The 66,951-nt window shown below is 30.8% G+C and overlaps 6 protein-coding genes across 6 annotated transcripts; 4 read left to right on the top strand and 2 right to left on the bottom strand.

Annotated features, from left to right (window-relative positions):
- Positions 1–9,179: 9,179 nt before the first annotated feature.
- Positions 9,180–13,205, bottom strand: LOC137838079 (proline-rich receptor-like protein kinase PERK1). Its single transcript, XM_068647301.1, has 8 exons — positions 12,359–13,205; positions 11,286–11,822; positions 11,055–11,141; positions 10,893–10,963; positions 10,646–10,722; positions 10,184–10,331; positions 9,844–10,005; positions 9,180–9,701 (listed from the first exon to the last, which is right to left on the bottom strand). The coding sequence occupies exons 1-8, from the start codon at positions 12,948–12,950 to the stop codon at positions 9,384–9,386; spliced, it is 1,992 nt and encodes a 663-aa protein (XP_068503402.1). The 5' UTR covers positions 12,951–13,205; the 3' UTR covers positions 9,180–9,383.
- A 17,061-nt stretch (positions 13,206–30,266) lies between these two features.
- Positions 30,267–34,441, bottom strand: LOC137838078 (probable chlorophyll(ide) b reductase NYC1, chloroplastic). The gene is made up of 10 exons (XM_068647300.1): positions 33,876–34,441; positions 33,699–33,777; positions 33,476–33,611; positions 33,277–33,351; positions 32,963–33,158; positions 32,371–32,439; positions 32,109–32,248; positions 31,814–31,936; positions 31,324–31,516; positions 30,267–30,858 (listed from the first exon to the last, which is right to left on the bottom strand). Exons 1-10 carry the CDS (start codon positions 34,221–34,223, stop codon positions 30,679–30,681), a joined length of 1,539 nt encoding a protein of 512 aa, XP_068503401.1. The 5' UTR covers positions 34,224–34,441; the 3' UTR covers positions 30,267–30,678.
- A 3,290-nt stretch (positions 34,442–37,731) lies between these two features.
- On the top strand, positions 37,732–41,529 carry LOC137838077 (ribulose bisphosphate carboxylase/oxygenase activase, chloroplastic). The gene is made up of 7 exons (XM_068647299.1): positions 37,732–38,119; positions 38,912–39,022; positions 39,145–39,243; positions 39,351–39,461; positions 39,540–39,843; positions 40,393–40,532; positions 40,620–41,529. Exons 1-7 carry the CDS (start codon positions 37,970–37,972, stop codon positions 41,154–41,156), a joined length of 1,452 nt encoding a protein of 483 aa, XP_068503400.1. The 5' UTR covers positions 37,732–37,969; the 3' UTR covers positions 41,157–41,529.
- Positions 41,530–43,570: 2,041 nt separating this feature from the next.
- LOC137838076 (uncharacterized) lies at positions 43,571–47,579 on the top strand. Its single transcript, XM_068647298.1, has 5 exons — positions 43,571–44,082; positions 44,191–44,228; positions 45,715–45,985; positions 46,258–46,544; positions 46,945–47,579. Exons 1-5 carry the CDS (start codon positions 43,720–43,722, stop codon positions 47,384–47,386), a joined length of 1,401 nt encoding a protein of 466 aa, XP_068503399.1. The 5' UTR covers positions 43,571–43,719; the 3' UTR covers positions 47,387–47,579.
- A 2,695-nt stretch (positions 47,580–50,274) lies between these two features.
- Positions 50,275–52,770, top strand: LOC137838075 (probable polyol transporter 6). Its single transcript, XM_068647297.1, has 2 exons — positions 50,275–50,690; positions 51,014–52,770. Exons 1-2 carry the CDS (start codon positions 50,468–50,470, stop codon positions 52,390–52,392), a joined length of 1,602 nt encoding a protein of 533 aa, XP_068503398.1. The 5' UTR covers positions 50,275–50,467; the 3' UTR covers positions 52,393–52,770.
- A 3,020-nt stretch (positions 52,771–55,790) lies between these two features.
- On the top strand, positions 55,791–56,948 carry LOC137836546 (uncharacterized). The gene has a single exon (XM_068645214.1). It carries the CDS (start codon positions 56,060–56,062, stop codon positions 56,762–56,764), a length of 705 nt encoding a protein of 234 aa, XP_068501315.1. The 5' UTR covers positions 55,791–56,059; the 3' UTR covers positions 56,765–56,948.
- The last annotated feature ends 10,003 nt before the right edge of the window (positions 56,949–66,951 follow it).

Genomic DNA, 66,951 nt, shown 5'->3' with positions numbered 1-66,951 from the left:
GTATGATCTTTGTAAAAAGTTTTATAAGTTCCTATATTTGCTAGTAATTTATGTTTGATGGTTTATTTATGATTTCGATTCTAGGTGTTTATGGTGTTGGTACACTTTGGTTGTTGCCATGGGTGAATTCATATGGTTGTGTTTTGATTGGGATAAGGGTTAGTTGGTAGCTTCTCTTGAGGGCTTGGTTTAGGTTAGGATGTAAGGTTTTTTTTTTTTCTTTTGTATAAAGGTTAATCATTCTTTAAGTGATCCATATTTATTTATTGATTCTTGATGATAAAAAAAAAATCAATATATATAAAGGAACATATTAATATTTCTATTATTTGATATATTTAAAATTTAAGTAATTTTAATTTTAAAAACTAATTAAGAAGTAACAATATTAATATCAAATCGACCTCAAAATTGAGACTAATAACTAACATTAGAAAATAAAATTATTAAATAAACATAAATTTTAGAAGAAAAAAATAATTAATTATCATATTAAATAAATTATATAATACTCTATGTAGTAAAAAATTTAGTGGTATGTAAATTAATTTATATTATTAATAAAATTTCTAAAAGTTTATATTAATGTTTTAGTTACACATTATAATTTAAATTAATTAGTAGTTAATTATATATATGTAAAAAAATTATTTTATAAATTTTATTAATAATAGAATCTAGTGTAGATATCAATAATTATTTTAATCTTGTATCTAATTTAATTAATATAATAACTAATTATTTTTTCTTTTTAAAATTGGTTTTTATTTAATATTTTTTTATAGTGTAAACTCAATTTTTACTAGATAAATTCCAAACAAAAACTTTTATTAACGAGTTCATTCACACTTGCTATGGTTGAAACACAGGTCAATAATGCCTTTAATTTTTCGTTTTCGGATTGAGATTTGAATCTTGTTATCTGCATTAAAAGCTGCAGGTAGTTGGAAAGGGCAGGTTCATTGTGAGAATGGTTTCAGTTGGATGAACAGGGCTCATGTTCCTCTCAAGGGTGTGCCATGATGCTGTTAATTCTGGTTTTATTTGCGTTATGGTATATGCTTTTAGGTGCTGCTGGCAGGTTCTTTTGTTGTGATGCAGATTAAAATCCTCAATGTGCTATTCTGGTGCAAAATTATTGATCTGTCGGATGCTGCAGATATGCTTTTGGTCAAGGATATGAAGGAGTGAATGTTTGTTTTTACATATTTTATGTTCTGCACTAAACCAAAGCATTGAAGTATAAAATGTAACTTTCAAATAAGAATATATTTTGGTTACAGAACATATTTTATTCTTTAAAAAATATTATAAATTTAATTTTTAATTATAGAAGAATAATCTTACTATTATTAATACATAACGATATATTCTTGTACAACTAGTTGCTCACATGGTTGAATGGTCGACAGCTTTTGGCATACTTAAACTCAAATGATGAGATTTTAAAACATTATTTAGTCATTAATATATACAAAGTATGATAAAAATGTGATTGGGTCTCTTTTCAACTTGGGTTAACTCTCGTGTAAATTCTACTAAGACTAACTCAACACTGCACAATAGAATCGAAAGTAGACGAATCAAGAATGATGGAAGTGGAAGAATAAAAGAAAAAGCATAAACACCAGAAAGAGAAAAGTGGCTAGGGAATCAATAATTAAGCTGAAGAACAACGCTTCCAATACAGTGAGAGTGAAAAGATGATTCCAAAATGAGTGTATTTATAGTTTTGGCATGTGAACATGAGAGAAGACAAGAACTAGTTTTGAATAACTCCACACCTTCTTCAACTCATCCATTCCAATATTTTGTGTTCTGCTGCATCTATTCTACACACTACAACATGGGAAACAACAACGTTGTTTGTTACCGTCATAGTGGGAGTCTTCCTTTTCCATGCCATCTTCAACTGGGAACATATGCTTCAATCAACTTGACCACATCTGTGGTTTACAAGAGAAATGATGGATCATATCACGATAAGGCAGATGTTACATACACCGTTGAAGGGTCAACGTGCAACCTCGCGTTAAGAAGAGCGATTAACAAAAACAGCTATGTCAGGTGTGTATCGTTCGAACTCCGTGACAGCATAGTAGATATGCTATTCCTGAATATAAACAAAGCCGAAACCGATCTTCTTAAGGTCCAAACTATTTCGGACGCCATTTTTAAGACGAAGAAAAAGAAGAACCTTCATGCATGGGGTGGTGTTACGGAGACCAAAGTTTACTTGTATGGCACTGCAAACAGGTGCGGTCTTCTTGTTTGGGAGTGCAACAAAAATGATGGTCATCAACACGCTAAGGCACTGACTATTGCACACTATTTTGTTCATAGTAGCGGAACAGTAGCTGTTAACAGATCAACTGAAACAACAGATATTGGGTTTTCTGTTGTGGTGAAGATTGGTTTATCTGATGGAAATTTTGATATAACCGTGGAGGGTCCTGAACAACACCCTGCTTCTGCATTGTTATACATGTTCGATGAAGTGAACAGAAGTGGGATTTGGAAGCCAAGCATGTGCCCTCATTGTGGTAACGTTCGGAGGAACATGTCTTCTTCGCAGACTGATAGTGAAGAGAGCGATGGCAGGCAGGGAAATGCAGTAAGAATATACAATTCTGATGGAAAGTTCAACGGGCATGCTTGTGGTGCCTCCATTAGATGCAGAGATTTCTATGCTTTTAGTTAAGGGAAAACCCTAACTTTGTGTATGTATATATATTTTAATGATAATGTTAATGCAAGATGAATGTGTTTATGAATGTGTTTTGTGAGTTGATGGAGGCTAGCTATTCTTAAAAGGTTACACTGATATGGAATCAAATAATCTATGCTAAGGATGATGTTTAATGTTGGAGAGATGATCTTTTTTTTTTCCTCTCTTGAGTAGTCTTTTCTGTTGTGTTTGTGGGAGGAATCTAATAATCTTGTGTGAATCTATTTTTACCTTATATAATCTGGTAAAATGTGAGAAGAAAGTTTGTAGATTTATAATTATTTTGATGTAATTTTTTTTAATCTCATTTATGTACGATTAGCTATTTATAAATGAGTTGAAGTGACAAGAACTATTTTATTTTATTAATATATTTTTTTTATTGATAAAAATATTAATATTCTTTCTATATATATAATATAATATATATATATATATAATGTCATAATCTATTTGATGAAGTTTGTTCTCTGGTCTATCTCGTTGTTTTATCTATTTATGTTTAAGGTACCTTCTGTAGTGTTGAAAAAGATTGTGAATCTTTTTATGGGGTTGGGGATCTGAAGAAGTTAGAGGACTGGGGTAGGAGGTTTGAAGACCGTTTTGGTTTAAAAGTTGGAAATGGGTAGTCTATTAAGTTCTAGAAGGATAGATTGGTGGGTAATGAAGCCCTAAAGAGTAAATTTCCAAGGCTTTTTTCTCTTACTTAGTATTTCTAAAGAAGTTTCATTGGACTATTGTGGGACTTGGGTTAACAATGGGTGGGAATGGAATTTGGTTTGGAGAACGAGCCTTTTTGTCGGGGAGAAGAACCAGGTCGACCAACTTCTGAAGGTGGTGCAAGACCTTGATTTGGAAAGAGTTGATAAGTGGGCCAGGGAAAGATGTCGCAAGTTTAGAGTTTTCGGTTAAGTCCGCTTATGTTTTTCTAAAAGGAGATTCTGAAGGAGCATCTGCAATCATTTAAGGCCTTTTGGAGGATTGAAGCTTTGCCTTTTGCTCATTTTTTTGCTTGAAGGGTAATGGAAAACAAGATCGCAACCAAAGCTAATTTGGTCAGACATGGGATTGCGGTTGAAAATATTTTGTGTAGCTTGTGCAGGGAAAAAGAGGAGAATTCTCTTCATATGTTTTTTGGTTGTCGTTTCACTTGGTTAGTGTGGAGTCTCTATTACGTGTGGTTAGGGTTGAAGTCAGTTGATTCTTTTAATCCTCATACTCATTTCTTGCAGTTTAACCTGACAATGCACCTAATTCTGTCAATTTTGTCTTGGGGAATGTCTGGATTGCGGGGATTAGTGAAATCTGGTGTGTTAGGAACAAGGTCATCTTTAAAGGTGTAGTGGCGGATCTTTCAGAGCCTTTCTCTTTGGCTCAATTGAAGGTTTGGTATTGGATTTCCTCTAAAATTTCATCTGTTTGTTTTTCTTATTCAGATTGGTGTCTTGAACCTATGGTTTGTCTAAACTCGATTTAGATTTGGTTTTAGCTTTGCTGGTATATGGTTTTGGGACTTCTTGTTTTAGAGTAGTTTGGTTGGCTTTAGAGTAGTTTTGTTGGTAGTTAGTTGGTTGTTTTTTTAAGTTGTATAATGATTGGTTCACCCCTAAAGTGTTCCATATTTATTTATTCATTATTGCTAATAAAAAAATAGATTAAGATAATCAACATCTCTTTCCACTTGTTTGATTCATCCACTTGTTTAATTCTTTCATTTGTTCCATTATTTTATATATATATATTGGAGATTATGTTCTTTGGATTTGTTTCAATCTACTCGATATGTAACAGAAGAAAAATGAGAAATATAAAAATGAAACACAATATAAGGATTCATACCATAACAATAAGAAGAATTAAACATAAATATAATTTATAGATAGAATCTTAGTCTTTAGCTATATAAATTGGCACTATAAACTTAGTCTGCTATAGCTAACATGTGATTAATTAAAATTTTATGGTAAAGTGTTTCCCAAAATCAATATATAAAAAGACATATTAATATATCTATTCTACATATTCAAAATTTAAGTAATTTTAATTTTAAAAACTAATTAAGAAGTAACAATATTAATCTTAAATCAGCCTCTAAATCGAGACTAAATCAACACTAATAATTAACATTAAAAAAATAATTAAATAAAAAAAATTTAAAAGAAAAAAAAATAGTTACTAATATATTGAATAAATTATATAATAATTATTGGTATATGTAAAGTAGTTTCTATTATTAAAAAAAACTTTAAAAGTTTCTAGATTAGTATATAATTAACTATCAATGTTTTAGCTAAACACTTCATAATCTAAATTAATTGGTAGTTAATTAAATATTAATATAGAAACTATTTGATAAATTTTATTAATAATAAAAACTAGTTTAGATATCAATAAATTTTTTAGTCTATACAATAATATCTAATTGAATCAATATAGTAATTAATTATTTTTCTTTTAAAATTAGTTTTTATTTAATGATTTTCTTATTGGACAGATATGTAGTTGGTCCTCCGAAATAATGTAATTAATTTTTTTAATCAATATATGTACAAATTAGTCTTACAAAAATATTGTTGTTCTATACATGGAAAATCTTATTATAAAATATAAACTTTTCATTTTTAAAAGTTTTTAGTGTCTTTTAATGAAGATATTTAGAGGTAATTAGTTTTATAAAAATTTTGAAATATTTTATGATGAAATATTTTGTTTAGATAAAAAAAGTTGAAGTTATAAAAATTTATAAGAATAATTTAATTATTTAAAAATTAGATAATGTTAAAATGTACCTCAAATTAAAGAATTAGAAGTTTTTACACTCTCATCTTTCAAATTTAGTTATTTTCTTTTCATATTATCAATTTCGATCTAAATAAAATATTTAATTTTGAGAAAATAAAACGAATTGTTTTATTTTTTTCTTACATTGAAAAACATGATAATAGATAATTTAAAATAATTATAAAATTATAAAAAAATTGATGAAATAAAAATTAAACTAACATGATAGTTCAAAATCAAAACTTTTAATAACGAGTTTATTCAAAGTTATGTATAAGATGATCATTAATTTTTTAGTGTACCAACACGAAATTACTACAAGAAAAAAAAATCTAAAATATACTTATTTTAAATAAATAATAATAACATAAAAATTTAAATTAAATTCTAGAATGTATATTATGGATCATAAGACAAATCTACTGGTGATGATGTCCTTAAAGTTATATACTGATTCATATCTAATACAAATGTATACATGAATGTGTGACCAACTTTATTAATAATCACTATTTCTAATGCAACAAACAGAAAATAATCCAATAGAAATCAATTTTTATAAATCAAAATAATTAATTGCAATAGTAATTAAATTAAAAATTATTTTAGAAACTAAAACAAAAATTGATTTTTAAATTAGTTTCTATTATTTTATATTATTGTTAAATAGTTTCTAAATTGGTCTCTAATTAGCAACCAAGTTTTATCTACCAATTATTTAGTTTCTAAATTTAGTCTCTAAATTTAGTCTCTAAAACCTTGGGAACAATTTAGAAACTATTTAACAATAATAGAAACTAATTTAGAAACCAATTTTTGTTTTAGTTTTCAAAATGATATCTAATTTAGTTACTATTGCAACTAATTATTTTGGTCTCTAAAAATTGGTTTCTATTTCATGATTTTCTTGTAGTAAACCTGTCTCAAATTAAAATTTCAATATAAATTACAAAAATATTAAACTTTGGAGACCTGGTCCACGTTTTAGGAATTACATATTTTATGTTCTGCACTAAACTAAAGCATTGAAGTATAAATGTAATCTTTAAATAAGAATATATTTGGTCAAAGAATATATTTTATTCTTTAAAAAAAATATTATAAATTTAATTTTTAATTCTAAAAGAATAATCTTACTATCATTAATACATATCGTTATACTTGTGATCCACGACCTTTCGACATAAATAAACCCAAACGACGAGACTTTAAAATATTATATAGCTATTAGATATTCGATTATTTGAAAAGTATGATTATGGTGTGATTGAATCTCTTTAAGAAGAATCCGTTATAAGAACAAACTCTTATTTCAAACACTATTTAAAATTATCGCAATGCATAAACATAACTAACCTGATTTTAAGAAAATGAGTTTATTTTTAGCTGAAAATTTAGAAGAAGAAGAAGAAAATGATTTTAAAACTAAAAGAAAGGTATGCTAAAAACCACCCATAAACTGTTTTTGAAATGAATGAAGAATGATGGAAGTGGAAGAATAAAAGAAAAAGCATAAACACAAGAAAGAGAAAAGTGGTTTGGAAAAATATGGCAGAGAATTAGATGCTAGGAAATCAATAATTTAGCTGAAGAACAACGCTTCCAATACAGTGAGAGAGTGAAAAAATCATTCTAAAATGAGTGTATTTATAGTTTTGGCATGTGAACTTCCCAACCATGCTCACCGGAGAAGACAATAACTGGTTTAGTTTCCCATTATTCTTTTGAATAACACTGCACATTCACCACACAAAAAGATGGGAAACAACAACGTTGCTTGTTTTTACCGTCATAGAGGGAGTCTTCCTTTTCCATGCCATCTTCAACTGGGAAGATATGCTTCCATCAACTTGACCACATCTGTGTTTTACAAATGGGATGATGGATCATATTCCGACAAGGCAGAAGTTTCATACACCGTTGAAGGGTCAACGTGCAACCTCATGTTAAACAGATGTGTTGAGCAAAACGGCCATGTCAGCTTCGTATCGTTGCTTCTCCATGACAGCATAGCATGTTTACAAGGAGAAAAGCTATGCCTGCATATAACCAAATTCGAAACCGGTTTTATTACGATGGAATATAAGTCTAACAGCAGTTTCATCGCGTGGACGAGGACGGAGAAGAACGTTGATGCATGGGGTGGTGTTACGGACACCAAACTTTACTTCTATGGCACTGCAAACAGGTGCGGTCTTCTTGTTTGCCAGAGCAAGAAAAATGATTATCATGGAGAGGTTAAGGCAGTGACTACGGCACACTATTTTGTTCATAGTAACGGAACAGGAGCTGTTAACAGATCAAGTGAAACAACAGATGTTGGGTTTTCTGTTGTGGTGAAGGTTGGAACATCTGATGGAAAATTTGATATAACAGTGGAGGGTCCTGAACGACACCCTGTTTCTGCATTATTATACATGTTCGATGAAGTGAACAGAAGTGGGATTTGGAAGCCAAGCATGTGCCCTCATTGTAGTAACATTCGGAGGAAGCAGAGCAGAATGTTTTGGCCATCTGACAGTGAAGACAGTGATGGTGTTCCCCTACGACCACATCATGGCAGCCAGAAAAATGAAGCAAGCATTGCCAATGGTGGAAGGTTCAATGGGCATGCCAATGGTAGCTCCATCAGATGCAAATATTTCTATGGTTTTAATTGAAGGAAGAACCTAACTTGGTGTGTGTGTATTAATGTTGCCTATTTCTATGATATCAATGTTGCCTATTTTACACATATATATTATATAAGAAACTGTGATTGTAATATTATATAGTGATCCATGTCGAAATAAGGTTTCTTTTTCTTCAATGTGGAGCTGAGTGAGTTCATAATCCTTCTTTTAAAGTTGATGATGATGATGATGATGATGATGAGAATGGGCATGCTGACTTTGCAGAAACCGTGTGGGGTTCTTGGAGTCACCAAATAATCTCTCCTTTCTCCAAATGCAATCATGAGCTATTTGTTGTTGCACTCTCAATCATTTAGTTTAATGATTCACCCATGTTACACTTCAAATGGTCTGGATATATACCCTTTTTCATCATCCAACATGCATGAATCTTGCAATCCACATGGCAGAACGACCAAAATAACACAGGCGGCTTTAAAAAACATGGTACTACTTATGACTCGGTCTAAGATATTTTCTAACCAAGACTAATTCTTCAATAAACCAAGCTTTATCAGATAAATTAATCATTCCGCAAATGGTCTTCCATACTGAAAAAGATCAATTTCTTAAACATGTCGCAGTCCAACTTATCATTTTCTTTTACCAAATCAATTCAATTTTTGAAAGATCCTAAATAGATAGACCATGATTTGAAACCTCTTAACTTGTTTTGCCCACGTTTGCAGGCTGACTCGGAGAGTTCCCACACGACACATGCGCCGTTGAACAGACCTTAAACAACGTGGGTGCAACTCATTGTTGTCTTCTAGGAGAAATCAATTTAGGTAAAAGGTACAAATACATATTTTCATTTTGAGACACACAAGTAAATACCTTACAAAAAGTTTGATACCAACGTTTGACAAAACCATCCCACTTTCAACTACCAGAAAAAAATAGACACATGAGCAACAATGGAAATTGTAAAACAAGGTTTGATGCAGCAACCCATTTCCAACACTATAGCTGAATAGCCGAAAAAAAGAAAAAGAAAATAAAGAATGGACCTGTGTTATTTTTTTTTTTTGTATACATACCCTGATAAATACAATTCAAAAGATGATCAATTTGGTAAAGAAAAAAAATTATAGTAATTGGTAAGTCTCTCCAAAGATGTCAGTAAAGCAATCAACTGTGACATTGGCAAGAAATGAATATAGATTTATACAAAAGATAAAGGCATAAACAGTTACTAAGGATCAAGAGCTTCCACTGAAACCTTGACTGTTCTTCATCATCTTTCTCATTTCCATTTCCCTTGTGGTTTGGCGGCTCTGAGCTTCACTGCTTGAGCCAGATGGGTTTAAACCATACTCACTTGTAGCTGCACTGTATTCGCTGCTTGCACCATATTCCTGAGTTCCCAATGCCATTTTTCTGAACTTTTTCATGTCTTCCCTGTACTGTACAGTATCATAATCTGAGCTTTCATGAGAACTGTACATAGTGCTGTGTCCAGGTTTGACTCCTTCGTTAAGATCTGATAGAGACACATCTCCTTCCAGAGCACGCACAACCTGTAGTTTGTGTATCATCATCATTAGTTTCCATGGGGATCATGTTCTCATATCTTAGGCCAATTCAAGATTCTTCAATCTACGTATTCGAGAGTTAACTATGAGCTTAGCATGGTGATACTTGAAAAATTACAACATTTACCTGGCTCATTCTTGGTCTGCGCTTTGCCGAATGACGTGTGGAAGCTGCAGCACATGCCACCATTCGTGCCATCTCATTAGGGTCATAATCATTCTGAAGCCTTGGGTCAATAATAGAGTCAAAATCATCCTCTTCCAAAGCTCGTGTGAGCAAAGGTCTAGCCTGTGACATGATAAAGATGGATTTAGTCAAGAGTTGCTCTGCAGCACCATGTTCTGCTCCAAACACACAGAGAAACCTCTCTATTTCTTGACTACTTGTAACTAAGAAATTCACATATGAATTCATAAATGTATACACAGTGAATTTCTTAGCTAAAATGGAATGCCATAATACTTACCCATTCTACCAAACTATCCTCCATGAATGTTTGATTTTTATCAACTGGTCTCCGTCCAGTTATTAACTCAAGGAGCATGACTCCATAGGAGAAAACATCTGATTTGTCTGTGAGTTTTCCACTAGAAGCATATTCTGGAGCCAGATACCTGTAATAATTGAAGCACGAGTTGTGAGATTGAAACGTGGCACCAAACAACAAAATATTTGATCGAGTTCATTGTTGTTGGTTTTCCTTATAAACTGTTGGTGGCACTTGACAGCAATAAGTTAATAAGTTGAAAGTTGAAAGTTTGAGATTTTTTAGCTATGATGTACTCTCTTTATCTATCTCTCGTGTCATTAAAGAATAGCATAATAAGTTAATTCGTCCATTGAAAACAGATTATTCCACAAGCTACTTTCCATAATGATACACATCCAAGGTTCGTAAAAAGATAGAAAGAAGAAAGTGTGTCCCTACCCAAAAGTCCCCATCACTCGTGTAGAAACATGAGTATTAAGATCAGAAGAAAACTTAGCAAGACCGAAATCTGCAACCTGACAACAAAATAAAGGTGTCAATTCAATCACAACTTCAAAATAACACTTTGAAAGTAAATAATGAAAGTGATTTTATGACTTTTATCAACTAGACTAAATCAGGTAAGCAATGAACAGCTGTTTTATCAAGTTGTGAGAAAGACATGTAGTGTAGCACAAGAACACACCTTGGCTTCAAACTTAAAATCCAGAAGAATGTTGGCAGACTTGATATCACGATGGATGATCTTAGGATGACCTGGAAGTACAGAAAATCAAAATAAACATTTTGGTTGGAAAATATAAATTAATAACAGAAGAAGAAACCAATTCAGAGGTGCAAAACATACAATCTTCATGAAGATATGCCAGTCCCTTAGCAGATCCTAAGGCAATTCTTAGTCTTGTGGGCCAATCCATGGTAGGTCGTCCTCTTCCTGCATTGCAAATAGCCATCAAAACCGCTTCAATCAAAAGCATTATGCAAATGGTAGAAGTTGGTGCTTGGCCAACTTTCAGCAGAAAAGATGGACCAACCAAACAGAATTTTTAAATGGAAAGGAAAAATGGGAAGCACCAACCATGCAAATGGAACTCCAATGTGTTGTTTGGAACAAATTCATAAACAAGCAACCTCTGGGACCCAGTGATGCAGTATCCAACCAAAGATACAAGATGCTTGTGATGAACACGGCTAATTATCTCAACTTCAGCCTGGAACTCACGCTCCCCTTGCCCACTTCCAGCCTTCAATTGCTTCACTGCCACCTCCTTGCCATTGGGAAGAATTCCTCTGTGAACATATCCAAATCCACCTTGTCCAAGGAGGTTCGCATCAGAGAATCCATCTGTGGCGCGTGCCAACTCCTCGTAGGTAAAAGTGCTCTTAGAGAACCCCAATGAAAGCCCTGGAGAAGGAGGAGGAAGTGGTTCACCACCTGAATAGTTTGATCCAGACCCACCACTGCTGGTGAACAAAGGAGGCGGGGGAGGAGCAGTTTGAGCAGCATAAGCCGGAGCCGGTGGAAGCGACGACTTTGGAGGCATCATTGAAACCACATGATCCTGCGGAGGGGGAACATTGTGTTGCCATTGACGTGGGGGACCACCATAATCATCTGAAAAATATGAAGAAAACACCATGAAATAAGTAATTATCATTTGACTTCAACTCTGAACATCACCAAAAGACACGGTAAAAACTCTCATTTCTTCAAGAATTAGAACAATGTCTAACAACTGTGAAGAAATCAGCACGAAACGAGTTCCTATTTAGATAAACTTCTTGGTAAAAAATTCAAAATGAAACATGTCAGATATATTAAAATCTGCTATTGGAGAAGCTGAATGAAAAAAAAAAGTCTTTATTGATGAGTTTGAACAAACTGAGTAATTAGAACAAAACTTAAGAACTAAGAAAAAAACCAAAAGCAAATTGTAAGATATGAAAATACATGATATTAGTTTTACTTAGTTAATAATGTGAATCCATAAGTAAAAAGATTCGAGTGAGGAATTAAACATTGAGAACATCTTGAAACCAAACACAATTTGCTGAAAACTTAAAATCAATAAAATTAGCAAAAACATGAAAGGCTTCTTCGACAACATTATTAGATCAAATGTGAAAAAGCAAAATCAAAAGCTCACTCACCTTTGGGTCGCTGCGGCGGCGGAGCATAGTACTCCTCGTCGCGTCTTCTCTTCTTCTTCCGACAGCATATGCAGAGAATGCTTAACACAACAAGAACCGCGACGGCCCCCACGGCGATTCCGACCACCACGCCAGTCGAAACACCCGACGAAGACGACGGCGGAGGAGAAGGAGTGGTGGGAGTCGATCCGGACGGAGGAGAAGGCGAGCTCCGAGACGGTGGGGAAGGAGTGTTGCCGCCTCCGCCGCTACTCGGAGGTGAAGGTGGAGTACCCGACGGCGGCGACGGAGGAGAGCTCGAAGGAGGCGAGGGTGGAGAGCTCGATGGTGGATTGCTCGACGGCGGGGTTGGAGGCGCAGGAGTAGACGGAGGAGGAGAGGAGGGAGTCGACGGAGGTGGAGAAGAAGGTGTCGCCGGCGGAGGCGCGGAGGGAGTTGCTGGAGGCGGCGACGATGGAGGTGTTGGTGGAGGTGACGAGGGAGTGGCTGGAGGCGGCGCGGAAGGTGTGGTCGGCGGCGGAGCCGCCGGAGTGGACGGCGGAGGCGCTGTGCTGTTAGAGGGCGGCGAAGACGGCGCTGGAGCTGTTGACATTGCTGAGAACAGCTGCAGAAACAAAAATCTGAGATCGAAAAACAAAAAAGCAACCTTATAAAGGATTAAGGTCGAAGAGAATAAGGTTTATATGATTATGTGTATTTGCATCTCTCTAAAACGGTTTAGAGAGAGAGAGCAAAAAAAAAAGACAACGAAGAATGGTTTGCGTGGAAGTCGGAAAGCGTTTTATCTGAAAAAACCGTGGATTCTCTTTCTCACCTATCACCTTTGAAGCTGTTCCTCAGTCTCACTGTCACTCTGTTTTTCCTCTTTTTTATTTTTTATTTTTTATTTTTTTATTTTTTATTTTTACTATTTATTTTAACTTATTGGTTGAGCCAACCAGCGAAGACAAACGGGTAGCATGGACCCACACGAATACGCCGCGGACACCTTCTTCTTACAATTTATTTATTCATTTATTTAATTCTCTCATATTTTATTTTATTTTGAAACCAAAAAAAATTAATTATATAAAATCAGTATTAAAACAATCTTAATAAACTAAAATAAGTAATTCAAAACAGAAGGCGTTGGTCCGTTACGACGGTTGCTTTTTTTTTTTCTTTTCCGGAATTTGTTTTTTTGTTTGCATTTTCGCTTGCAATTAGTTTTTTTAAATTGGCGAAAAACAAAATCCAGTTATTAGATTTTCTACGCGTTGATTAATTTTGTTATAATTAAACATTTAGTTTTAATATTAAAACATTAGCATACGGTGTAACCGTGTTCCAGTGCTACGTAAAGTCGTGAAGAAGAAGACAAATTCCAGCACATGAGAATTGCAGACTCAAATATCATAATCACGAAAACATAACATTTTTATTAATTAATTAAATAAATAAATAAAGTTACGTTTGAATTCGGTATTCAACCGTTGAGCACACTCTCCGCTGCAAAAAGCGAAACTCATAAATAAAATAATATAAAAATAAAAAATATCGTGTTCCACACCATGTGCACTCTCTGTTTTATCTGTCAAAATTAACGTTTTATTAGTTAACGCCGTAATTGCAGGCCTTGAGCCGTGAAATCGAAGAAGATTGAGAAATTTGTCACATTAATCTCTTACCAGAATCGAGTTTAGCATTAATTAATTTTCCTTTCAACTTTAATTACTAATTAAAACAAATTTGCAATATTGTTCCAGTTTTATTTAAAGAATTGAATACTAAACTAAACACTTGTTTATAAAACTTAATTATTAATTACGAAAATTTGAATGTGAAAACTAGCTGTTTAAACTCCATTTTATTATAGTCTTGTCCTCTCATGATTGGTTAATTGGAACTGAGTCAAACATTAGGTAACCCGTTTTCTTGTATAAATATAAATATAAATATATATTTATATATGTGTGTATAGAACGAGTAAAGTTTTTATAATTAATATTTATAGTAGCTGTTACTCTAAGTAAGAGTTAAATAAGCAGCTGGATCACACTATCAAACAACGCAACCAGACATGGACATCATAATATAAAAAAATCAAAAATTATACTTGTACAAAATCTTTGTGTAACATATAAAATGTACAATATAAAGAGATAAAAATAAAATAGTGAATAATTTTATTTGTTGAGAGACTATGCAGTAAAGTTCTTCATTATTATTTTGTTTAGATATAGAGAGATAAAAATAAAATAGTGAATAATTTTATTTGTTGAGAGACTAATTTATTATTATTTTATATCTGTAATATCACGACCGGATGGATTTGGATGATTAGATAGTACTAATCGATCGACATGTTTAAATGTATTACGATTAAATGATGATTAACAAAGTTAAGTCATATGAAGAACTATGTAATAAATCCTTAATCACAATTCATATATTAATTTTGGTCCAACACAGCGTATAAATAGGCACAACAAACAAGGAAAGTGCCAGAACATCTTTTGTGAGAGCCCTTCCGACCGAAAGTCGAAGGTAGCGAGTAAGGATCAAAAGAAAAAAATGTCTGACCAAAACGAAAGAATTAACCGAAAAAAGACGGAAAAAAATTAATATCGACCGGAAATTGTTCAGTTCGTTGAAAGATTCTCTTAATTTTTTTATGTGAGAATAATATCAATTTTTTAATTATTCATAACATTTATTTTATGTAATATTCAAATTAATATATTAATTATTTGAAATGTGTATGTAAATTAAAGACTTTAATTTGTGATAATAAAACACTTTGCTACGTATGACCAAATATAGTTTCTCTTAAATATTTTTGTCCGTGAATTAATTTAATACTATTTATTGCGAATGTTAATGTAATGTAATAAGAATAATAATGTTGATTATACAGTGATTGAACTTGCTTGAATTTAAGAAAAGATGATAAAATCAGTCATTTCATCATAAATTAAGATCACCTTAATTAAGATTTCGTGAAAGAGTTATTATGAAGTAATGGAAAATGTTATCATACTTAATATGAATAAATAACAATGTTTTATTATTTATACCTTGTTAATTAATTTCTTTCAAATATTTTCTTCTTAAAAATAATGATCATTTTCTCATTTTTATAATACATTTTCTAAAACATTAAATTTTCAAAAAATATATTTATATTATTTTTCAATATGATTTTACTTAATTGATTAATTTCTTTCCTATCTTTTCTTAAATTTGAATTTTTTTTTTATTTATTCATTCATGTGAAGTAATATATTTTCATATAAGTAAATTAAAAGTAAGCATATAATAGCCAATATTATGCTTAATAATTGCTAAACCAATATGATCTATTATTGAATTCGTTAATTCCTCGCAATGATTACATAAAGTCGAAATAATTAGCATTTTAATTGATAAGGTCAAACTTAATATCAATAGATGTTAAGTCTTTTTTTATCAAACTTTATCTTTTCCTTTATTTATATACGTTTTTTCTTTAGGAATATTATTTAGTTAACTATTCAAAATAGCATATTTTCTATAAATATTAGTTTTAAAAATAATTATCTTAATTTTTTTGTCGTTACATTAATTTCAAATCTTATTTCTATTATTTATTTAGTTTGAAATAATTAGTTTGTTCTAAAGTTGAAATAAGTAGTCTTTTGACTAATATAGTGAAACTTAAATAATAGATAGCTGATCTTTTTATAATCAATTATTTTTTCAATCATAATTAATTAAAAAAATATTAAAAAATTAAAATTATCTTTAGTACATACACCACAACCACAAGAAAATTGTCAAATTTAAACCAATTTTAAAATAAAAGAAAATAATTAGGGATTATATTGACTAAATTATATATTATTTTAGAAAATGGAGAAATTACTCAAATCTAAAGTAATTTCTATTATTAATAAAATTTATAAAAATTTTAAATTAATATCTAATTAGCTACTAAAATTTTAACTGTCTGTTTATAATTTTTTTTAAATAAAAAAAAGAAAAAATCATTTGACAGATATTTGTAATAGCACTACAAGAAAATCACTAAATAAAAATTAAATTAAAGACAAAAAATAATTAATCATTATATCAACTAAAATAGATACTAATTTAGAGACTACAAAATTTTTCGTATTTAAAGTGATTTCTATTATTAATAAAAATTTATAAAATAGTTTTTAAATTGATATCTAACCATTAACTATCAAGATTTTAACTCCTTATAATTTTTTTTTTAATATTAATTACTATTTTATATTCTAAATTAGTCTATATTACTATCTAATCTAATTAAATTTTAAATTCTAAATTAATTTATATTACTATTTAATCTAAATAAATTATAACTAATTATTTTAATTATTTATTTATTTAATAATTTTATTGTAGTGTAATAACAACTCTGCAAAGTCATGACCTACAAATAAAAACGACAGAAATTTTTTTCAATACCTACAAATACAAATTGTATATTTAATCTGTCCGGCACCAATTATGCAGAATGATGATAATTTTTCAGAAAAATGGAATTTTTTGTATGTTTTTATAAACAACAAAACAATAAAGTTTTTAAATAAAAGCTTTCATTATTAAGTTGACCAAGAAATGGATTGAGAAGGATTGCATGGGAAAAGAGTGTTTCGTAAAAGGTTACAAATGAACCATTTCTAACGTTATTATAATAATATTTTGAAGAGAAGAAAAAGAAAAATGCTGTGTCTGTCTATGTGCTGTTTGTGAGTGGAAGAAGATGCATATTCAAATCAACATTGCAGGCTTCTGATGAATTGGGATTTGAGAATATGTTTTGTTTTGACTTTGAATTTTTCTATTTTGTTATGCTTCTCCTCAGACACCAATTAATGCATAATTCAAATGTTTGGAAGGTTTCAACTTGCCTTTGCCTTCTGCCAAACAACACCACAATAGTTTTCGATGTTCTCTGGTTTTGGTTCTAGGTACACATGAATAAAATATTTTCTAAAAAGTTTTAACTTAGTTTATCAACAAAATGCAATTATCCACTTGAATTTCTCACAATTTTTTTTTTAGAAATATTAATTTTTTTATTAAATATAAACTAATTTTAAAAACTAAAATTATTAATTATTATATTGACCAAATTAAAATTATTTTATAAATTAAAGAAATTATTAGTATGCAAAACAATTTTTATTATTAATAAAAAATTATAAAATAATTTCTAGATTGTATCTAACTATTAATTATTAATATTTTTGCTATTAATTATTTTATATTCTAAATTAGTTTCTATTAATCTTTTAAAAACTAATTTAAAATCTAAAATATTAATAGTAAATTTAAATACCGTTTTATATATTTTTACTAATAATAAAATTTATTTTAAATATTAATAATTTTTTAATATTTAAAATAACATATAACTTAGTTAATATAATGATTAATTATTTTTATTTAATATTTTTTTTTAGTGAAATGTATTTCATTTTTCACCACTAAACCTTGACTATTTTTGTTAACAGTTAAAGATTTTATCACGACCTTTTCAAAAAATTATATTGGAGTGATTGAATGTGTTTCTGGAAGAAGTTTTTAAGTTTGACCCGTTTTAAAAAAATAAATAAATAAGAAAATCAACTATATAAATAATTATAATTATAATATATTTATGTCATGTTAAAATAATAATAATTTTTTAAAATATAATTATTATTTTATAAGATGAGTTCTTTATATATAACCAAGTTCATTTAAGTCACGTCCTAAGGATGCAATAGAAAATTGTCTAATTTAGTTTAAGTCATAGTTTTTTTAGTCTAGTCTATATTCTAGTCTTTCATATTAGTATATTAAGTTAAGTCTATTTTGAAAATAACGAGTATTACTACGACTTTTTATCAATTATCTTTGCTTATTTTTTTTAAAAATTTATCTACCACTTGCTTTTGTTTTGACAAATTTATTCAGAAAACCTCTGAAAAATAAAAATATGAAAAAAAATCTTATTTATAAGTTAAAAACAAAAATTTAGAAAAACAATTTCTATGAATAAATCCAGACATAAATTAATTTGAATTGTTAATGATGTAATATTTGTGAAAGAATATGATTAATTATCTCCTTTTCTAGCTTCTTTTTTTTATAAAGTTTAAACTTAAAACCTCATATAAGAAGATTGAAATAGCCTTAAACAGAAAATTTATTGGTATTTTAAAAGGATTTAGGATTATATAAAAAATTAAGCAGTATAAATTGAGAAATTATGAAGAAAAAAAAGAGTGTAATTTAGTTTAAGGTTTGATATAAAATTTTATCAAAAAATATTTTTTGATATTTTAATAAACAATTTATCTATTAGATGATCAATCATCTTTTTATAGATAGTTATGATAATAATTTTGAGTTGCAAAACAGATAATAATTCAAATACAATAATTAACATTAACAATATTATCTCAACATAATTAAATTAGAATGAAACTTAATTAACAATAAAATTTATATTTTTACTAACACTTTCCACTCTCCACCTATACATATATCTATTATTTTTCAAACTTAAGACCTTATTTAATACATTTGAACCACCAATTTATTGATATTTTAAAAGGATATATAATGATGTAGTAAAGAGGTTAAGAAGTGTATAAATTTACAAAAGGGTGGGAGTGTAATTTATTTATAATATTGTGGTTTTGTGACATTAATTATAATTTTAATATTTAATGTACTTTTATAGTAAAAAATTAGGTATGCATTAAAATGAAATTGATAAGATTAGGAACATATGGAAATTGAGGAAAAATATGGTTCCGACAGTGTGGCATTTCATGTCTGACAGGTTGGGAAGCTTGCTTTTTTTTTCCATGGTAGTTGCATTAGTTATTGGATATATAAAATGAAACACAGTAAAATTAAATACTAATAAAAGCGATTAAATAACATATGAATAACAACAATTTTTTATTCAATTTTCTTCTGTCATTTTCTGCTGTGTTGCTCTGTTATGTAAGGTGGGTATGCTGCTCAGATTCACATGCCATTTCCTTTGTTCTTAGATGAAGTACACATTCACACCAACATATAACATTATAAATTTGATTTAGTTTAATGGATTGGGTCGATATACTCAATAATCTCTCATGTTGAGATTAATAATTTACATGGATATCAATTTAAATATATTTTTTTAATCTTTCAGTACGTCTTTTAAGAACTATGTAGCACAAACATTGATACGGATACTGATACGACACAGATACGAACACGAAAATACGTAAAATTTCTAAAATGTAGAATATGGGACACAAATCTATATATTATATAATTATGAATTATATAAATTGACAATAAATATTTATGTGCACAAGTATGTTTCGGATTATTTTGTGGAGCAAAAAGATGTTTTTCATTACTGGTTCACAATGATTTGTTTCTTATTTTTATAATCATAATAACAATTTATACAAATAAAGTTTGAATTTTTAGAAAATTAATGTATTTTTCATTTTTAAAATTGTGTTAGAATTGTCAGAAATCTAACAAATACTTTTTGAATTGGACACTTCACGGATACGTGTCCTACAGGTGTGATACGAGTGTCGGTGTCCGATACTCTATCGGACACCGACACGCCATTTAAAAGGAGTGTCCGAGCTTCATAGTTTAAGAATAAGATGGTGACAGAGTTTCAAGTTGCAAAACGGATAATACCTATTGATCCTAATGATGTTATTTCAACATATTTGAGGTTGAAACATTAACATCATCTTTTTTTTAATAGACAAAAATAAATAAATAAATATGGGTTACTTGAGGAGTGGTCCAACCCTTATACATCTTGAACACCAAATATTCAACTCAACATAAGAAAGACGATATTCATCCCTTACCAACAACAAAACAAACACATGACCAATATAAAACAAATCACTTCAAGACACCAATCTAAATAGGAAAAACAAGTTGAAGGAACTTTGGAGGTAATACAAGACTAAACTTTTAATTGAGCCACGAAGAAGATTCTGTAATGATCGATCACTCACTCTTTCCTTATCGTATGTGAGAATGGAAAGTGAACTCTCAAACCCCTTAAAACTCGATTAGAAACTTGTTAATGTACACCTAATAATCTCATATCACTTAAAAATCAATATAAAATATAATTTAAATTTTTATCTTTGAATCCTTAAATTTTAAAAGTAAAACTGTGATAAAATTTTAACTCAAAAACTATCAATATTTTAAATATAAAAATAGAATTCGAAAAAAATATTAATTTTATTAATTTTAGTGTATAATCTTTATTAAAATATGTTAACAATATAAGAAAATAAAAAAGTAAACAGAATCACATTGGCACATGGGTGTATCACAGAGAATTATTATATTTGGTTTCGAACTTCTCTCATAATTTGTGCCGTGACATTCGTCTGATTTTGACTCTCTGGACCCAATATGTTATGCTCAACCATTTTGTTTTTAATTTCTTTCTGTACTTATTTTCGATTCTCTTTACCTATTCTTTTACTTTCTTCCATCATTTTATTATTCTTCAACATGGATTATCAATACCAAAAACAAAACGTCAACTCTCTATTTATTATTATATTTTTTAATCATTTTTTCCCAACTTTATTCAAAATTCTAAGCAATTACAAATTGAATATTGCTTGTGTTCCAACTATATGCCTTAGCTTTATCATCATAAAATAATGAAGATTGAAGCTGGAAAATAAAAAGAGTGAGGGAGAGAGTAAACCTTAAGGAAATTCATTATTTTTTGGTTCAAACATGATAAACATTTAGGTCAACGTAATGAATATGACCTTGTGATATTTGTGATTAATTAACACACTGTGGCAAGAGATCCATGCAATTTATGTTATATTTTTTAAATTTTAAGTTTAGTTTTCTAAAATAAGCTATTTAAGTTACTATAAAACTTCATATAATCTCTTGTAAGCATAATAATTATTAACATTTTTTTAAATACTTATATAGTTTACAAATCTCGACTTCATAAGCTTTACACATATCAATTTATTCATAGAGTAAAAGTAAATTTATTCCATATCAAATTTTGATTGGATACGAATATTTTATATGTGCTTTGTTATCTCTTTGCTGGTAGGATCTGGTTATGGAGAAGATGAGAATTGAAATTAGAAATGAATAGAGAAATTTAGGGAGGAGATGTGTAAAGAGGAAAAATATGAAAAAAAAAAGAATAAAGAAGGAGGAAAAGAATGGTTTTCTGGTCGCCTCTTAAAATTTAAATTACTAAAAAGTGATACTTTTTTTAAAAAAATTGTCTCTTAAAAATTATTTGGGGTTACTAGTTTGTTGCATATAAAATATAAATAAGATGATTAATACATTTGAATTATTCATTTTTCTTAATTGACTAGATTCAAATAATGATTTGTTTGTCTTAAACTTCCTATTATCTATCCAAAATAAATATATACACAATCTTATTAATCTCTGTAAGAGTATATGTATGCTGAATTTCTACACTTATGAGATTGAATTTCTACACTTATGAGATGTTACTTGATCTGATTTCATTCTTTTAGTTTTTTGGTTTTTCGATCATTAATTTACTTTAATGTAATCTCTTGCTTTGACGACCTTTCGAATGTTGATCAGGATAGCAACCTTCATGATGTTGATAAGGAATGGTTTAAGATTAGCGTATTATGACTAAAACTAAATATGGATTATTTGTTAATTAATGATAAATTACAAAGGACAAGGCTTAGGCTTAGTGGTATAAATACTATAAACAGCTGACCAATAAAGCTCAATATCCAAGAAAGGACAAGACTAAAGTTTTTTCTTCAACTCAATTCACTGCTTAGAGGGTGTTGGTTAATTCGATTGCTTCTAAAGACAACTTAGAAAGACGTGGGGTCGCAGTTGTTAGCAACCTATGTTGTTTTGTAGGGTGGAAGTGGAGTCAACAAGACATTTGTTTTCTGAATACATAATTGCTTGACTAGTTTGGAATCAGTGCTACGCTTGATTGGGGTTGATGTCGGTAGACCATCATGATCCTGATTCACACTTCTTACATTTTAAATAGTTAAATATTCCTATTAAGGTCAATATAGTTTGAGAAAGTGTTTGAATTGCAATTGTTGGTGAAATTTAGAAGCATAGAAACAAGCATATTTTTAAAGATGGAGTGATTGATCATTCAGAAATGTTCACCTTGGTCCAACTAAAAGTATGGTCTTGGGTTACATATAAATCTGCTTTGCTTACTTTTCTTATTGTAATTGATGCATTGATCCTCTCGCTTGTATCTTTTTTATTAAGTGACTTTGAACTTCAAGACTTTTTATTTGAGTAGGATGAACTTGAGGTGTTTGATTGTATTTGTAAGGTTTTTCATTTAGTGGATCCTGTTCTATACAAGAGTTGAATCACCCCTAAAATGATTTATATTTATTCATTTTTTGTTGATAAAAAAAGATAATAATTGCGTTCACTTATATATTGTAAATTAGTCTTATTTCTTGTTACCATGGAATCTTTAATATATACCTAAACGTTAATAAGATAAACTCTGATATTATATTAAAAGTAAACTTTAATTATAATCTATCATTCTAACTGAGGAATTGATTAAAGATTATTGATATTTGATGCCTTTTCTAATAAGATATGTGGTTGACATGAAAGCATATTAGCCATATACTCGGAAAGGAAACATAAATTCTTGTTCTTCATAGTTCACTTCCTCTTGCTGCTTAGTAAATTTGGAATCTCAGTAAAAAAAAAAAAGTTATCGACAAAAGATTTTTTTTTTTGGAATCTCAATAATAATTGACAGAGATATACACCCACCAAAAAGAGAACCTCTAAATCTTTATTTATTTATAGCTAGCAACTAGCTGTATTATAAACAGAAAAAAAACTACTTTAGCCATAGAAAAACAAAAGTAAGGTCATGCCACAACAAAAAGAGTGCTGTGATGTAATAGTTCTAAATAGATTTTTTTTTGGGATTTTATTCTATATATATCCCTCCATTTTAGAAATTTATAGAAAAGTTTCTAATTGTTTTATGGTTTAATTATATTTTTAATCTCTTGAATTTAGAATAATTCTAAATTTGGTTCCCTAAGTTAAAAAAAAAACATTTTGTATATATGACTCTAATCTCTAAACACTAAATTTGAAGTACTAAAAATGATTTTAAATTCTAAAAGAAAAATTAAGCAAATTGCCCCAAATCAAAGGGATTAAAAACATAATTAAGTATTTTGCTTTAATACTACTTGACGGATATTTTCTTTTATATATTTTATTAGCTCTCTTAAAATGGTTAAAAAATATTACAATTTGTATTTGTAAATACGATTATTGTAAATGTCAAAAAGAAAATACAATCTGAAAAAACCTTAAAGAATGTAATAGTAATTAGCACTTTAAAGTACAAACAAATATCTCCAAAACAAAAAATATTTTGTCTGTTCTCATATGTTTTTGGTCAAGCATAATTAAGTATCTATACTTTTATATCAATGGAATAAGTTGGTTTTCAAACTTTAAAAAACATAAAAATATCACGATTTTTAACGTTTAGAAAAATTAACTTTACATATTTTTTAAAGTTTTAAGAAAAAAATTATTGACATGATTGTATAGCAAGTTTACATTGAGTACACGGTAAAAATCTTCAATATGATTTTTTTTATGTTGTTTCATGTTGTGTATCATGAAATTTGATATCTCAATTAGGTTTATCCTTTAAATTATCACATGAAAAAAATATTAATAAAAAAGAGGAAATACAAGAACTTATGGGAGTACATAAGTAATTTATACTTATTAAAAAAATTTTAAAAAAAATTACTTGAAAGTCTATTATATCAATTAAAATATTCTCTATAAATAAAGTCAAAGTTAATAAACTTATCACCATATACATTTCATTCACACGAAAGATGTGAAAAACCTTAAATCTGATTTCCGTACGATGTATCCTTAAATGCTTATTTTAATTTAATTTATTTATTATCCATTTTTATTGATAAAAAAAATTGTAAAAATGTTGATTTAATTAAACACCTAGCCTTTAATTACACAGTCCATTTGACGTTTGAAAGTAGCGTTGAGTTTAAGCTGAAAGCAATATGAAAGAAAGGAACATGACAGGTCCACCACTGAGTTCATTGTAACCCTAAATGGATCATGCTTATCTCAAGAATATACGAAGCCAAACCCCACTTTCCATCACTTCTTCGGTAACCCTAACATTTCTATCTCCACACCAACACATGCATGCTTAACTGGGGCCACTTTCAAACAAAACCAAGGTACAACATGTATTTATATATCTTAAACGAATGTCTGTCTTCTATATTTTGCACTCTAGGGTTTCTTTCTTCTTTCTTTTATTATATATATAAAACAATTCAGGTTAGATATCATTATCACATCTCATCATCTCAGTTATGTAATTTGACATCTTATTTAAGTTGACACCTCAACTAACAACAATCATTTCATTAGAAAAAATCTTAAAATAGAAACTGTACTGGTATGGGCGAGACCGAGACCAGGGATTCCTGACCAAGACCAAAGAAATCCGATCGAGACGAGGGAAACCACCACGAATGACCCGACCGACCAACACATATATTCATTAACGCTCAAACCAAGGTCAGTGAAACTAATCTATAATTAAGAATTAGGTAATGCAACCCTAAGTGTGATCCATTCCAATAATTAGACCCAATGAGGTAAGCTCATTAAAATAATATAAATAGCACACATTCCAAAGAACAAGGTACGTCATTTATTACTGTGCACTTACCCGAGTGTCGATCACCCGTTTTATTGACTTGAGCTTCGGAGTGCCTTCTGCAGGTACCTCCCCAATTTGGCATTCACCCGAGACTGAGAGACGAATGAGAAGCATGAAGGCGAGAAGGATCCCAGTGAAGTCCTAGCAACCTGCCCAACCAAAGGAGGAAGACGAAGATTTCAATAGTTCTCTAGGCCTCATCTCCCTAGCAGGAACAAAAACCAATTTTAAAGAAAAAAAATAATTAGTTTCTATATTGATTAAATTAAAAACTATTTTAGAGACTAAAAAAATTATTGGTTTCTAAATTAGTTTCTATTATTGATAAATAGTTTCTAAATTGGTATTTAATTAGCTACTAATCTTTTAACTACCAATTATTTAGATTTTAAATTTAGTAGCAAAAAACTTGGTAGCTAATTAGATGCTAATTTAAAAATTATTTATCAATAATAGAAACTAATTTAGAAATAAATAATTTTTTAGTTTCTAAAATGGTCTCTAATATAGTCAATATAGAAAATAATTATTTTTTATCTCTAAAATATATTTCTATTTCATGATTTTCTTGTAGCGTCTGTCACTACACGAAAAAAGTATTATTAAAAAAAAACATTTTCTGTATTAGATAAGGCCTTGTTTGTTTGTTGTTGAGTAGGTTGGCATGAACATGAAAAAGTATATTTATTTAGCTTTCTTTTTACTTTGACTCTTCCTTAATAGTTTTATTTATTTACTTGGCTTGTGAGAAACAGCATGTGTAGTGTATGAAGGTGGCATAATGCGAAGGCAATATATTGTGTTGTCATTTCACCAAGTGCTCCAACCCTAGCCATTGTATCCATTTTTGTATGATGCTTTTAAGCTATGTTTGTATTCTGAATATACACTCATAACCACCAATGTGAATCTCATGTCTGGTTTCAACAGCTAGGATTCACTCATTTGCTTCATATTTAAGTCTTCACTTTCTTCTGCATTTAACAATTCTACAAAATGAAGTTTTTCTTGTACTTTCATGGACAATCCTCCTTTTTCAAATTAGCTCTTATAATTGAATTAACTTTATTCCATATATCCAATATTCTTATAACTTAGAATTAACAATTTTTTTTTAGTCATTTGAGACGTTTTTAATGATAAAATTGTGATGAAGTTCTAAACTTCAAATCAAACAATATTCAGATACAATAACCGAATCTTTCTCGTTTAGTTATTTGAGACGTTTTTAATAATAAAACTGTGATGAAGTTCTGAATTCCAAATCAAACAATACTCAGATATAATAATCGACTCTAGTAATACTATCTTAATAAACTTGAAATTCAAACAAAATTTAAACTCGACAATACTTATATATTTTTTATCAGCATTTAAATGTGTTAATTAACCTAACTAGTGATACTATCTCAATATATTTAAAATCGGAACAAGATTTAAACTCAAAAGTGAAAATGAAAGTAGAATGAATGATTTATGGCATGTTTTTTTTTTTTTAATTTTAAAGTTTAGGATTTAAGTCGTAGAGTTTAAATCAAAAGAAGATTTGAATTCAAAATTAAAAAGTGGGATGGATGATTTATCTCATAGTTTTTTTTAATAATAACTTTAGAAATTTAAATTCATTAAGTGACTAATTTATGTTATTTTTATTTATATTAGAGATTTTGCTTTAAATTCTTCAACCCAAAGTTATTTATAAAATATAGATTTATATATCTTTATTTATATTAACTATTATTATTACTATTTATTTATTGTAGTTCGAACAAAGTGGTGTTTGATGAAGAGAGTATTCCTAAATGACAATGACAAGGGAAAGCAACAGAAGCAGTGATTAGCGGAATTTGGCAGAATGCATTGTTCAGTGATTCACGTTCACATGACTCAGCTGACTCTATGTTCTGTCAATTTCTTTAGCCCACATAAGCCAAATGCCATATGCACACCATTTTTACACTTCAACAACTTTTCATTTTCATTCCTCAACTCTCAAATTACACTAAAATAAAAGGTATATGTTCCAAGTTTATGTCGGAGTTTTCTTTTTATTTAAAAGACGTATTTGTAGGTTAAGGAAGATCACATCGAAAATATTGTTAACTTAAAAAGACATTTCAGTAGATTAAGAGAAGAATGTGTATTTAAATTATCATTAACCTTAACTTTTAAGCAACGTGAGACTATATATTGCTTATACCGAAAAAGTATATATATTATCACTTTTCATTATAATATATGTACAAATTTTTTATATTGTTTATATGTATTCTCCTTTCATAAAAATTTATCTTAATACTCTTTTAAAAGATTTGAAATTTAAACTAGACTTAATTTGTGTTTTTTTTATCTATCTATAAATTTTTACATTTTTTCAAATTCCATAATAAAGGGTTAATTTGATTATGCCATCATATTAGCAATAGTATTATGTTATGTCAATAAAAATGTCACGGCATTATTAATGAGAAAGGAATAATATGATATGGATTTTTTAATACTTTTAAGATATATTTAATTGGAATTTATTTTTTTAAAAAAAACTTTCTTATAATTTTTTTGGTATTTAAAGTTTTTAAACATTAAAAAATACATTATAATATTCAATAGAGATTATTATAAACTTTATTGGAAGAGAAGAAAATTTTCTAGTATTCTATTAAGCTTTTAAAATTTGAAAAAGAATAATTTAATATTAAAAAACGTAGATGTTTTATTAGATTTTAAACAATAGACAAGAAACAAAAGAAAATTAATTGAGAAATATTTTTCAACCATTTTTATTTTTTATTTTAAAAATAAAAATAAAAATTGTTAATAAATTTATTAGATGAGTTTTGTTTTTATTCTTTTAATCGCTAAAAAAAGATGTAAAAAAACTAGTGTTGAAACATCTAAAATACCAACATAATTTTATTTAAAACCTTTTTAAATCTCAATTATCTACTCATATTTTTTTTAATTAACTTTTGGACCCCATTCAGAATCATCCTTCCATATTTTTTAATGATTAAAAAAAGCTTTCTTGACAGAATCAAATTCATGAGGTATTAAAGGAAATTATAATAATATTGATAAAAGTAAGACTAAACAAGTTGATAATAAGAAATTAGTAAATACAATTGGTATTAATTATATACCAAAAAAACTAAGTGATTTCAAATTGGGAAAGAACTGAAAGAGAATAAATCATAAATCGTAGTCCAAAACCAGTAAAAAATTGCATTGATACGTTTCTTCTAATATTTGAAAATTCTTATTCAATTAAATATTTTTTTATTAAATGAAAAGTCAACCCTAACAAACGTCTATATATTTAAAGAAACTATCACAAGTAGATTTGGATAAAAATTAAAGACAAATAAAATTGGAATGGGTCATTTTTCAATTCAATTGATTTAGATTCGTTTAAATATCAATCTAATTAATCCCATCATTTTAGATTTATTGATTATACCAATTAAAATGTATTTCCGAATTACATAATCTAAAAATATATTTTTTATTGTAAAATTTATAATATATTTTTAGATTAAACTCATTTCAAAATAATCTGAAATATTTTCAACTCATGAACAATTTGAACTTTTTTCATTCGTATAAAGAAACAAGAAGAAAATATGGAGGTGCTAAAAGAAATTGATTTCTTTTTGGGCCAAACTGGTATCCAAACTGAACAAGAAGTTGACCGTTTCTTCCTGCACCTCCATATCTTCTTTCGCCACCTCCATACACAACATGAAAATACATTTTTATTCTTCTTGTGTCACCGTATAGAATAATACCCTATAGAATAGTTTCTGGATTATATAATCCGGAAACTCATTTGAAAAAAGGCTTCTGGATTACATAATCTGGAAGCTAAATAAGACTTTCAGATTATGTAATCCAGAAAGTAATTATGTCTCTAAAAAAATACTTCTAGATTATGTAATCTGAAATTTTATAAAGGGACATTTTTGGAAATTTGAAAATTTATGGAGGTGAGAGAAAAAGGTATGGAGGTGCAGGAAGAAACAGCCCAAGAAGTGTTTCAAGTTTTAATACATGTTTTTTTAGGGAAAAATATATTTTAAAAAATCTATTTCAAGAAGTTGTAAAAAAAGAGGATTTTCCTAAATTAACTTAAATAAACATCTAATATCATATTATTGTTAGATGCTTTTAATCTTTTTTTTTTTACGTGTTTACCCATATATAATTATCTCAAAATAGTTTAACATTTTAGCTACAATAATTTTTTTTATCTATATTTACTTCTATCCATGGAAACCTACTATAACATTTTCATAAAAAAAAGTATAATCTAATAATTTGCAATTATTACTTTAAATTCTTAGAGTGACTTAGGTGTTGTAAAGTATTATCCAGATGCACCTCCATTTAGTTCTCAATAGAACAACTCATTCAAAAATTCACAAGCTTAAACAAATATCTATTCAACAATATTTTACTTTTCGATAAAAACAATGTTGGAGATCCACATTAACAATGTTCTAGAATTTTTTTTTAGATATTAAATTTTTAATATCAACTAAAAATTAAGATATTTTATATTTCACAATATAATATTTTATAATATCAACTAAAAATTAAGATATTTTATATTTCACAAATATATAAGTGAATGAATTGAATATACATATTTGTTATTCTAAATTTCTCTGTCTGCAAAGCCTCATTGTCACACATGATTTGGTTTTGACTTAAATATAAATGTTATGTAGATATGGATCCAAATTAGTCTCATCCACATATTCTATAAAGATCATACAATTTAGGAGGACTGCACTCTCACCAATCACCTTCGTTGTAAAGATATACATATAATCATTGAAATTTGAGAATTGGGTTATGCAGAAATGCTATTATTATAAGGGATTGCTAGATAAGAATCACATGCTCCAAATTATTTGTTTCATGGCTGAAGCAATCATGCCAATAGTCCATATTCCTTGTCAGAATGCATGTGGTAAACTGGTATCAACATATTAAAGAGACTGTTGGATAATGTTCTGCATGATTAGTCAAATTCTACAAAAAAAAGTCACTGAGAGAACTACTGATGTAGAATCACTGAGGAAACTGGTATCAAAACAACAAAACTTGAAAAACAAATCTATGTAGCATTAACTGAGTGATGTCCAATGTCCAATGTAAATTTCAGATATAAGCTCCCAGGTAAACATACATTCAAATAAATATGAGATTTCACTACAGTCTACAATTCAATGAAGGGTATACATGGTAACATACTATGACTACAAGCAACTCAATGGAGAATGCTGATTGCAGGGAAGCCTATACATAGAGCTTAGACAAGTAACCAAATGTCTGAGCTAAAGGCCACAGACAGCAAGTAAGTGTGTCAAACGATAATTGTTTTGGGTGGACATGGTGGAAAAAAACACAGATCCACTTTGTTTATGATTCACTATGTTGTTGTCTTGATGATTTTTCAGGCACTAAATTGCCTGTCCACAGAAAACAGAAGCACTTTTGCATTGGCAGAAAGACATTATAGCATGTTGTTGCCTGTGCTGGAAAGAATTATGAAGGCACACACAACTGAAAGTGAGAAGACTGGTAACAAGGTGTTCTCTGTGTACATTTCCATTGCATCTGTGAAAGAAAACCGGGCTCTGTCTTCAGCCCAATTTCGAAGTCTGTCTGCTTCAGCTGCATACAAAGCTCTTCCCTGAAACACACACATGGCTGTAAGTTCTTGCTCAATTTACCTATCTCCATTTAACCAGAGATACATTGCATTGGATATTACAGCAAAAGGTGTTGTTATATATGCCACTTCAATAACTTGAATCAGTTTATGTTTATCCAAAAAATTTCAACTCTCAAATTGACCTGAGATAGTTAGTACATGATAAGAACTTATAAAGCTTGTGGGACTAAGGCTTTTCCCAATAAATTCAAATTCAAAATTAGGACAAAACACAACTTGATCCACCAAGAAATATAGTACTTAAGTTTAATCAATCATGTGTATCTGCATGCCTACTCCTTCAGCACCCCCTTGCTGCTATTGTAATTTTTTTCAAAAAGTATATTTGAAATTATTGAGACTTTTTCTTTTATGAAGTGTACCATGTTTGTATTAACATAACATGATAATATATTTTGATTTCACCCTCAAAATAATCATCACCTGCTCATCAAACCAGCGACCTCGCCGTAACCAGGCAGTGACCAAAGCAAGTAAGATTCTGGGGGGGGTCAAGTAACTGATGGCTTTGCCTGTTCCCTTCACAACACGCATTCGTGGAACTAATGTTCTAGCAACAGTCTCAGGAAGCTCACAGATGATGTTAAACATCTGCCTGTTTTGAACAGTTGAGCCACTGTGGAAAAACATAGTTAGTTAGCACATGTATTAAGTGATACTTGTAAGTTGTATGATCATAGAAAGCTGTGAAGTGAACACAAGAAAGTTCTTAGTTGAGGGGAAAAAGTGACCAACTATGTCATGTTCAAATAAATAGATAGTTCTTATAAGAACAATGAGAACCACCAGAAAAAAGATTGTGGACTAGAAAAAAAGGTTGGAACTTCAAAATAAGCAGACATAGGGAAGTGATCCATGCAAAATAAGAAACCACTTAGAGGACCAAGTTAAAACAGGTTTGCAATGGAGATACCTTAAAAGCAGATCTGTAAGAACCATGCCTGGAGATGCAGTATGGACACCTACTTTGGATCGCTTGCACTCCTTTAATAGTGATCCTTGAAGTTGCCTTAGGCCACACTTTGTAGAACCATATCTACATGTTAATTGAAAAAGAAGATAGGTAAGAATCATCAGCAATCACCATCCACCTTCACCTTTGAAGAACATTATATATATATATATACATATATATATTTCAGTGAGTTCTGCAAAAGCTTGGTGGAATCATCAGCTTCCTCCCATAGGAGAAAATGCATGCTACTCACACAGCAGTCAAAGGTGTGCTAGAGCCTCCAGAACCGGCACCATCCATGTTAAATATGTGACCTGCATTGGCTTGGTTTCTCATCAAACGCATGGCCTCTCGTGTGCAAAGGATAGATCCAACCAAATTTGTTGAGACAATCTGCAACAATTATAAACCAATCAACTTAACAAAATAAGGGTAAAGACTATAAATGATTATTTGGGAACAAAACTTTCACATCTCAGTCTCAAAACACTGAATGAATGACTGTTAACACATACCTGTTTAATATCTTCGTCACTAAACTGAAGCAATGGTCTAAAACCTTTATTTGTTCCGGCATTATTTATCTGTACAGTAGTTTTAATGTGAAAAATGCAAAAGGGATCAGAACCAAAAACATAAAAACTGCTTTCTGCAATGGAAAAATCAACCTTCACTGAAGGGATAACAAACATATAAGTAGAGTAAATTAGCACATCAGTTCCCTTTCTCGAAGGCTAATCTTTATCTAATCTTCATCAAAATACTGAACGTAGAAACACACCCCATTTATTAGTTTTTAATTACCCATACTAGAAAGTAAATACCATACAAAATGAGTAAAGAATTTCTTTTATTTGATTATATTTCAATTTATGCACAACAGGGGAAAGTAACAAGATGGATATAAATACTTGAGATTATGATAAGTTTTGCAGCTGCCAAAACTTTAATAGTTTTCAGCTATTAGCTTCAACCAATAGCCGGTGTTCATGTGAAGATTTTATTATTATGTGCCATAATTGGTTAGATTCCATATGCACTAGCACTACCCTGAATTATTCATGAAACCTGATGATTCACAGCGACAGCAACCACCACAACACTTACCCAAATGTCAACATAACCAAGTTCTTTGACAGCAAAGTCAGCCAATCTCCGCACATCATGAGGCTCACAAACATCACAAGCAATGCCTACCACCTTTGCATGAGAAAGTTTTGTCAGGGATGAACCAACTGAATTGGCAATGCCTTCCTTTAGATTTTCCTCAAGTTCTTTAACAGTTGCTTGCACAGACTCGAGGCTGCCTTCACAAAATGAGAGAGTGGAAGCAACAACATGTTGTGAGTAAAATGTACACAAAAGCCACAAAATATATTATTCCAATCTCTATAAAATGTTCTCATAGTTGGAAACACCACCTTCGAGAGGTAACAATCACACGATCTCCAGAAAGAAGGAACTCTCGAGCTAAGGCTTTACCCAATCCCCTTGTACTGCACAAAACAAACCATTAACATATCATTAGATACCATCAAAGTAAAACAATTCTCAAAGTCATATGTTTCTGTAATGATAATTTCTAATCACTTCCAGAAGAAGGGGATTGAGTAACTCTACCTCCCTGTTATGACAACATTACGCGGACCAGCACGACAATGTTCTTCCAACACCATGTTAGCACCGATCATTGTTCCAATGATCACTCCTCCTAGCCAGCTGTACCATATCAATGCATCCATCTGACTGTCTCCACCTTCACAAAACTCACAAAAATTTAGCATTTCACTTGCGAACCAGTGCATAACAAATCAACAGTTAGGAAAGTTGCATATAGGCCAACCTGACATCTGAAATCCAATCGAAAGGATGACCCCAGTGCTCATCATAGTCACAATATACCTTCCAATTTGAATGGCAATCTTGTTTTTGCCAATACACAAACACAGTTATGTTTAGCATTCAATAGAACACAACAATATTAACCAAAAAAGATGGAACAACAGAAACAAAAACTCACCGAGGATAGCAGACCCTCCACCTTCACCACAGCTTGGCGATACTCATCATCTGATTTTGAACCCACCATGAAATTCCTCAACAAGATAGACTGGAGGGAGCTCCAAAACCCACTTTCCCTTTTGGAAATCACTTCACTTTTCTTCAAATTTCGAGACTTTTTGTCCTTGGCATCCCCACCATCTTCGGTCCTGAAAGCCCTGCACTCTCTTACAGAGAACCGATCACAATTATGGCCAAAACCAACCACCCCAGAAGAAGGGCAGGAGCTAAATTCCCTCTTGAGCAACCTGGTTCTATGGCTGCTCAAACTCTCTGGGAAAAGGTGGAGCTTGACAAGTGTGGCCATGGATGTGGTGATAGAATATGGGAAGAGGAAAAGTTCATGAAAATGGTAAGTGAGAAGTGTTGTGTGAGATATTGGTTTATTTATTGTTATCCTTTTGGTGAAAACTGAAAATGAAGTTTTTGTAAGTTTGCTGGTGGAGAAAAATATCAGATGAAGCTAGATCGAAGGAACATGTAACTAGAAACGTAACAAGGAACATCGGTGAGTGTGATGACCACACGTTCAAGCAACCTAATCTTCAATCTTTAAGGACACGTGGCATTGTGGGTCTGTGACCACCTCACTTTTCATAACCCTTTTCGAATTTATCTTAGATTACACAAAGGACAATAACAAGTTGTTTGAAAAAATTTATATTCATATGCATTCTCTTTGTAAAAGATTTTTTTTTTTCATAAAAGAATGTGATAAAAATTGTTTAATTTCTCACCTTGTTTTATTTATTATCAATTAAGATGAGTTTGGCTTCATTTTCCAGTAGGTTTGGTCAAGAGTATCCAACCTATTAGCTTGTGTGGTTAGCCTCATTCCAGTGTATATGGAGAACACTCTCGCAATAGTTCCACATGGATTAGCATGTGAAATCTAGTTCTATTATTAAGAAATAAATAACTAAAATTGGGTTCTATAGAAAAATTAGGTAACATTAATTTTCAAAATTCTATAAGATCTCATATTATTATTTATGTTGCTATAAAAAAACTATATAAAAATAAAAATAATGTATATCTTCTTAAGTTTATTTGAAATTTTGTTTTAGTAATAAAACTTGGTCTCTTTTCTTGAAAGTCAGAGTTCTTAAAGATCAAAGTATTAATTTAAAATGGTTTATAGATCTTTCTCTATTTAATCTATGATGAAACAATTTGCTGATACTATTTTTGAACATACTTCTTGGATTGTTGGTATACGTACTTTACTAATTTTTAGAATGATAAATGGTGTTACACTCCTTCTTTATCAATCATTGCAGGACTACCTAATGGTTCTATAATCTCGGATATAGTTTCTCAATTCTTGACAGATAGTGATTGGAGTATTCTCTTGCCATTACGGTAGATGTCTCATTTTTTTGAACATACCATGATTAGGCATGAACAGGATATTCATAATTGGATTTTGAAATATTCTAGGTGTTTCATTCTTAAGTTGGCTATGACTTTTTTTTTGGATCCAAGAATATCCTTTGGCTGGAGGAAACTCATTTGGTCTTCATATATACCTCCTTACAAAACTCTACTTCTCTAGAAAGTTCAACTACCTATAGATTAGCATATTCAACATGGACGTTTGCATATATGTTATATGTGTACACCTTGTGAAAAGTAGGAGGAATCTATTCACCATTTATTTTTTTAATGTCCTAATTTTATGCATATTTAGAGTTGGGTTCAACAAATTTTCCTTACTTCTCATTTATCTAATGTGGATGATATCCTTTCTTTTATTAAGAATGATGGTAGTCCTTTGATTAATTTGATAACTTTGTGATAACTTTTTTTAATTGGATGATATAGTTTGAATGATATAGCGTATGAAGAATTATGTTAGATTTTAGGTTAAACTTTATGTTTCTAGGATCATTTTGGTCATTAATAATATCATTTTTCTAGTGGGTAATTCGTCCAAAAGTTCTATGCAAAATGATATGTTTGATTTTAATGTACTCAAGATTTTTTATATCAATACTCGTAGTAGTAAATTCTATCTCTTTTCCTGTTTAGTGAAAGTTTCCTTATCTTTATATTAATATCTAATATCAGAGTTTTTATATAAAAAAATATTAATTAAAACTTATAGCAGTTATTATAAAATTTAAAATTTTATTACATGATTAAATAATGATTGAAACTTTTAACTTATGCATTACAACACATAAATAAATGTTTATTCAGCTTAGTAATCTTCTTATAATTTTTAATGCGCGATTATGTTTTATTTTTTAATTGTGTGAATTGAATTCACTAATTTTTTTAGGTTATATTATTCTATAGGGTTTTGGACTATTTGATAAATTTAAATTAAATCCTTAAATTTTTTTCAAGCAGGTGACATTTTAAGTAACGTTTTAAGAAAGAAAAAGACAATAAGTATACTTTTATTTGTTAACAAAAAGATTGTTAAGCAAAGTACAACAGAACTTTGAAGGGAGAAAATAAAAAAGGTCTAATAAAAAATGCATTAATTTATACAATTTGTTTGGGTAAATGCATTAATTAATTTATACATAGGGAAGGAGTAGTTGCTTTTAGATAAGTTTCATCTTTCCAAATCTATTAAATAAAAACATGTCTTCATTACACATTTTATCATTAAATTAAAATATTAGTACTTTATTTTATTTTCTCACAATTTTTTTATATTTAATCATCAAACTTTCTAATTTTTACAAATTTTATCATAATCGTTAATCGAAAAAATGTGATTTCCAATACTAAGTTAACATTTTATTACAAATTTAATATATATTAAGAAGTATATTAATGAAGAAATGTCTTTATTTTTTTTTTATTGATGTAAGATTTTAAACAATTGAATTTTTAGAAAAACAATAATAAAATTGCGAAAAAGCATTTAGATGATGAAAGTTTATAAAATGAGTATAGTTGAGTAATAAAATATACTGTTAAACCTAAATACTTATAAACAGATAGATCCATACATTGATTTTTATACAAGGACTAAGTTGCAAAATGAAATGAATAAACCATATACTTCCAACCTTTTTCTTTTTCTACTGATTCAAACAACTTGATTTTCTATAACACTATTGTCCAATCAAAACAACTCAGCAATAGCTAATAAAAGCTGGCAAGCCCCACAGAAACTGCAGACATTCAACTTCAGTACAATATTGTAATAATCTAAGTACTTATTCTATAATCACATCCAAAATTAAGAAAAAAATATGAACTCTTAAATAATAGAAGAAAAAAAACCAAAAATGTTTATTTCACAAATTCCATACTGTCTTTTAATCGAATCTGATGAGAAAAACGCAAGTGATACCACTTATAATCACCAAAATCACCAAACAACGTTAGAATATAAACGACATAAGATTTAACGTGTTTCAGTTGTTAGTGTGGTTCGGTCGTCAACTGCAACCTACATCCACACAGACAACTATTAAGTTTTATTTCTTCCAATGTTACATGTCTCATTACAAGTACCATTATATCTTTAAATGATATTATAAATGAGACATAATGATTAAATTCACAAACTAAAGCATAGTGTATAGTCAGTACAATCCAATTGATCATAATTTCATGTATGAATACATTCATTACTCTCACATTTCACAAAAAGTTTAAGACATCTAATACACTTCATGGTTTCAATATACTTCATGGTTTCATTATTTAAGAATTTAGAGAATTGAACGTTTAAATACATATTTTTCATTGAACATCTTTTAAAACTAAAATTAAGCTCCAACTTCTAAAATGGACGATTACCATTTCTCTTAATCTAGTATAAAAATTATAATATAGTAATTTTTTTGAGAGAAAAATAGTAGAGTTGAAAAAAGGGAAGAAGTTAACATGGAGAGAAAGAGAAGGAGAAAGGAAGATAAAAGGAAAAAGGAAGAAGATTGAGGAGGCGTGAGAGTTGGACGCGGAACCATACACTCCATGGCGAATATTTAGCTGAAAATAGATTCACCACACAATCACTTTCTCTTTCTCTCTCTAAAATCTACAACCCATTTTTTTCTCTCTCCTTTTCCGATTCAATTCAGCATGAACAACAACATCACCAGGTCTCAGGATCAACGCTCAAGACCTGCCAAGCCAGCCACCATCCATGGCTGCGCCCTCTCCGGTGACCTCGCCGGACTCCAGAGGCTACTTCGAGACAACCCTTCTCTCCTCAATGAGAGAAACCCTGTTGTAAGATCCCATTTTCCCCAACTGGGCATCGTGAAATGTTTTAACTTTTGCTCATTGAACTTTCAAAATTGGATCTTTCTGATGTTATCCGTGGAAAAGCTTGTGCTTTTGTTTGTGGGTCAATGCAAATTTTGTTAATTGAGGGTTTGGAATGATATGCATGACTCTCGGATCTGCTTGGTTATGACTCATGGTGACTTTATCAACCGGGGTGATATGATTCCTTGTGTGGTTAAATGGTTAACTTGTGCTCTTATGAAAGAGTAGACTTAGTGGGGTGGTAGGAGAGGATATCAATTTCATATTGGAATTAGCTTGATTGTGCTACTCTAGTTTGATTTGATCCTCGTTTTTGCTATACTTGTGCCCCTTGTGTTCAATGTGTCAGCTACATTAAGAATTGAAAGGCGTGCTTGTCGAATATGGCAGGGTGTTACAGCTTATTGACAATTTCTTTTCATGGCATTCCTTTGAGGGGAAGATTATATGTTTAGACTTGTAATGGAAAAGGACTATTTATGGCTTCTCTTTGATAATCATCTGTAGGGTTTTTTCATCTTGGGGTTTAGGTGACAAACATGAAATATGTAAAGGAATAGAAATGCATTATCATATTGATGATCTATTTCTCCAATTGCTCACTGTTTAGATTTTAGTATCAAGGTTTTAAAATGGAGGGGTGTAGTTCATTTGTAAATAAGCTTGTTGCTTGGCTTGTCTATGATCTATATGCTAGCATTTCGATTTTTACTTCACAGGATTTCATGTTATCCTCATTTATTATAAATGCAGATGGCACAAACGCCACTTCATGTTTCTGCTGGTCACAATAGGGCCGAAATCGTTAAATTTCTTCTTGATTGGCAAGGGGCAGATAAGGTTGAGATGGAGGCCAAGAATATGGTTGGTAGTCGTCAATTTTTTCAACTCAAGTTGTTTTTGGAGTATAAATACATGAAATATGTAAAATCTAGACTTCAAGTTAATTGCCTTGTAATTCTGAAAAGTTTTATTTATCTCTGCAGTACGGAGAAACTCCGTTGCACATGGCAGCAAAGAATGGGTGCAATGAAGCCGCACAATTACTTCTTGCTCGTGGTGCTGTTGTTGAAGCCAGAGCAAATGTGATTTTTTGTCACTTTCTATATCATTCAATTTTGTTGAAACCTAGCAACAATTACTTTTATGCTTTATAGTAACATAAAAGTTTGTTCCTAACCCTTTCTTGCAGAATGGTATGACACCTTTACATCTTGCTGTTTGGTACTCACTGCGATCGGAGGAATTCTTAACTGTGAAAACATTGCTTGAGTACAATGCTGATTGCAGTGCTAAGGACGATGTAATGAACTTTGTTTTTTTATGTTATTTTAACATTTTGGGTGAAATTGTCATAGATGCTAAAGCCTGTGAATTGCAGGAGGGAATGACTCCTTTAAATCATCTATCCCAAGGCCCTGGAACTGAGAAACTTAGGGAGCTATTACACTGGCATCTTGAAGAGCAGAGGAAACGACGAGCCATAGAAGCATGCAGTGAAACCAAAGCTAAAATGGACCAGCTTGAGAAGGAACTATCCAATATTGTGGGTCTTAATGAGCTAAAGGTACAACTACGCAAATGGGCAAAGGGCATGCTTTTGGACGAGAGACGAAGAGCTCTTGGCCTGCATGTTGGCACAAGAAGACCACCTCACATGGCCTTTCTTGGCAACCCTGGAACAGGTTTTTATAATATGCTCATATTGGTGACTGATTGTTTTTAGAACATCTCATGTGTTTTTTTTTTCCAATCTAAATTGGAAATATGTCTTATTATGCACTTAATTTCATTTTCTCTGTTTACCATTTCATGCTACCATATTTAGGTCTCAACTGGATAAAATTTTCAGTAAACATTTCTCAGAAAAACGTAAGGTAAAATGAATGAAGTTTCTCCCATAACTTAAATGAGCGACTTCCTATATAAAAGCTGAAGTGCTAAGTTGATTTTAACTTATGGCATAAACTTGATTCTTTTTATTGTAAGTTTACCCATGAGAAAAACTTAATTCATTTTACCATCTTGTAGTTTTTCTCCTAAGTGTTCATTGAGAAGTTTATCCAAATGGGTGCCTTATTATTGATTCTGTTTCTATTCAATTCTCATTTTTTTACCTCAGCAGTTTGGCTTGATCTTCCCATTGTATATGCACATGTTCATGAACACTGAATTGGTGTAGGGGTATGATATTTAGTTGAGATTAATTTATACATGACTTGTGTATTGAATAGGTAAAACCATGGTAGCAAGGATTCTTGGAAAATTACTCCATATGGTGGGAATTCTACCTACTGATAAAGTAACAGAAGTACAGCGTACCGATTTAGTCGGTGAATTTGTTGGTCACACCGGTCCAAAAACCAGGAGGAAGGTATGTTATTGACTTTAAAATCCTTCCTATCTGTGAAACCAAATTTCCTGCATTGCTGATTGAGTTACTTAAAAACATTGCCTACAGATCAAGGAAGCAGAGGGGGGGATTCTTTTTGTTGATGAAGCTTATAGATTGATACCAATGCAAAAGTCTGATGACAAGGACTATGGGTTGGAAGCCCTAGAGGAGATCATGTCTGTGATGGACAGTGGCAAAATTGTAGTAATATTTGCCGGCTACAGTGAACCAATGAAGCGAGTCATAGGTTCTAACGAAGGTTTCTGTAGAAGGGTGACCAAGTTTTTTCAATTTAATGATTTCAACTCAGAAGAACTAGCACAAATCCTTCACATCAAGATGCATAATTTAGCAGAAGATAGTTTGCTATATGGATTTAAGTTGCATCCCAAATGCAGTATAGAAGCCTTGGCTGCATTGATAGAAAGGAAGACAACAGAAAACCAGCGTAAGGGGACAAATGGTGGTTTGGTAGCTACCATGTTGGTTAATGCTAGAGAAAATTTGGACCTAAGGCTCAGTTTTGACTGCATGGACACAGAAGAACTTCTCACTATCAGTTTGGTAGATTTAGAAGCAGGTCTTCAGCTATTAACACAGTAATCATTCTTTAGCAATCTGATAGATATTTTGGAGAGATTCATTTCAGCTTACCTCAATTTTCTGCAATGGATACACAAGTTTTACATCTACACAATGAGGAGCATAAATCTGCCACAATAGGTGATTTTTTTGGGAAAATTTTTCCTTCTGTATTTTTTCATTGATAATATTATATAAAGGCTTCATTCATGCACTCTGCTATATTTTTTTTTTATCTGAATAAAGATTTGTAGACACCTAATGCAAATCTACACCTTGAGAGAAAGAGAAGTAAGAGAAAAAAAGTGATTTGATAGAGAAATGAGAGGTGCCAAACGAGCCTTTATAGTGTTTATGTATCTATATATAAATTTTTATTTGCTTGTCATTGTAATTTTGTATGTTATTATTCATTGTGGGGCAGTAATTGGTGATGCTTATTTTATTTTATCAGTAATTTTGTTAATTAATAATGCTAAACTTTTATTTCAAAAATTTCCATAGAATTTCTTTCTTTAATACCTTAACATTTTTTTACATGAAGGTTAATAAAAATATATCTCATTCTGTTTCTAATAAAAATATGAAAGAAAGGGAATATCAACTATATTTGGATGTATCTGAATACTTGCTGAATAAAGAGAGTTTTTCTACCTATTAATTTTAAATAGATTTTTCATAGAAACGAAGGTTATTGTTACAAAAAGAAGTTAATACTTTATACTTCATTATTATATTTTTTTTATGAGTTGTTCACATAATACATAGAATACAACGTAAAACCGACTTAACAATTTAATAACTACGGCAAAGTAAACATTCACAAATTGTTATTAAAGAATAACGAGCTCTTTTGAACCCAACTTAATTATCTATAAATTGAAAGACCTAATACAACTACTATAAATATGAATAAAATCAAAGGTAATAAAACTCTAAAAACTTGAAAGATATAGAATGATACGTATAAAAAATATGAGCTAACAATAACTTTTCATAGAATAAAGAATATAGAATTAAGGATTTATAACTTTCATAGCATATAAAATATAGAATTATGTTGGGTATGAAGTTAAGATTAATTGAGTTGAGCTCTGAGTAGACACCATATTTAGTAGGTGAGTTTAATCATTGTGTCCTCTCTATAATTTCTATTTAAAGATATCATTGTGCTTGCAATTGGGGTGTAACAAGACATGAAAGCCTGATAGTTGTCTGTGTGGACGTAAGTTGCAGTTGGTGACCGAATCACGTTAAATCATGTGTTGTTTATTTTCTACAATTGATTCGTGATTATGTGTGTCACTTTCACGTACGTTCTTCTTATCAAATTAATCAAATTACACACAACTCTTTCAATTAAAAAATATTTTTCTGGAAAAAGAAGTAACCCAACTTAATAACCTATATGAAGACTCAACTTATTTGTCATGTGCAAATTTTGCAATTGCGTGACAAATCAATGCTTTTACAAAGATTATGGAATTCGAGCTATAAGACATGCACACTTCACCTAATTATTGACCAAAACCTTGTCTTGAAAAATAATCACACAATCTAATAAGCAAAATGAGCTTGTTCTACCCATTAACAAAATTCAAGAAAAAGAAAATTGCAAATCAATAACATTACGTGCAAGCCAATGATATCAAACACTTAGAAAAAATTTGCTTAAAACAGAAAGAGTTTGTTTCCCCGAAGAAAACCCAACAAATGAAAACAAACAAACAAAAATAGCAAGACACAAAAGTTACATGTTCAAAGATTTGTTTATTTTTTTTATATATTTTTGTCTGAATATAAAGGTGAGAGTTATTAAGTGATAAACCACCACTAATTATCTAAAAAAACGTCATTATTGAAAAAAAAAATATTCTCAAAAAACTGATCCTTCAGTATTTTTCAAACAAAGAAAATATAAAACAAAATTAGCAACTGAATATTTTGCTTTTTCATGGACATGTCAGTAATTAATCAACTTTCAGTCTGAAATCGCTGCTAATTATATTTAGTATTCTTTTAAAATTTAGGATAAAGTTGTATATTATTAAATATTTGATCATTTAGCAAAATATGAAACATTTGTTTTATGAAGAACAAACTAAATTCTAACATACTTATCGAAAATCATATTTAAGTCTAATAAATTATTTTAAAGACAGTTATTTCTAAATTTAACCATTTATTTACTATACGTATACATTATATAATTTGCTATTAGGTAAGGGTAAAAAAATATTGCAGGAAACGAGACATTCATAATTAAAAAAAATAACAAAGTTAATAAAAGTTTACGATTTACATAAAAATTGTGTATATAAATAAATAGACTCCACTCGAAGCTAAAAAAAGTCAGATATTTTTCATTAATAGGTAAAAAATTTAAAATTAAAAACATAAAAAAGATATTTAATAAAATTTTATTCCTCACTAGCGGTGAGTGTAAGTGGTAACTGCAATAACTGAACACAACATGTTCGGTTTTCGGTGACTGAGAGAAAAAAAAAATCTTATTTTTCTGGTTATCCAAACACTCTTTTCTCTGTGTCTATGTGGGTGTGTTGCAGAGCATAGAAGAAGAAAAATGGTGTTGGCTTCAATTTCAATTGTCTCTTCTTCATCTTCATTTATCTCCGATTCTCCTTCCACTTCTGCTCCCACCAGAACCAGACCCTTCCTCTTCCCTTCCTCAAACCGAACCCCTCTTTTCGGGTTCCCCAGAACACCCTTTTCAAGTTCTACCCTCAGAGCCTCATCACCCTCTTCTTCTTCCGCTTTCACAGCGCAGGAAAATGGGTCGCCGGAACAGTTCCTTGAGAACAATTCCATCGCGGATTTCATGCGGTTCAAAAGCGGGGTCGAAGGTGGTGGCAGTTCCGAGTTGCAGACAGCTCTTGTGAGCTACAGGAAGAGGTTCCCTTGGTCCCTTTTGCGCCCTTTCCTTCAGGTCCCTCTCAAGTTTCTTTCTTCCTGTTTTTTTTTTCTCTCAAATGGGTCTCTTGTTTTTGATATTTTAGTGTTTCCTGATGTTGTGTTGTTTTTGGTGTTGTTGTAGGTTGACTTGGTTTCGACAATTCACATCGCCGATGAAGAGTATGTGTTTGTCTTTCTGAACATCTCTCTGTAGTCGTGTGTTGGGTGTGGTAGTTGTTAGGAGTTACTTAATTGTAGTGGGGTGTTAGTTATTTGTTAGGGGATGAAGAAGTGGAAGTAAGAAAGTGTTGGCAATGTCAATTTCAAATTTCCAAATATTAATTCCAGTGAGTGAATTCAAGATTTAATAATTTTATAAGTGAAAGGTTGTGATTATTGACATATGTGTATAGTCATTTCAAAAGAAGGTGACTTCATGAATTGTAAGAAATAAGGAATAGATACTTATAAGTGAAGTTTTTATAAGTCATTGTTCATTACCACCACTATGGATAGTTCTTAAGATAAGAAGAACAATGCCGTGTACTCAAGCAGAATAGATGCGAGAGAGTTATTACACTTCCTTTAACTTTTGAGATGTAGATTCAGGGAGGGTTTTTCTCAAGTTTGTTTAGAAAGTTTGTATTCTTATTTGAAATAGTGAGTATTTGTTGAGAGAAATGCTAACAACACACTCTTTCGAGTACACTCTAATATCGTTTGAAATTTATTGAAAATTACAAAGTTTTGTGAATCTATCTTGTATATAGTGTGCCTCACTCATGATTTGTAGTTTCAAAGAATTTTAATCAATTATAAAGAATGTGCTCAAAAGAGTGTTTTAGAAATTATGTTGTTTAAGTGTTTATGGATGTAGACAATTGGGGTTGAATCGTGTTAAATCTGTGTTTTTTGCTGCTTTTATTTCTATAATTGTTTGTGTTCTATCCTTTAATCTTTATTGTGTGTGGAGATTTTTTCCCCAACGGAAAGGAAGTGAAAAAATTCATGTGGTTCTTGTGGTGAGGATGAGTATAGAGAAATATATTACGGTAGAGGGGGTGTTTGAGTTCTAAGATCAACTAGTGTAATATGTCAAAATTAAAGATGTTAAATTAAGAGTTTGATGAGGGTGGTTTCAGACATATATGTTCATGCAAGTCTAACAAACTACTGATTTGTAGCTTTCGTGGTTTTGGATAAGATTAATGGCATTGCTTATTGATGATTAAATTCAAGCTTTTCTTTTGGTATTGTCAATGTGAACTTCTATTGATAATATTGGTGAGCATAGGAGGGGTATATGTAAATGATTTGTTTAGTGATATTGCTTGATAGTACTCCCTTTCTCCAAAATATGTCGGTTCATAATTACCTTGATGAACAAGATGATCATCGTGATATTCAAATTCAATTGCAAGTGTGCATTTTTCTAAACTGCGTGCCAGACTAAATACAACCTGTTAGCTTTGTTGGTAGGGACAAACTTCCTAGGTTTTGTGAAGTCTATATGATCAACACTTTTCAAGTTTGGGCACTATTTAATATTTCTTTTGATAAGTTTGAGTGCTTTTTGTTGCACTGACTTTATGTGTTTATCTTGGTTTATGTTTTGATTTCTGAGGAATATTACTATTCATTTGGGTGATCTATTTTATATAAACAGGTATTTTCTGGCCCTCCAGAAGGAACTTGAAAGCTATGATTCTGTCCTTTTTGAAATGGTAGCTAGCAGAGAAAGTTTAGAGAGTAGAAGAAACGCTACTGCTACAAAAAGGCTAAAAGGTTCACGCACCAAGGGTTTTAACATTTTGGGATGCATCCAGAGGCAGATGGCTCAAATTCTTACACTTGATTTTCAGTTAGATTGTCTCAACTACCAGTCTTCGAATTGGTACCATGCAGATCTTGATTATGAGACCTTCAAATTACTTCAGGTTTTAAACTGCTAATTTTTATTGCTTAATTCAACACGGTGCACTGATTATGATGAACTCTATTCGAAATGCAATAATTGAAGTGTTACTGTTCTTTCAAGACAATTTATGATTCCATACATTGCATTCAGTGTCATTCATTCACATGTCTCATCATCTAATAACTGTCGTTTAAGAACCATCAAATAATATGAACTACCTGCACTGAACTTTGAGCACTTGCACTTTATCATTTTTCCTTGTCCCGGTCTAATTTCATTCTGTAATTTCAGGTTGAAAAAGGTGAAAGCTTCTTCTCTTTTGCAAAAGATATGACCCTTAGGTCTACAAAAGCAGTATTGCAGGCAGCTTCAATTCCGGAAGATCTTGACCCTTTGAGATCCAAGCTTTTATGGGCTTCACGTGTACTTCCTATGCCACTTGTTGGCCTTCTTATCATTGGAGGTGTTTGCACAGATGTGGGAAGTCAAGCATCAGAATATCCAGAAATTGAGGCACTGTCAAGGCTTGATTTTAGTGCTGCAATGAAGGTCTTCCTTGCAAAGAGACTAACATCTGAGTAAGTTCCTCACATTTATCTCTTTCAATCCATCTCTTTAATTTTCATTTTGAACCTTTATAAACATTTTTATGCTAATTCTAGTTTCTTTAGAAGAAGTGATATATTAACAACTTGCATCAGTCTACAACTCCATTTTTTTGCCTAAAATTTTAGTTTTTTTTTCATAAAATGACGAAAATACCATTTTTTCATATCATGAATCACAGATTGTATACTGGAGTAGGTTGTCAATGTCAATGTATCATTATTGTTTCTTTAGAATACATTTTTATTTGAAAGTATAGTCTTTGTTGATTATCCCTTATTTTTCACTTGTAGACTGCATGTACATGTACATAATAAGATTAATTTTCTTCTGTTTAGTCACTATTAAAGATGATCACATATATTTGTAAAGGTTCACACTGGTGACAGCAGATGTAGAGGAGAAATCAGTTATAATTGGTGAGAGAAATAGAGTAGCAATAGAAGCCCTGAAAGCAGCAATGAACAAGGGACACAATAGAATTGCAATACTTTATGGAGGTGGCCACATGCCAGATCTTGGAAGGAGACTCAGAGAGGAGTTTGATTTAGTTCCATCAAATGTAAAGTGGATAACAGCTTGGTCCATAAGGAAAAGGGACCTAAATACTAATTCATTTCCATTTCTGAAGAAAATTGCTAAGGCTTCAGGCTGGCCATTGAACCGCTATCAGACATTGGCATTACTCATCTTTTCATCAGTCTTAGCAGTGGATCTGTGGTTCTGGGAGCTGTTCTTTGGCACTGCACTCAATTGGGTCTCCGAATTTGGCTCAGAACTTGTTCAGTATGTTGGTAATTCACCAATGATATGATCATTGGACTCAGAAAATTCATACTAATTCCCAAATAGGATGAAAAAAATTCTTGTATGTGCCACTGTAGATATGAAAAGCTTTAATTTTGTTTACAGATATGAAATTCCAGCTGTTCCCATTTCTCAAAGTGTTAAAATGTACAATTGTTTGCATTCAATGAACTTTATTGGCAAAATATATATTTAATTAATGACTTGCTTGATTACACCTAACTCTACTTTTACTATTCTCAAATAACAGAATTCTTCAAACTGTAGATGTGTTCATGTGCTCATTTTGGGTACAGTCAAACCAATGGAAAAATTTAGCCATAATTTTTACAATGGCTACATTTATATCCAATTTTTTAAATTGAAGAGATATGTTTCATATAATTCGCGCATTATATCAAATTATTATCTTAGAGAGAGGTCAACTCGAGTGGAAGCCAAACGATGAGGCCGATAATCTGTGATTGATCCGAAGAACCATTGCCAGATACGATTCTGCTCCCCGTTCGAACTACCAATGCGATTTTTGTCTGACTTTCTTTCGGGTGGGATCTGGAGAGATATGTTTCATATAATTCGCCATTATATCAGATTATTATCTTATTTTTATTACATATATTATACATGGATACATTTTTCTATATGGAAAATATAATAATTTCGTAGAAAATATAATAATTTCATGTTTTAAAATAAAGTTTGAAATGGAAAATAATAAATGAATAATTAATTATGGATAACTATTCTTATTTTTACCACATATATTATACATGGATACATTTTTCTATATAGAAAATATAATAATTTAGTAGAAAATGGATACATTTTTCTATATAGAAAATATAATAATTTAGTAGAAAATATAATAATTTTATGTTTTAAAATAAAGTTTGAAATGGAAAATAATAAATGAATAATTAATTATGGATAACTATTGAATTTTATTTTAATTAAAATAATAATAATAAAGACAGAAAAATTACAAATTTTGTAGAATATATCATCTCTAGTTCATGGTGGTTTTGTGAGGAATTGAACTAGAAAAGAAAAACAGATAAATATTATATAAGATTGTTCAAGATATCACGAAAGTATAACAAGTAGCAATCCTAAAAAGAAATAGAGCACGTAATAACAAGTAAAAGTTTGAAACTATAACATGATACATGATCAAAATGTCTACGTTAATGCAGAAGACAACAAATTAAAAGTAATCCTAAAATTTAAAACTACACTCTTTGATATATTTTTAATATTCTAGGTTGGTTCCATTAACAAAAAAACAAATTCAAGTTATATAATAAAAACAATATAAAATTTAAAACATGAAAACATACACAAAAATATTTCTTACATATTATTATTTATATTTTAAACATATCATAGAAGATAGGGTTGAACATTTTAATTTAAGAAACATGTTTGTCTACATTTGTGGAAGTTCATCTTAATCTTGTTGTTCTTCATATTAATCTATAAACATTTTTCATTCAAACTTTCAAGAATGATCAAATAAAAAAGAAATACTATTATTATTTGTTAATTCTCAGTGATAATGATTGGTGAGATAAGGTAGCCAAATCATCAAAGTTACAAAAATTTGTATCTTAGATTTGTTGTCTTGTGAAATCCATGTTCTCTTTCTATATATATATTAAAAAAACATGACATCATTTTCAAAGGTTGTGTGTTTATAGATTTTTTTTCTTATATGTTATTTAATTATTTTTATTTTTATTTGATATAGGACTTTTGAATTCTTAATACTAAATTTTTTTCTTAATCCACACATAACTTGTCACGCTTCATTATAGTATATATACATGTATAGATATTAGTTAGAAATACATGGTCAAAAGAATGTTATAATGAAAATAATCTTCTCAATTAATGTTAGATATTTCAAGTAGAATAAAGATAAAGTTATTTGATATTATATAGGTACAAATTTTAATTTTTTAAAATTATATTAAAATTATTTAAAATATATTTTAGCCAAAATTTGTTGTCTCCTCTATCCATTATCAGATCCATTAAGCTTGGTCTTATATAGCAAAATCAACTTACCTCTTTTGTTGTTCCAAATTGAGCATAATTGTTTGCTATTGTAGACAAAATTACCAAAAAAAAACTAAATTCTAATGCTAAGACCAATTATTCTTTATTTAAATCATAAGAAAATTGAATTTTTCCCATCTAAATTTGATGAAAAGAATAAAAAAAAATAGCAAGTTAATTTTATCTATTTTATAAGAAAGAAAAAAATCCTTACCTAATAATAGAGAAATATGAGGTTAATAATTTGAAAGAGGATGGGACATATGAAAAGGACCAAAAGAGCATTTAACACGTGCACTGTCCTTCCCTTCAGTCCTTTTCACATTCATTGGACACAACTCACACTTATATCAAATTTTAAAGTGTGATAAATAAATATTAAATACAAAATTAAACTCTAAAAACCAATTAATAATTTTATTTAACCATTAAGAAAGCTATTTAAAAGCAATTCATCTATTTTGATTTGATTTTATTATTTTAGACTACGTAGTGTAAAGAGTTTTCATAATACTATTTAATAGTAAAAATAGTATTTTAAAATTTTATTTAATTAGTTATTAGAGTTTTTATACCAAAGAATCTAAATAATTATTTATAGTCTTTAAAATTAGTTTTTATTTAATATTTTTTAGTAGTGAAAATAGTTTTAAAAAATAATTAGTAAAAGTTAATCATTTTAACATTTATGGCATTCTATAGTTAGATTCTATTCAATGAGTTTAAATTAAATTGTTTATCTAGGAATTACTTTTAAGGTTATTTAATATTTGAATAACTATTTAGAGTTATTCATGTGATTTTGATTATTCATTATTTTATTTTTAAACATAATAAATGGTATGCCGTCATATTAGTCAGATCACTCATTGGTGTTTGTGTTAATCCCTTTACAATTATTATATTAGTAGATTTTTTTGGATAAATTTACATACTAAATCCAAGGTTGTCTTGTTCCTGTTCTTCCATTTTAGTGTCTGTACAAATTTTTGTAGTATTGCTTTGCTGTTCTTCATTTGTTCTCTCAGATATGGAAGAGAATTCTGCTGTGGAGCACCATTGTTACTACCCTCTTCCTGCTTCTGCTGCAAAAGCTGTTCCCAACCTCAGTGATGATGACAAGGAAGGAACTTGTGCAGAGGAAGATATTCTTCACAACAAGCCCAGCACATCACAGGGTAATCCTAGCATCAACAAATATGCACTTGGTGGTGCTATCTTGGCTTCCACAAACTCCATTCTCTTAGGCTATGGTGAGTTTTCACAAAATTAAGTTAAAAGAATCCAATGCTTAAGTATTATCCATTTCCCAGATCAAATCCCCAATAGATGGCAACATTCCAAGCACCTTGTTTCATAGTCGGTGTTCTTGAATCATAGTTGGAGTGTTGTCTCAGTTATTTGATTAGAAAAAGTTGTTAGTAATACTGAAAGATTGGATTTAAGTTTTGTCTGCATTCCATGACCCCAAAAATTAAGAAAATTTGATAACAAAGTTGATGAATGTTGATGCAATTATGCAAGACTACATTTAAAAGTACTTGGTATTGATATTTTTGTGTGTGGGTGCTTGCAGATATTGGGGTCATGAGTGGTGCTGCACTCTTTATTAGGCAAGATCTTAAGATCACATCAGTCCAAGTGGAAATCCTTATTGGGTGCTTAAATGTGTGTTCTCTGTTTGGGTCCCTTGCTTCGGGCAAGACTTCAGATTGGATTGGAAGGAGGTACACCATAATAGTTGCTGCAGGAACATTCCTGATTGGTGCTATTCTGATGGGGTTAGCTCCTTCATTCCTATTCCTCATGGCTGGTCGTGTAGTTGCTGGCATTGGTGTTGGTTACTCCCTCATGATTTCACCAGTGTATGTGGCTGAGCTCTCTCCTGCTCTCACCAGAGGGCTTCTCACATCACTCCCTGAAGTCTTCATCAGTGTTGGCATTCTACTTGGTTATGTCTCCAACTATGTCTTTTCAAGTCTCCCAAATGACATAAATTGGAGACTTATGCTTGGTGTTGCAGCCTTGCCAGCTGTTGCAGTGGCACTTGGTGTGTTGGCAATGCCTGAATCACCTCGCTGGCTAGTAGTGAAGGGCAGATTTGAGGAAGCAAAGCAGGTTTTGATTAGAACATCAGAGAACAAAGGAGAAGCTGAATTGAGGCTTGCTGAGATACAAGAAGCTGCTTCTGCTTCCCTCAGAAACAAGGACAAAGAAGGTTCTTCTTCTGATTCTTCCAATAATTCAGGAACCTGGCATGGACAAGGGGTTTGGAGGGAGTTGCTTGTCACACCTACTCGCCCTGTGTTGAGAATCCTTGTGGCTGCCATTGGTGTTAACTTCTTCATGCAGGCTTCTGGGAATGATGCTGTGATATATTACAGCCCTGAAGTGTTTAAGGAGGCTGGGATTGTGAATGAGAAGCACCTTCTAGGTGTTACAGTCATCATGGGAATAACCAAGACATGCTTTGCTTTGATTTCAGCAATGTTCTTAGACCGGTTGGGGCGAAGAACCATGTTGCTGTTGGGCTCATGTGGCATGACAGTGTCTTTGTTCTTGCTGGGCTTTGGTTCCACCTTCCTTAAGTTCTCTGGTGACACAAAGAATGAATTGGTCATTGCTTTGTGTGTGGTTGCTGTCTGTGCTACAGTTGCATTCTTCTCTATTGGGCTTGGGCCCACAACTTGGGTTTATTCTTCAGAGATTTTCCCTCTGAGGCTAAGGGCCCAAGGTTCCAGCTTGGCCATTTCTGTGAACCGTTTGGTGAGTGGGATTGTGTCCATGACATTCCTTAGTGTCTCAGAGGCAATAACTTTTGGGGGCATGTTCTTTGTGTTTGGTGGGGTGATGGCTTGTGCCACACTCTTCTTTTATTGCTTTTTACCAGAGACCAAAGGCAAGAACTTAGAGGAGATTGAAGCTTTGTTTGAAGATCAGACACATTCAGCTTAAGAGTAAACTTTAGATTAAAAGTCTTGATCTTTGTGAGAAGATCAATTTCTGAAGTTGAAGAAAAAACTGTGCTGTTGTTGTTCAAGAGATAGGCACACAACACAAGTGCAATTCTTTTTTTGTTTAATTTATTGTTTTGCTTGATAAGATACATAGTGATTGATACAATGGGTAGATTATTGAATAGTGAAAAATTCAACATATCCTGGAATTATTTTCTTCCAGGAAAAATTGTTTGGAAATTGGAGCTTTAGCTTCTCTGTTTCATTGGACCAAGTATATTTTTTTTGTATGAATCTAATTGTTTGTTCAGTGAGCATATGTCAACAAAGCATGTATATTTTGTAGTCTTCTATTAATGATGTTATTGTTCAACCAGAGAGACTCTTCATGGATTTACTGTAGTACAAGAATGAATAAAAGAACATCCACATTTCAAAACTAGCATCAACCTACAGCAATGTAAGAGCAAATTCACAATGATTTCCAATCAGAAATTGAAGGGGTCCTTGCCAGGTCTCAGAAGGAAATTATTGATATTGTGACTACTCCTTGAAAGGCAAATCCAATGAACCATAATTCAGATGTAACATCTGATCCATAACCTGATTTCTGTTTTACAGGAACAAAACCATGATCCCAATCTTGCGAACCATGTCTTCATCAACACCCTGAATCAGAAACACATAATACATTATGTCATATGTCACGGGTGTATTTGTATCAACCCAACATTTATGCTTGATATGTTCCCAAGACAGATCTCATAAATGCAAATGGATTATAGACAAGACATAGACACATCAAAATTTATCAACCACCAATTGTTTATTCTATCAAGAAGGATTGAATGCCTCTGATTTACAAGGTTGTTATCAGAAAATGATCACCACGTGGCTTGATGAATATAAATTAGGTAGGGTAGTGATCAATTATGAAAAAAAGAAAAGAAAAAGAGAGACATGTGTGTAATAATGTATGATCCTTAAGAATCAAGCACAAGTATATTTAGATTTTAGACTATATACTAGTCTTATGCTCCTCATTTTCTGTGATGCAGACGGGTTCCAAACTCTACGCGTGGCCTTTTTCCATTAATGTTCAAACTTGACTTGTAGGCTAGCCTATCTGTTACTACCCTTATCAGATTTTGATGTGTTGTTGCTTAGTCCTGGTCAAATTTTGGTCCAGACAAGTGCTAGTTGTTGTCCATCTCATTCAACTTCCACTATTAACTGTTTAGTTAATAGTTATAGTTTGTATTTTACTATGTATAGCACTACAATTAGTCTTGAAAAGTTTCTAATAGCAAGAACCCTCATAAACAATTGTTTGTCTTTGAGTTTGTGATTAAAGATACTATAACCTTCTGAAATCAGTCAAAACCAAAAGGTCACCAATACCAATGAATGGAGAAATTTTCAATAAGATGCACAGAGAGAACCAACTGTTTTAACATGAAATAAGATGAGACAAAAAATCAAATGGGGCCAAATTTAGAGCTTGTGGGACCAAATTCTGTATGTATAATAGCTGTACTATCAGAAGCATTAACCTAATATGCAAGACAACAGATGTCCAAGACTGGAAAATACACAAAGAGAAGAATGGCTTAATTGACAACTCCCTTCATCAAATCCATGACAATAAGTTAGAAATAAAAGATATAAACAACAAGATTGAAACTTTGTTTTGACCCATCTTTTAAGGAGCATCATCTAATGCTTATTTATTTTCATTTACAAGGTTTGAATTGGTCTGAAGAAAATTAAACTCTGTTCTTTAGAAAACAAAAAATGCTACTTAAAGTCTATATGATAAAAAAACATTAACTACTTCTTCAAATGGTGTGTTTTTTTTTATCAGCAGAACAAATCGCATGTTTTTTTTTTATCAGCAGAACAAATCGTGTGTATATTAAATGGAAGAAATAAATATCTTTCTTTTGCATCAATACAACCTGCTTTTCTTAAAATGAATAAAATTATCATTTTATTAACTGAATATTTTACAATGAAACATAATTTTTTTGTTCTATAATTTATGAGCTGCATAGAATGATAAAAAGTGTAATTGTGTTCTTAATATCTTATTACTTATCACTGATGAGTAAGAAATGTATGGTTTAATTAACTTATAATTACATCATAAGACTTGTACATAGGAAGAAATTACATAATATATAAAAAAAACACACTTTATGTTTATTTAATCATTGTTATCAAAGTTTTGGCCAAATGAGCATGACTAAAAATATCAAAACATAAGGTCTGACAGCAATATAAAGTTTTGCAGCAACTGAATAACTGGGTTCTGATTTCTAAATGACACCTGTGAACAGTGATTTCATAAAGACAAGAGAAAAATAAAAATAAATGGAAAAAGAATAACAGTACACATGCAGTTGTTCGGCATGGAAGATAATTGATTTTGACATGACTATGGCACCCATTTTTCTTCCTTTATTACATTTTAACTCATCATTAGAACCACTTGCTTCAGTGTGTGTATACAATTAACTCACTCACATGACCACATTGAACCACCCAACCACATCTGCATTAGTCCTCATACTTATGAATAATTAATGAGTTATCTTATTTTTGTTCATATTTTTCTATACTTCTCTTGAAAAAAGTTATAACAAGAATAGAATGTGTTTGGAGTAATGTTTTTTTTAGTTTCTCTAGAAACTTGAAATTCACCTGATATGCTGTGAAAATGCATTGGTGTACTCATCTTCTGAGGTAATTGTACACACTACACACAGTCACGTGTAGCAAGACACTGACCTTTCAAGAGAGCAATCTGCATTAAAAAATTTGTAGCCAAGCAAGGTTTTTCTTTCCCTTGTAATGTTGTATTCAGACATAGCAGTATCCAACTTGTCAAAATATACGTTGCACAGGTACTAATTTCATTATGAATCTTTTTGCTCAAAGTAGGTACCCTCTTTGAGATTATTTTCAACATAATAAGAACTATTTAAATGGTACTGATTTTTGGTAACATGTTATTTCATATATACATATATGGATTCAAAGATGGAGGTTCTGATCAACCATATTATAGCATGTTACTTATTTGAATATGAAGCATGGTTAATTAAGACAAAACAGGGATGTGGTTAGTGATTACTGATTAGGAGAAAGATGCCATAAAATGTAGGAACAGAACTGTTCAGGAAAGGTCCAATTGAACAACCACCACCCCACTTTCATTTTCCCAAGGAGGCTGCATACCAACTCCACCCTCAAAAGTAAAGGCAACGAAACTTACAAAACTTGTTTAATGAAAAAGGGTCACTATCTTCCAAGTTTGGAGATTGTGGGGTCCAGTTAGGAGGCAGAAAAAGAAAATGAGACAACACAAGAGAGTCTGAAGAAGACAAAGGAGAACAACAAAAAGCAAAGCAAAGAAAAGGGAAACCCTCAAATCCATTGATCTTCCGAAAGGAAAAACTAAAGTCTCTTTAATGGCTCCTCTCCTTGTGCCAACTTTATAGAGAAATCTTCACTGAGATCATCACCTAAAAAGAGATACATTTAGAGATTCTCACATACAACTTTGTGTCCCTTATCTGCATCAGAAGGTACCAACCAGAAAATCTCATTTATAGTTAATTATATACATTCTGGAAGTAGTAGTACTATCCTTGCCATCACCAATGTTGCTAAGTTCCATTTCCAGCACCAAGAAGTTCTTTCAAAAGACTATAAAGAACTTCAAGTCTTTCTTCTCCCCGGGTTACCAAAGGCTTCCAAAAACTTCTCCTCATAGCCATTTCTCTTATTCTGTGGCTGCATCAAGTGCCATGGACATTACCAGCAACACAAGTTACCAAGAAATGGAGAAACTGTATACTGATTTCTCAGACCAATGGGAATCAGAAACAGAGAAAACAAGGACAAGAATGAAGAAGAAAGCTGTATCTGCATTGCCATCAAAGCAAGAAAGTGAGGTCTATAGTGGAAGCTACATTAGCTTGTCCAATGCAAGCCATGCTCAGAAGAAGAACAAGGTGGAGAAAAAAGAGGAAGGTGGTGACAACAACCAAAACAACAGGAGGAGCTTAACTCTAGAAAAGGAAAGGCATCCAAAAGAGTCATCATTCATGTCTATGTATATGAAGGAACACAGATACTGCATGGTGGAACAGAAGCTGAGGGAGTTGGAGATGTTGGACATGAACAATGTGGAGTATATATTAGACATTGAAGAGGTTCTTCATTACTATTCTAGACTCACTTGCCCTGCATATGTTGAAATTGTGGATAAGTTCTTCTTGGAAATGTACTCAGAGTTGTTGGGTCCATCTATGAGGCATGCTTCACCTTCCAGAGTCTCTAGGAACAAGCTAAGATATCAGTGAAAGGTCTTAGGTTTGTTTGGCTTTTGTCTTGTTCATTAACTTCTTGAGACCCTCTAAAGATCATTTGACGTTTTCTTGAGTTGATTCTGTGTTTATTGACCTTCAATTTCGTGGATGGTAATAGCTGTTTGTGTTTTGTTTGTCTAAATAATTCAAAAGGTTTTTTTTTTTTTGTTCATTATTATATTTTTCATTGATCAAAGCATTTCATTGACATTAATTATGATAAAATATTTTGTTCTGAAAATTGCCGTGTTTTCCAAAATAGTAAATATTTTTTAAGATTATTTGCTGGGTGGTCTTTCTGGAGACTGAGATGCAAGATTAGAGTTCTTTTTTTTATGTGCTTTCTCTTTGGGAGTGAGTGGTATGTACTTGAAGGAAGAAATACAAGGTTTGCATTTATTTTCTCTCTCTCTAAACAAGATCATTTTTATTTGTTCTCATTTTAGGATTTTTTTTATCGACAAATAATGATAACATCATTCTAAAGTATTTAAGGAGTGTTTCAAAATAAAACCTATTAATTCTCTTGCAATACTTCTATTAAGCCACAACACAATTTTGATTAACCAAAACCCTCAACTTACAAAGATAAAAGAATAGTTCAAACTCATCTCTTCAATTTTACAGAGTTTCCCTCTCCTCCCTCCCCTGTACGACAGCATCTACACATACCCAGTACATTAATGACATTGTATAATCACATAGATTTTAAGCAAACCTTTAGACATTGTACGAGTTCGAGTAAAGAGAATGTAGTTCTAGGAATTCTATGGGTCATCCACACCCAGGCAGAAATCTATGCCATAATAGTTCTTCAACATAAGCCTTATTGTTCTGAAATATAATATTATTTGTATGGTTTCATATCATCCAGACTATAGATACCCAAATCCATTTCCATATTTAGAATGGTCTAAACTCTTCTCTTCAATTTTACAGAGTTTCCTTCTTCTCCCTCCCTCCTCCCTCCCTCCTCCCTCCCCTATACGACAACATCTACACATACCCAGTACATTGTATAATCACAAAGATTTTAAGCAAACTTTTAGACATTGTACGAGTCTGAGTAAAGAGAATGTAGTTCTAGGAATTCTATGGATCATCCATACCTAGACATAGAACTCTGTCATACAGAATAAATCTTCAACATAAGCCTTAGTGTTCTTAAATATAATATTATTCTTATGGTTCATATGATCCAGACTATAGCTACCCAAATCCATATTTTATTTTGTTTTGCATTTAGTTCAAATAAATGGGATAGTTGAAAATGTTGCATTAAACTCATTGTGTACTGATTAAATTCCAACCCATATATCATACATCTGACAAACAAAATTTAATTTCTTACATCATACAATGAATATAATGAGATGTGTTACAGTTCCATCTTTAAATTGACAAAATATACACAAAGTATTAGATAATACTATACCCTACAGACCAATCATATTTTAAACACATTCTCCCCTTCACTAAGTGTCAAACAATATGTTGAGCAGAAAAAAACACCTGAACACTTCATAAAATAGAAAAATCAAATTCATTAAGTACACTACTATCATCTTGTAAATAATTAAAAGTAGAGTCTATACTTTCTATTTTCTATACTTCCCACTTCCATGAATCTTCATCTTCCTCTTTTAAATTTTTACCCCATAACATTTGGATAAGATATACTTGCAGTTGTGTTACATGTTTGCTCTCAATTTAGGATAAAAACAAATTTAAACCAAGAATGCTTTATTCCTTCTATTTGATTTGGTTCTACAATTTCTTTTTAGTCCAAATCACATTAATTGGATTGAAATTAGGTTGGTTTTACCTGGGTCTTAGATTATAATAAAAATTATTTTATATGTTTTTGGCATTTGTACTTTTTGTGAAGTATAATTGTGGCTCTATATTTTAAAAATTGAATAATTAGTTCCCAAACTTTAAAATGGTGCGAATTTAGTTTTAAAATACTTTAGGTCTATTATTTTTAAAATTGTATGAAGCTATTATTTTCTTGTAGCCATCTTTTTACCTAGAATTCTACGTGGAGGGTAAGCATTCCATGTCAATTTAGTTAACAAACATTATAAAAATATATATGTATAAGAGATTAAAAACTTACTATATTTTTTATTAGTAAATTTACTACATTTAAAGGTATTAAAGAGACAAAATGTTATATTTAGATTAAATAAGTACATATTTAATTTGGTACTCATATATCATAAGTACATGCAGCTTTCGAAGGTTTTATTTGTGTGGATAATTTTTAGTGCAAATGTGAGGGAAAAAGTGTAAAGGGTCATGATTATCATAATTTGGGGGCATTTAGAGCCATGATTCACTTTAATAGCTCAAATTTTCAAACAATAATCAACATTCTTTTTAATTTTTTATTTCTTTATTTATATGATACCATCATGGTACTTACATAAATGAAAAGTAAAAAAAAGACTATGAATAGCAAACAATCCTCTTAAAGATGCACGTATAATTTATATAGGTGTTTGAGTTGTTATATAAACGACTCACTCATTTTGCATGCACTTTTGAGGAGGTGATGAAATATCATTTAACTCTCTAATAAAAAGTATTATAATTACACAATCTTAAATGTATTTTTAGATTTAATAATACATTATAAATTCAAAATATATTTTAGATAGTATATTCTAAAAGATATTTTCATAATTAGAATGTGTGAATTATACAATTCAAAATTCAAAATGTATTAAAGCATTTAAAATTTTACAATTAAAAATATATTTACATATTAATAAATATTTTTCAAATTTATTTTAAATTGTACAATCTATAATTTCTTTAATTTAAAAAAAAAAACATTTCAGTAATTGTTATATAAACAAAAATCATAAATTTGTCTACATCGTATTGAATACAATCAATTATAAACAAAAATAAAATTATATTGAAAATTAAATTTGTCTACATCAATGCACTCAATTGTATGCAAAGGTAACATATGTGTGTGTAACTCCCAACATTTAGGTAAATATTTGCATCCTACTAATGTAACATGAAGACCATAAATTAGCATATGCATAACAATATATAGATTTATAGTTGGTATGAGACAATCATCTTGCAATTTCACCTACACCAGTTTGGAACGCATAATGTAATTGGTAAATGTTAGGATTATGAATTTTACAATCTGAAATAGATAAATTTAACTTATATCCTTTTAGATTGCACAATACAAAAGGTCATTGGATTGTGCATTTCAGAACTAGAACAACATGAAAACAAAACACTCACCGACAACCACCGCCCAACATCACTACCAAGCACAACAACCACTACCACTACCACCATTAAACATATCAAACACCGTCACCAAGCACACCACCATTGTTCACCATAATGAAACTCAACCAAAAACACACAAAGTCACCTCATAGTGCCACACCTAACTTATTTACATAAGGGTACATTTGAAATTTCAAAATTTATGCGGTGTATGTTTAAAACATGCGAGTGTAAAAAGAATGAACCATAACTATAGGCCCAAAAAGAGTGTAGAATTTTGATGACTTTTGCTTCTTGCACCCCTCATTTTTTGAACTACACTCCTCATACTAGTCAAATGACATATATGCCCTTGAGGGTTTATAATGAAAGCTTAGTTTTTTTTCTCCCTCCTTCCCTTTTCTTCGTCATTGTTGTATTGTGTTGTGCCACTAGTGGTTGCGCTTCACATCCTCCCCAATTGTGATTTACTTTCCCTCATCCATTTTGTTTCCTTCTGTTTCGTTCTAACCACCTTCTGTTGTCTATTACCATCATTGTGATACAAATGATTGTTGTTGAGGTCTTGTAGGTAAGAATTTTTTTACTTTTTTTACTTTCCATAAAGGATTGTATGGAAGAATACCAGATTTTAAATTCTATATGGGGAGGTATCATCATTATGAATATTTCTGGAATAAGTTTTTCAGAACAACTTTCCAAAATACTATTTTCTGGATGATGTTTCAAAGTTATCATTTCGTAAACATATTTCGAAAAGAGTATTTTGAATAACTGTTTTGTAAAACTTATTTTAGATTTTTTTTTTTTTTTTGGTTTGCATGACTAGGTGTAGCTCTTTAAATAGGTGGAGAAACATGGTTAGAACTAGAGGGACTAGTTCTCAAACTAAGACTAATTGTGTATGAACAAACGATCTACTAGACGAAGAGAGCGAGGTGGTGCTAGTAACATTGTTGAAGATGATGTTGTAGAAAAAAATATGGTAGTTGAGAAGGTCCATGTAGCCAAGGATGAACCTATCTTGGAGAGTCCGTGTATAGTTCATTATTCGTCGGTTATGAGAACCATGTTATTAGACAATTATGAAATGGAGTGGTAGATAATAATGTTCATATACATGCATTAAAGTTAATGTTTTATTTATTAGAAATGCTAAAATGATATTAATTGACAATTGTAAGATTATGGTGAGATGAAATTGGTCACACATGACAATAAAATGAATAAGTTAAGAGCTCCACATGATTATATAGAAGTTGTAATCGAGTTGTCAGGCTTAGTCGATCTTGTTTGTGTTAGGTATGACACTACATAAGAAGGAGTGTTGTTTGCCTTGTAGAGAGGTTGCATCCCAATACAACACATTCTCTCTCACAACCTAATAATACATATATATTCCTTCCTCGTTGTCCATTGACGTATCCAACTTTAATATAACAATAATAAAGTAAAACTCATAAATAACCTTTCTTGCCCACTTCAATCGTTCATCACGAGTAACGAATACTTACATGACAACTTTATATTTCACCAAATATGTTTCACATATGCATGTTATGTAAATATTAAAGTGGAAGTAACCTTTACCGATACCACTTCGGTTGACAATGAATCAATACATTTGTTTATCCGACATTCATTATTCAATGCATTACAAAATATAGAATACTCCATATCAACATCATCTATGGAGTACTCTTCCTCCAGCATCGACCTTCAGTCAAAATCACCATTTGAGTCTTTCCATGGAGTTCGTGCCTTTAAAATAAAACTCCCAAAGGCAAAATTGGTATTTTTAGAAATTGAGAGAGTGATAGTAAAATTGTGAGGGTACAAGAAGCAAAAGCCAGTTTTGAAGTCCAATATTCTCCTATTGGGTTCCCAAATTTGGGCCCTTCTAGCCCTTAACATATATATAGTGGGAAGCAATGCATGTGCAATGGGATAGTGTGACATTGAGAAATGAATTGGTATGTGACATTGAGACACACACACACATTGAAGATGAATTGGAAGTTGAAGATGAAGGCATGAGCAGTAAAGCAAGTACAGAATTAAAGGTTTCCACTTAGCAGGCACATATGGTGGATCCCATCTCATCTCATCTCATCTCATCTCCCACCCACTGAGATCAAGGAATTGAAAGGAAAGGCAAACAAGGAATCCCAGTGACAGACACATGCCAATCATGTTCCAGGAGATATATTGTTCTTCAACAGAAGGAAGATTCCACTAGTATCCATTCATATTCCAAGAATATGGGGTCAATATCACTAACAAAAGTGAGTTGGAGTCTCCCCCTTGAGACAAACAAGAGGTGATTGAGGAGCCTAGACTTTCACCACTGTCTCACTCAAATGCCTATCTAATGGTAAAATCAAAGGGCTAGGACTCATTTTAGGGCTATGCTTTCAAGGAATATTGTTCTAGCCAGCTAGTATCTAGGGCATGTTAGATAGAATTACCATCATGGCCCAATTGACCTATTTCCTACCACATACTACTGCTATCTAACTTTAAGGCATTAATGGACCTTGCATCATAGATGCTCACTTCCTTCTCATCCAATCAATCAAAAGTTGCCCTAGCTACCTACCTTTAATTCGTACCCAAGCACCAAAACAGTATCAAAATTTATGCAAAATTTAAGACTTCAAGAACCTTGTCAAGGAGGCATAATATTGTTGACTAAGATATTTTCCACCTACTCTTTCACTATACACTTGACAGACTCACAATTCAAGTATAATCAAGTATTCTACACATATACCATTAGCATAAAAGATAAACAAACTGATATCCCAAGAACCTAGTCAGAATTTCGAGATGAATTCAACAGATGAGATAATTTGAGTCTGTATAGTTTCTGTGATGGATCAAACATCCCTTTGGAACAGCTTATAAAAACAGTTAAGAAAGATTAATGAAAGCACACGAACTTTTGTCTAATCAAAGTGTGCAAATGTTTTATCATGTTGGTTGAAAGTGAAACTCATTTGTTGACTTTTGTAGAAGAAGACGCGTGGATGAGAGGACCCTCCTTGGTTGTACGATTCATATATGCATGCTTTTGATTTGTCAGCACACTGAACAGGAACAAGTTTGTTTTATTTTGTCTCGCTAGATACATAGCTTGCTCCTTTATTTTTTACACGTCCTTTTGCATTATGATCGAGCATCGTGACAAATAACCAATTGGTGTTGTAAAATATCCCTGAAGGTGGAGAAGAGAGTGATAGAGAGATTTCACGAAAGTGGTAATGGAATGCAACATCTTTGGTTTGGAATCCCCAGAAAACGTGGAGTGAAGAATGGTGCAAGTGATGTACAAGACAAGTTGCAAGTGGCATGCATGGTCCATGGAAACTGTCACCCAACTGCTTCAAGAGAAAGCCTCTCTCGATGGAGTGTACAAAGATGAACAGTTCCCATCTACAAATTCTTTTCTCTCTCTCTCACTCTTTCTCTCTGTGTTTCAAAAAGGAAAATGTTAAACATGAGATCAAATGTATATGGATGGAAGGAAGAAAGAGAAGAAAAGATAAACTAAAAAAACTGAATGAAATTGATAGATGTGACAAATGATGTAAAGATAAAATAACTTGTAAGGAAAAGTATCACTCAAGAAACATCTTCTTTTTACCAACCCAACCATTAGTGAAAATTATCACACTGCATGTTCCTTAGTAAAGATTTGAAATTACACCCAAATGCCAAAATAAATTTACATTATAATCCTAATAGTTTTAGTGTATAAACAGAAGAAAGAGGACAGAAAAAAAGTAATAGAGATATTTAAGATTACGACCAGAAATGAAGAGAACAATGAGAAGGAAAAAGAGAGAGAAAAAAAGTAAGTATATGATATAATAATAACTTTTTGCACTATCCCTTATCTTCCAATAAATATATATATATATATATTATAAGTAAGAAAAATAAATAAATATGAATCAACTCAACTCAAGAATGATCCAATTCTTATACATCTTAGACAGAAAGTTCATAACTGTCCAAATCACAACATGAGTCTTTCACAAACAACAAAAGGAATCACATACCCAACCTAACACAAATAACTTGTTTTTAATCAAAGGATCAAGACACCAACATGAAAAGAAAAAACAAGTTAATGGAACTTTGAAAGAAACTCAAGACCAGACATTCAGTTGAGTCAAAGAGAAAATTTCAAAATTTTCAAAATATCAATCACTCTTCCATAAACCCGAACATTAAAAAAGTTATATTTGTTTTCAATTCATTCAAGAATTGAAGCTTTTGAAAACCATAAGAGGTTGGTGGTGCAGGAAGAGGTCCTTTTTTAGGTTAGTTTTTTTTTTATAGTGGAAGATAATGGTAACCTAGGTTAACGACGTGACACACAGACATAGTGTGTAGCAAAGAATCTTTGGTTCCATATATGAGTATATCCCTTTTCTGTTTTTCTTTTTGAGTCTCTAATGGTTCTGACGAAGGGTCATGGTCACACTCACACGCTCACAAGCCTGCATGTCTTGCCCCTTTCATATACACGTAATAAAGTTGAACAGAGGAGATCCGTTTCCATGCCAACCTTCACAACCATCGTGCCATGGTGTGTGCATACATTTGACAAATATATCTTACTAATTTCTACAGGACCATTATTAGGTCTTCCTAATTTTCTTCTTCTGCCTATGCATCAAACCATGTCAATCTCCTAGATCCGTGACAACCTTCTTTTAGGGTTTACTTTTAGTTGCTTAATCACCCAAAACTCTTTTTCAAATTCTGCAATATCTTTCTTTCTCCCTTCAAAAATTATAGAGGAACCTGTATTAACCTACTGTAATGAATCAACTAGGTAGATTCTAAAGTATAAATAAAACTTTAATTAAATATTAATTTTAAAAAAAAATTATCAGCAAATAATTAATAAATTAAAACAAAGACACTTCAGGGTGTCCCAACCCGTATATAAAACCAACTCATACCAATTACGCCATATGATTCTTAATAATTTTTAGAAATTATTTATTAATAATAGAAATTATTTTATTTATATACTAATAATTGTTCTAGTATTTAAAATAGTGTTTAATTTAGGCTTCAGGTAGCTTGTCTAATTTTTCTTCGACTTGTTTTTTCTTTTTTAATTGGTGTTTTGATCCGCTGACTTTCATTGTTTATGATGTTCTTTTAGGTGCCTTCGTTGGTTTTGTGTTGGTAGGTTATAGCATGGTTGCAGGGTCTCTCTTTTGAGTGGAGTTGTTAGTATGCATATGAGTTGGATCACCCCTTAAGTGGTTCGTATTTATTTATTTTTTTTATTAAAACAATTTTGGTTTCTAAATTAGTTTATATTATTGTTAAATGGTTTCTAAATTTGTATCTAATTAGCTACTAAGGTTTTTGCTACCAAATTTAGAATCTAAATAATTGGTAGTTAAAATCTTGGTAGCTAATTAGATATCAATTTAGAAACTATTTAATAATAATATAAACTAATTTAGAAACTAAAAAAAAATTTAGTCTCTAAAATGGTCTCTAATTTAGTCACTATAGTAACTAATTTTTTTTTTCTAGAATTGGTTTCTATTTCATGATTTTCCTGTAATGATGTTATTTTTTTTAACTATAAAATGACAGTAAAGATAGGATCTTTGTTCACCATAACAATCACAACTGACACTTATTTCAGTAAATGAAGGTTTGGATGTGGATTAAATATAAATACTTAAATGTATCATTTTCATACCCGATACATTCACTCATTGAATGTTTGAAATTTACTAAGTAATGTTCTTCTTTGCAATTTTTTTACGTTTTGTGTATATGAGTTGGACCAATACTCCTATTTATTTCATTTTTATTAATATTAAAAAAATAACTTGAACATGACATGTCTATAGATGTTCAAAATTAGAAGTATTGAGAAAAAGATGAAAGATGAAGTGTTGAACATGAAAAGTGCTTAGTTAGTTTAAGGGCATACCAATGTTGACCTTGAAGTTATGTAAATAATTAAGATGAGAGGCAAAAGGCATGTGAGACATATTTGGAAGTGAGAAGGTTTTGAATGTGAGCTATCTGAGAGTTCTACGTGCTCTTGTTTTCCTCCATAAATATTTCCAAAAGAAAACTAATGGCAAATGGTCCTAAAGAAAGATATGCCACACTCATCAATCATATGGTCATTACAATAAATTTCTTTTTGGACCACGTTTATGGATGGCATGGATATTCATGACCATGTGCACCACCATCCATTCTGTATATCTGCATTGTACAATATGAAAGCTGAGTTTTGGGATTAAGTTTCAATGGTTTCACGTGCCATTTGGACCATATGTAAGTCCTTCACCCTTAATGTCATACTACTTGACACTTTCCCCTCATGTACCTCCTAATAAATAACCATCACCACACTTCCTAACCCTAAAAATAATATAATAACATTATATATATTTGCTATTTACTTTCTCCCTTCCTTCTCAAATGTAAACTTTTCAAAATTAAAAGTTGTTTATATTTGTATACTTCACCTATTTTTTTAATTATTTTATATATATGTACATTTATTATGATGTAGAAAATGAAATGGTAAAATAAATAAAAAAGTTTAATAAGTTTTTTGGTTCTGATATTTGTCGTAATTAGTCGATGTGGTCTCTCTATTTCTTTTATTCTCAATGAGATCATTTTTTTAAATGACTTGATGTGATCATTTTTATTAATGTTGCTGCAATGACTAACGACAGAATGAAATGTGACATTTTAACTTATTAGGTGAATATTATGTGACCTTTGTAGTTATTTACTGAGGTGGAAAATGTTATTTTGTGAAGATTATTTTTGACAAGTCAAAAAACTAAAGAGACAAATCAAAAAAGAGAACTAAATTAGTGAGATTGAATATGTTCCAATTTAGA

This window comes from Phaseolus vulgaris, chromosome 4 (genome assembly GCF_000499845.2).
Source record: "Phaseolus vulgaris cultivar G19833 chromosome 4, P. vulgaris v2.0, whole genome shotgun sequence".
NCBI lineage: Eukaryota > Viridiplantae > Streptophyta > Magnoliopsida > Fabales > Fabaceae > Phaseolus > Phaseolus vulgaris.
Note: the sequence above shows the minus strand (reverse complement) of the source record. Positions and strands in the feature narration are given on the sequence as shown.

Excerpts from the sequence above, each read along its gene's own strand:
- LOC137838075 (XM_068647297.1), top strand. The coding sequence starts at position 50,468 with ATGGAAGAGAATTCTGCTGTGGAGCACCATTGTTACTACCCTCTTCCT. Across the intron at positions 50,691-51,013 it reads CTCCATTCTCTTAGGCTATG|ATATTGGGGTCATGAGTGGT; the intron begins GTGAGTTTTCAC and ends GGGTGCTTGCAG.
- LOC137838078 (XM_068647300.1), bottom strand. The coding sequence starts at position 34,223 with ATGGCCACACTTGTCAAGCTCCACCTTTTCCCAGAGAGTTTGAGCAGC. Across the intron at positions 33,778-33,875 it reads TGGAGGGTCTGCTATCCTCG|ATTGCCATTCAAATTGGAAG; the intron begins GTGAGTTTTTGT and ends GGCAAAAACAAG. Across the intron at positions 30,859-31,323 it reads GTCGCTGGTTTGATGAGCAG|GGAAGAGCTTTGTATGCAGC; the intron begins GTGATGATTATT and ends TGTGTGTTTCAG.
- LOC137836546 (XM_068645214.1), top strand. The coding sequence starts at position 56,060 with ATGTTGCTAAGTTCCATTTCCAGCACCAAGAAGTTCTTTCAAAAGACT.
- LOC137838076 (XM_068647298.1), top strand. The coding sequence starts at position 43,720 with ATGGTGTTGGCTTCAATTTCAATTGTCTCTTCTTCATCTTCATTTATC. Across the intron at positions 44,083-44,190 it reads TTTTGCGCCCTTTCCTTCAG|GTTGACTTGGTTTCGACAAT; the intron begins GTCCCTCTCAAG and ends GTGTTGTTGTAG. Across the intron at positions 44,229-45,714 it reads ATTCACATCGCCGATGAAGA|GTATTTTCTGGCCCTCCAGA; the intron begins GTATGTGTTTGT and ends TTATATAAACAG.
- LOC137838077 (XM_068647299.1), top strand. The coding sequence starts at position 37,970 with ATGAACAACAACATCACCAGGTCTCAGGATCAACGCTCAAGACCTGCC. Across the intron at positions 38,120-38,911 it reads TCAATGAGAGAAACCCTGTT|ATGGCACAAACGCCACTTCA; the intron begins GTAAGATCCCAT and ends TTATAAATGCAG. Across the intron at positions 39,244-39,350 it reads TTGTTGAAGCCAGAGCAAAT|AATGGTATGACACCTTTACA; the intron begins GTGATTTTTTGT and ends CCTTTCTTGCAG.
- LOC137838079 (XM_068647301.1), bottom strand. The coding sequence starts at position 12,950 with ATGTCAACAGCTCCAGCGCCGTCTTCGCCGCCCTCTAACAGCACAGCG. Across the intron at positions 10,723-10,892 it reads ATTTTAAGTTTGAAGCCAAG|GTTGCAGATTTCGGTCTTGC; the intron begins GTGTGTTCTTGT and ends TTTTGTTGTCAG. Across the intron at positions 10,006-10,183 it reads AGGATAGTTTGGTAGAATGG|GCTAGACCTTTGCTCACACG; the intron begins GTAAGTATTATG and ends ATCATGTCACAG.